Here is a 71,741-nt window from a genome sequence, read left to right on the forward strand (position 1 = left end):
GGGAGCGGGGGAGCAGTAAAGAGCGCCCTCCCCATCCTGAGCAGAGGGACAAACACCAGGGCCATGGGAGAGGCGTCAACATTACAGTAGGGCAGGGTGAGAGGTCACCCAGTGGAAGTGCCACTCTGCACGTCCTGGTGGGCACTCAAAGCAGTGGGGAGACCCCCGTCAGCTGATTTCTAAGGCTCTGCCACCCGGCCCATGTAGTGACAGACAGGTTAGGTCTCTGTGTGACTAGCTCTCACCAACACGCCCTCCTTCAGTCAGTCCCCGGGAAGTGTCACGCATATGCTGCTTCTCCGGCAGGTGCCGTCCCCTGGTGTAAGGGCTGGTAAGGGCCTGCCAGTGCTGCAAGGGTTGCGCAGAATCAAATAATTGATACATGTAGAATTTCCAGAAAATATTTATTCTTTCCCCAAAAAATATATCTTGTGATATAATGGGAACCTCCCTAACTAGAATGTCTGCCTCTGCTCACATGGTTGAACTGTTAGGTCCTAAAGAAACTGGTGTGGGGCCATCTTTTCTGTATAATAAAAAAGTAAGAAATTAGAAAATCTAGAAAATTACAAGTCAGTGCTGGAGAGAGTTTAACAGGTCAAGTGCAAGTTTAGAAGAGACCATGATCAGAAAATTGTGAAACACTGATTTTGACGACCTTGTTTTATGTCGGGGCCACACCTGGCGATGCTCAGTGGGTCCTGCTGGCTCTCAGAGGTCCTTCTGACGGTGCTGATTGAACCTGGCTTGGCTGCGGTCAAGGCAAGCGCCCTCCCTGCTGTACTACACTCCAGCCCTCGACTGCTTTTGATTATTATAAAAATTCATTAGTATTTGTGGTAGAAAAGCCAGTAAGTTCTATGTTTCTCCTTACAGATTTTTCTGAGCTAACATTCAATGCTAGACTGGAAGAAAAGACATGCTTCACCACCATGATCACCTGCAGCCAAGTGCATTTCAAGTGAAGTGTGTGGGCCGGGCTTGTTCAAGGTAGTGTGTTCATTCTCGGGATACTGTGAGCCGGAGTCACCATTCACGTTTGAGATCTTTCAGCAACAGTAAAGCTATAAATTAAATCCATAAAATTTCCTGGAGGTATTTCATTGAGAAAAGGAAACTAAATTTAGCATAAGCAGGTTGGCTTTGTTTTTTGTTCTTGTTTTGGTTGTTTTTGTCTTGTTCCAGATATTACAGGGGTTCAGGTGTTTGCCTTGATGTGGCTGACCCATGTCCCCTGAGCACCACCAGGAGTCAGCCCTGAGCACTGCTAGGTGTGATCCCCAAAACTGAAAATGAACAAAAGTTTGTCTTAAAGACAAATAATGAAGCTAAAGGTGTATTTTTTAAAATAAGAATTGGCGATTCCACCCCTCCCCATCTCAGAAAAGGATCTAAGTGGATGCTCATTTACTTGGTATCCACCTAATGTTTTACCCAGGTTGCCTGAATTTTAGCTATAGATAATTGATTGTCATGTATAGAACAGTACTGAGATGGAGATTTCAAACAAAAGTACACTTTCTGGGCAGATTTGGAGTGGAAAATAGTTCATTAGAATAGTTAGTGACTATCCTTTGTGATGATCCCTTTTTGCAAATGAAAAGAAATGCATAGTAGTAAAGTAGTAAAAGTAGTAAAGTACTAAGCAGTAGTAGAGTGGGTAGACTTTACTTGGCTCTACTTGCACAAAATCAACCCAGCTTCAATCTCGAGAATCCCATATGTTCCCCGATCTCTGATCACAGAACCAGGATTAAGCCATGAGAATCACCAGGTGTGGCCCAACAGCCCCAACAAAACCCCAGTAGAATATTAGCTTTGACTTTGGGGGGTAATATTAAAGATGGCTTTAATTTTTGGTTGCTTTTATTTTCTAATTCTTAATTCCTGGTATCTGATCCCTCTTCCTCCTCCCAGGAAAAAGCAGAAAGAAAAAAATCACAGCAACTGAAAACAAATGTACATAAACATTCAGAGCGGAGAAGGAAGGTGGTGATGATTGTCCTCTAACACTGCCTCGAAAGCTGCCAAATGACCGGCCTCAGCTGTGTCTCCGCAGGAGGAGCATCAGGAGAGCTGCAGCGAGCAGGACACAGAGGGCGCAGATGGTCGGGACCACGATCTCAGTCACCATCTGCATGGGGCCCCGCACAGCTTCTGAAAGGGAAGAAGGCCAGAGCGGAGCGTCACTGCATTGCTTCATCTGGCAAGCTCGACTGCCCGGGAAACTCAGAAGGCCACCCCTAAACTCTCCGCTTGGTCTTGTCTGCCATGAAAGAGAACCTGGTGGATTTAATCTTACAAAAAGTTGTGTGAGGACTTTGTAAAACATTTCTGGGAATAATAGGATAAAGGATGCCTGAACAGTTCTTCCTTTGATACTGTGGCATAAAGTCTAATGCGTGCAGATTAGCATTTGTGTTGACTGTACATTATCACTGTCACTGTATCACTGTCATCCCATTGCTCATCGATTTGTTCGAGCGGGCACCAGTAACATCTCCCTTATGAGACTTGTTACTGTTTTTGGCATATCAAATATGCCATGGGTAGCTTGCCAGGCTCTGCCTTGTGGGTGAGATACTCTCGATAGCTTGCCAGGCTCTCTGAGAGGGGCGGAGGAATCAAACCCAGATTGGCCGCATGCATTAAACCAAGAATATTTGCCTCCATGTTCCATTCTCTACAGTTTTGGTTTCCAAATTAAATTTTTCATGGTGGTGCTAGAGAGTTAGTACAGCAGATAGGACATTTGTCTTGCACACAGAGGACCTGAGTTCAGTCCCCAGCACCGTATATGGTCCTGTGAACTCCTGCTAGGAGTAAGCCCTAAGCACAGATAGGGATGGACCCACCTTTTTTTTTTTTTATGAAAAAAATTTTTTTTCATGGTAACTTAAGTAAGAAGAATCACATGTGAACCTATTTCGTGTGTGTTAAGAGAATGTGGGGGCTGGAGTAATAGCACAGTGGGTAGAGCATTTGCCTTGCACACAGCCAACCCGGATTTAATTCCCACATGATCCCCTGAGTACCGTCAGGAGTAATTCCTGAGTGCAGAGCCAGGAATAACCTCTGTGCATTGCTGGGTCACTGTCACTGTCACTGCCATCAATTTACTCACAGTAATGTCTCCAGTGTGAGACTTGTTTTTACTGTTTTGGGTATATTGAATACGCCACGGGTAGCTTGCCAGTCTCTGCCATGAGGGCAGGATACTTTTGGTAGCTTGCCAGGCTCTCCAATAGGGGTAGAGGAATCGAACCTGGGTTAGCCAGTGTGCAAGGCAAACACCCTACCACTGTGCTATCGTTCCGGACCATTGCTGAGTGTGATCCAAAAAGAAAAAGGAAAAAAAAGTGTGGACACTTAGGTGCCAGGCCTGCGTTTCCCCTCTGCCAGACACTGTGATCCCAGGATGAACAGCACTGACCTATCCTGAGGGTGCCTTGGCTGCACGGTCATTTCTGCATCGTGTCTGCACTAATTTCATCTTAGTTCGAGTGTAGTGGGGTGGTTGGGTTTTTTGGGTAGGGAAGAGGCGACAGTGGCCCACTATCCTGTGACAATAGCCAAGTTGGTTGGATTTGGTCTACTACTATGGCATATTTTTTTTTAAATTCTTTTATTGATTCACCATGTGGAAAGTTACAAAGCGTTCAGGTTAAAGTCTCAGTTATACAATGCTCAAACAACCATCCCTTCACCAGTGCACATATTCCACCACCAAGAATCACGATATACCTCCCCCCTTCCCCCCACCTACCCAGCCCCCCACCCCGCATGTGTAACTGGTAAATTTCACTTTACTTTCACTTTACTTTGATTACATTCAATATTTAAACAAAAAAAAATTCAGTATTATTGATTTGGAGTTTCTCCCCCCTAAAGTCGATCTGCTGAAAAGAAAGCATTTGGTAATTTGTTTTCCATTGCTGAGAATGAAGAGATATGAGGTCAGGAGGCCACACTAGCAGCAGCATAGTTTTGGATTTCTGTATTTTAGTATTTTAGTAACTAAGTCCAGAGAAATGTCTGCCAGGAATCTCAACATTGTAAGCTTGTACCTCTCAGCTACTTTATATTCCACATATGAGTGCGATCTTTCTATGCTACTATGACATATTGAGTTAGTTGGCTTTGGGTTTTTCTTTTAAAGAGAGGAAATATATTTCTGATTATCTTTCAAAGGAGGAAAAGAAAAAAATTTAGGGGCCAGGGGAGCGTAAGAGACAAGCCAGTGTCTGCACAGCGTGGCCTGATTCTGTCCTGGCACCACAGGAGCCCTCTAGGCATCACCCAGGGACAGCCTGGCAGCTCCGAGCACCACAGGCACCCGCACCCCGGCTCAGAGATGGGGCACGTGCGGGCACCCGGGCACAGCTGCACCTGCTGGGGGAGGAGATGAGGCGAGCTTGGGCCACACCTGACAGTGCGCAAGACTCCTCTGGACTCTGCTCAGGAACACTCGTGGCAGTGCTCACTAACTTCTCCATCTCGCCAGCCCACAGTGCGTGATCATGCAACATCTCTGATGCTCTGTTGCCTCATAAATGCTCTTGGTGGCTGAAGAGTGCTCAGCAGGCTGGAGTGTGTGTGTCAGCAGGAGGCTGGGTGGGTCCCCAGCACCCGGTTGACACAGTACCACACCAGGACAGCCCCTAAATACCACTGGGTGTGACCCAAGTGCTGTTGGCTAACCAGGGCCCTCCCCTACTCCCTCCTGTATCACTCTAGAGCTAACAGTACTTACTAGGTACTTGCTTAATGGGTGGCTGTCTGGAGGAGTCTCTGACTGGAATCCTTTCCATTAGGTTGCAATGGTTAAGTTTCCCTCCCTTTCACAAACCCCACTGTGACAGGTCAAGTCATAAATTCACAGAAGCCAGAAATCAAAGCGTTTCACTGGCAGTTACATATGCATTTGATGCTCCGTGTTTTTGAGGCCCAGGATTGATTCCTGGTACCCCAAAACAAAAAACCCACAAACAATGAAAGAATGTTTCCCCCCTGCCCTTTTCTTTTCACTCATGCTCTGCCACTGAATGGTAACTGGGGGAAATGGAAATCTTTTTTAATCTTGTCGTTTGGAAGATGACTTCAGGTCGGTGCATGTCTCAAGAGTCTGGCGATGCTGTTATTATCAAAGACCGCTGAATCCACTCACCCGCAGCAAGCATCTGGGTGCTGACAAAGCAAGTTTCCAAGGCTTTGGCGTGCCAACTTTCCACCTAATCCAAGTGAAGGAACAGTGTCCTGGTCAGTTTCCTCTTTTTCTTCTTCTTTTCTGTTTGAAATCACTTTTGAACCATGTAAGAAATTAGATCCTGAGGTTTTATTTATTTATTTTTGAGAGCCATAGTCTGCAGTGCTCAGGGCTTACTCCTGGCTCTGCACTCAGGGGTCACTCCTGGCAGAGGATCTGGGGATCAAATGGATGCCTGGGATTGAACCCGGTTTGAATGCGTGTGAGGCAAGCACTCTATCCAGCTCAATTTTTAATTATTTTAAAATCTCACTTGGAACCAGTGGCATTTGTTTAGTTGTGCCTATGGTAAGAAGAAGAAAAATATATAATCTGATTTGCTTACTGGTTTTCACATATGTTTAAAAAATAGTCTTTGTTTGCATTGATGCACATTTAGAATAGCATTTCATTCCAAGCATTTGTTGCCAGCATAACCAAAATTCCACATTCGGGCACGATGTGACCCAGTCATGCCTAACTGTGTTGGGACTCAATTTCAAGGCCTGCCGACCCCCTTCTGAACAGCAGAGAGAGGGGGGCTGTGAGTTAGGGCCCGAGACCTCCAGCCAGGCTATCCTGACCCCGCCTTTCTCAGGCAGGCAGAGAAGCTGGTTTCCAAATCTGCTCCCGGCCACCCTGCTCTCCAGCCCAGAGCCAGCACCAGGCACCGTCAGCCCGACCTCTCTGGGGCTGGGGAAGCCACTGGCTGCCATGATCCTCCTGTAGAATTCGACAGAAGCCCAGGGGTAGCGAGGCATATTTCTGTCGTTCGAGTCAACGTAGAAGAATCCGTATCTCTTGGAGCGTCCTTCCCCCCACTCCCAGGTGTCCAGCAGAGGCCACGCGGTGTACCCTCCCACAGAGACGCCGTCTTTCTTGGCTGCAGAGACATGGGATTTCAGTTTTATGTATTTCACTTCCAAAATATTGTGAAGCAAAAAGGACTTGGGATGTGGATGGTGACTCATGCTAGAACATTGTAGCTTCTTGATCTGCGTTCAGTCCCCAGAATTGGGGTGTGTGTGTGTGTGTGTGTGTGTGTGTGTGTGTGTGTGTACATTCACACACATATGTAGCCCACATTACTGCAGAGTTGGTCCAAATACAAAAAGATCACCTCACATGTTTTATATGAAGTTGAATGTTTTACTTTGTTTATTTTGGTGGGGGGCAGGTAAGCACATTCAACCATGCTCAGGGCTTACTTCCAGTAGCTCTCAAGGGCCCCTATGGGGTACCAGAGATCAAACCCGGACTGGCCACATGCAAGGCAAGCACCTACCCACAGCGATAGTGCTGTACTCTCTCCAAACCTTCATCTGAAGTTTGGAAACAAGTTTCAGCCCATGATGTGTTGCTAAGATTTGTCAAAAAAAACTTGGTCAATATGCGAATATCATACAGACAACATGTGAAGACTTGAATTGTATCTCACCTTTTAGCATTTCATTTATGTGGCCTTTGAGGTACTGAATCCTTCGCTCATCACATATTGACTCCCATGAAATTTCTGAGGCGCTCCATTCTCTGTTACATATATGGGAGGGTCTTGTACTGAGTCTGCTGGGGTCACACAGTGCATGCATTACTTTTTTTTCCTTACTAATTTTTGGGTCACATCTAGTAATGCTCAGGGATTACTCCTGGCTCTGCACTCAGGAATTACTCCTGGTGGTGCTCTGGGGACCCTATGGAATGCTGGGATCAAACTCAGGATCGTGCAAAGCAAGCGCCCTCCCTGCTGTAGTATCACTCTGACCCGACATGCATTACTTTCTCACCTGCAGTCAGGTTTCCGAGGAAGGCACCTATAAGAACTGTGTCCTAGTTTCACAGGTGACCCTTCACATTATTCAGAGATGAATATAGGCAATGGGTAAGTTCAAGCAAAAGATGGCAATAAATCAGCACCATTTCCATTTTCCTAGTCTTGGGACCACACCCAGAAATGCTCAGGGACCTACACTCAGAGTTCACTACTGGTGGTCCTTGGGGGACCACATGAAATGCCAGGCATAGAACCCAAGTCGACCACATGCAAGGCAAATGCCCTATCTGCTGTACTATCATTCCAAGTCCATAAATCAGCACCATTTTAGAGAAATACTTCAGGTTTGTTCCTTCCCACATTACATTTTGGATGAAAATGCAGCAGAGCAAATAGGAAATCATAATTTTTGCTAAGGAAAAATTGCATCTGTATTAGTCAAACTGGACTTTAGGTGAGGCCTGTGTCAGCCTCTGAGGTCTAAGTAACTGGAAATGTAGGCACCGAGCTGGAGTGACAGAACAGTGGGTAAGGTGCAGCCAGCCCAGGTTGGATTCCCAGCACCCCATGTCATTCCCCAAGCACTGCCAGGAGTGATCCCTGAGCACCACTGGGGGAGACCCCAAAAACCTAAATAAATACTAAATGCCAAGACACCTGTTTTCGGAAACTCTCAAGCTCATTTGCCAAATTGATTTGGCACAAGCCTCAAGCAATCACAAGCTAATGTCCGAGTTCACAAAGTTGAGCACAGAAGCGATAAAGGAAGACCTCAAACAGGGGAGAGCACCAGTGTTGGCCAATGCGGCAGAAGCCGGGAAAAGTATTTGCAACGCTCGCCCTTCCTTTGCCAACTAAAAGACCAAGATGACTGCCCTCCGATATCCTGATGGATCTATCACATCTTCCGGAAGGGCAATGGAGAGGTTTATTCATGACTTCTACTCAGATCTCTTCAACAGCCATATCCACCTGCCCACATACCAAATTCTGCAGGATGGATATGTCATTCCCAAGGTCCTCCACCCGGTCTGGACAAAGTCAGACCCGAACACCTGAAGAATCTGCCGCCAGTACTCATCAATATAATGGCTCGGCTCTTCACACACTACCTGTACGAATACAAGGTTCCATCCCAATGGAAAACCAGCAGGACTGTTCTGTTGTACAAGAAGGGAGACATCCACGACATCAGCAACTATAGCCCAATCTGCCTGTTGTCCATCGTCTACAAGTTGTTCACTCGAGTCATCCTGAATAGGCAGAAGACTAGACGAAGGACAACCATTCGAGCAGGTCGGGTTCTGAAAAGGATTCAGCACTATCGACGATATCCACACGATAATGAAGGTCATTGAAGTTTCACGAGAGTTCAAGATGCCACTCTGTCTAACGTTCATCAATTTAAAGAAGGCCTTTGATTTTTTTGAGAATGAAGCGGTCATTGAAGTCCCAGCAAAGCAGGGCATTCAAACTCAGTACATCAAGATCCTCCTCGAGCTGTATTACTAGGATCTCACCATTCTACAAGGAAGTAATCATTGACTTATAAAGAGAGGGGTTCAGCAGGGTGGTAACATTTCACCAAAACACTTCAGTGCCACCCTCAAGAACATTATGCGACAATTGTCATCATCATCATCATCATCATCATCATCATCATCATCACGTTGATCGTCGAATTTCTCGAGTGGTCTCAGTAACGTCTCCATTCGTCCTAGTCCTGAGATTTTAGAAGCCTCTTTTTACTCGTCCTTCCCAATGATGCTGCTTTGGGGGCTCTTTCAGGGTCAGGAGAATGAGACCCAGCATTGTTACTGGTTTTAGCATGTGAATACACCATGGGAAGTTTGCTAGGCTCTCCCATGTGAGCAGAAAACTATTGGTAGCTTGCCAGATTCTCTCAACAGAAGAAGTAGGCTATAAGATGTCACACAGCTGCAAAGCGACTGTGCTCTTCCTGGAGCTTTGTTTTAAGTCTCTGGGTGTTGGCCTTTGTGGGATTAACAGCTCCGGGGGGCAGTCCCTGGGTGTGACTGCCTAGCTACTGGTAAATGGGAAATCTGGGCAGAAGAGGCCCAGTCCCAAAATGAGCAGGCTTGGAGGTCTCAGCCCCGGATCCCACACAGCTGACAATTGTAATGGGAAGACATAGGAGTGAAGATAGATGGTTGGTAACTACACCACCTCTGCTTTGCTGATAACATCATTCTAATAACATCAAACATTAGCCAAGTGGCACAAATGCTGGCCAACTTCTACCGTGAGTGTGGAAAGGTCGGACTTCAGCTGAATCTCACCAAGACAATGTTCATGAGAAACAAACTAGTCCCTGACGTCCCATTTGCTCTCAATGAAACAAACATGTCTGAATGCAGCAGCTATGTGTACCTGGGTCGAGAACTCAACATGAGGAACAACTTGGTGCCAGAATACACAGGAGGAAGACATCAGTGTGGAACACCTTCAAGGGTGTCGAAGAAGTTAAGAGAATTAAGACCCTCCGGCTCCCGGCATATCTTTTTGACTTCACCATTCTCCCTGAACTAACAAATACCTCAGAGATCTGGGCCCTATGAAAACAGGACGAAAACGGTATTCGGGTATTCCAAAGAGGAATCGAAAGGGCTATGCTTGGAATATCACGTTTCACTCAAGTGAGAGAAAGAATCCGGAGTTCCAAACTCCGACGATCAAGAATCAGGGATGCTGTCTTGTTTGCCAAGGTGCACAGCGGGTAGGGCGTTTGCCTTGCACATGGCCGACCCGGATTCAATTCCTAGCATCCCATATGGTCCCCTGAGTACCGCCTGGGGTAATTCCTCAGTGTAGAACCAGAAGTGACCACTGTGCATTGCCGGGTGTGACCCAAAAAAGCAAAAAAAAAAAAAAAAAAGAAGAAGAAGAAGAAGAAAAGAAAACACCCTGAACTACCGTTTTGAGGTTCTTCATGTTCCTGGAGTAAGTAGATGCCATTGGGCTACACTAGCATGTAACAGGGAGGAATGGAGACATTACTGGTGCCTGCTCGAGCAAATCAAAGATCAATCGGATGATAAGTGATACAAATGATGGGGGCCAATGACAAAAAGGCTCATTAGAAACACGACAAACTATAAAACCAGAATAAGACACTCAGAAAACAGACACATAATGACCGTTTAAGATTGCCTAATGATGCGTGCTCCAGACTCTGTTTCTGACCTGCCCCAAATTTTTACTGTTCTTGGGGTGTCCCAGGTTTAGTGAGGATGTCTCCCACACTACCAACTGAGACCTAGGTCCTCTGCCGTCTTACAGATCGGGCCCTTTCACTAGTCCCCCTGACTAGAATCCTGCCAGGCTGCTTTTCTTTTCTTTTCTTTTCTTTTTTTTTTTTTTTTTTTGCTTTTTGGGTCACACCCGGCAATGCACAGGGATTATTCCTGGCTCATGCACTCAGGAATTACTCCTGGCGGTGCTCAGGGGACCATATGGGATGCTGGGATTCGAACCCGGGTCGGCCACGTGCAAGGCAAATGCCCTACCCGCTGTGCTATCACTCCAGCCCCCAGGCTGCTTTTCTGTGGAAGAAATAGCTGGTGCAGTCTGTTTTTTCTAAACCTGGCAAAACCTGGTCTGGTCCTTCTAAGGAAGAGAGATCCAGCTTGGTCCAATTTTTCCAAACCGAAAAAATCTGGATAAAGTTCCTACATGTTATGTGGAGGGATCTCAACCACTAGGGGTCCAGAATGTTGTATCAAAATTTCAGATCTGCAGTGCTGGAAAGACCAAGTTCCACACACAATAATGCAAAAGCAAATGAATTTTATTACTAGCCCGAGCCATCACTAGCTCAAGCTAGGGTCCAAGTCTCATCCAATGCAGTGGAGTCTTGACAAGGACCCCGACTCCGAATCACAAGCAGATCATTTGGGGTTCAGAATAAAAAAGCAATTTATATACTGGTCTATTTTTAGCCTCGGCCCTATTACAACAGTGGTCAGCAACTAGACAATGGCTAGTAAAAATTTATAGGGAGGGTACAGTGACCCCTCATGACCGGCCAGACCCCAATGCCCAATTTCTTATCTCGGCAAATTACTCAACTGGGAGTTTACCAGAAACTGCAGGCCCTGCTTTGGGGAAACAGAAACTGAGGCCTGGTTGGGACTTAATGTTGGCTAGAGGCTGTCCTGGCTGCTGAGGACCTGCTTTTGGGCTGCACAATGATTCTCCCTCAAGCAGGGATTCCATGTCCCTCCAAGTCACACAGCCCCATGGCCAAGATCTTCTTTATCTGGATCTGACAGTGTCACCAATAGGCAGATTTACTTGCTAGGAACTGGGCTGATGATCAAACTGGGTGTTGATGCATGCATGCAAGCACTACCTCTCCACACCCAAAGAGGTTTTTTTTAAATTTTTTTTAATTTTATAAGGTATTTCACAATATTTGAATACATTGAATATTCAAACATCAATCCCACCACCATTACACCTTCCCACAACCCTATTTCAGATGTTTCCATTCTGAATTCTAATTCCTGTACCAAAAAAGAACCGAAATAATGTATTTTGTATTGTTTGATATGAAAAACACTGAAGATGCTCCAAAAGAGTATCCTTAGAGGAAAGAGTGTGAAAGTTGTTCTATTTCGACAGGGGCGATTTAGACCTTCTATGAGATCACGATCATGTTGTTAAAGGTTGAGCCTTGTGTGCTTTTGTAAATATATCTGTGGATATATATAGCACTATAGCACTGTCATCCCATTGTTCATCAACTTGCTCGAGCAGGCACCAGTAACATCTCCATTGTGAGATTTGTTGTTACTGTCTTTGGCATATCAAATTATGCCACGGGGACCTTGCCAGGCTCTGCCATGTGGGTGGGATACTGTCAGCATCTTGCCAGGCTCCCCCAGAGTGATGGAGCAATGGAACCCAAGTTGGCCACATGCAAGGGAAATGCCCTACCTGCTGTGCTATCACAGTACATAGTCTGGCAATATCTGCAAAGTTGGTTTTTTAAATAAATATTTTTAATTGAGTCACAATGAGACACACAGTTACAAAGTTGTTCATGATTGGGCTTCAGGAGTGATATCACAGTGGGTAGGGCGTTCGCCTTGCACGTGGTCGACCCGGGTTCAATTCCTCTGCTCCTCTCAGAGAACCCGGAAAGCTACCGAAAGTATTTTGCCCACATGGCAGAGCCTGGCAAGCTACCTGTAGTGTATTCGATATGCCAAAGACAAGAAAAATAAATCTTACAATGGAGATGTTTCTGGTGCCCGCTTGAGCAACGGGATGACAGTGACAGTGACAATGTTCCAATACCCTTCCCTTCAACAATGTACATTCCCATCACCAATGCAAACAGTTCTCTTCTCCTCTTCTCTCTTCTTTCTCCCCCTCCCCACCTTCCCCCCACACCCGCCTCTCCTCCCCTCTCCCCAACCTCTTTTGGGCATGATGGTTTGCAATACAAGTACTGAAAGGTTATTAGTCATATCCCCTTTTACCAATTTTCAACACTCGGTTTCTGTCCAAAGTGATCATTTCAAGCTATTCATTCCGGTCTCTTTTATATTATATTTTATACTAATTGTTATTTGGTATCAAAATAACAGTTTGTTTGGGGGCCACACCCAACCGGGCTCAGGATTTACTCCTGGCTCTGTGCTCAGGGATTACTCCTGACAGAACCATGGGGCGATACCGGGTTCTGGAGATCAAATCTGGGTCAGCCACATGCAAAGCAAGCACCTTACCCACTGTTCTATCCCTCCTTAGTTTGGTATCTTACAACTACAGTCTTGAACATTTAGATACTCTCACTTGGCTTCTAAGTACTCCGGATAGGAAAGCCAGCTAGCATGCAAGACAAATAAGTTTATTATACGGAGTACAATTTTAAAGATTCTAGTGAACATAAAACAATAAAACAAACACAAATAAATTTTCTCATTTCCTGCATTACCTTAAGGGAGCATATTTTTCACATTATTAGGACCTAAAATTAGCACTCACAGAAACAATCTCTATGGAAGTCAAAAATAAATATTAAAAAAACACAAACTTTTCTCAGCCACTTTAATCTAAACATTCTCTTAGCTATTAAATTTCAAATGTAAGAGAAAAAGAGAGGTAAACATTAAGTCCTATTACTGGAACCCTGGCAAGCTAGAGAACTGGAATATGCTCCCATGACACAACTTCCTAAGGCCCAGCAGAAGATCCAAGGACCCCGAGTGCTGTGATCCTCAAAGAGCTGGAGTTTCTGGCTGAGTTGAAGGAAAAAAAAGATTGAATAGAACTCAGAAATGACTATCCACCAAGAATACAGCTAAACCCTAGCCAGACTCCCGGCACCTTGAAGAAGAAAATCTCCTGGGCAAAAGTGAAAACTCTCCCTAATATATATATATATATATATATATATATATATACACATATATACATATATATATTTCCCTCTAAGATTGTTAGATTGATTGCCTACTACTGTGAACATCAAATGTGGTGCGGTAATCTTGGAGTATGGCTAGGGTGTGTCCTATGAATTGTTGCGTGGCCGCTTTTGCAGCCGCAGGTCCAAGAATAGGTTCAGTCATGGGTGAGGCTTGGCCTGCACGTGTGGGAGAGCAGCCTTGAGCACAGCGGCGGTTGGGTTCTGGAGGTTTTTGGCTGCAGGGGCTGGGTCCTTCGGGTAGGGAGGGCTCTCACCCAGCCCCCCTTTGGGACACACTGAGTGAAACAGCCTGGCACAGGATCCAGTGTCATGGTTAAGATGGTGAGTGTCATGTTATGCTCCCCTCCAGGACAGGTTCATTTTTTTGCATTGATTTTAAGACATTCTACTGCACTCTCTTACTCTCTTCCCTACACAAACGAAATGTGGAAATACTGCCTCAATAAGAAAATTTTCGGTCACTGACAGAAATGTTTAGAGATCAATAGTCAAGTCTGTGCATTAGACTATTCATCTATGCTGGAATACTGTTATCTCTCTTTTTATGCAGTTACAGTGAAATTACAAAGTTACTTATGACTTGGTTTCAGACATAGAATGTTTAAACACTGACCCCTTCATCTCTCCCAACAGCCCCTGCCCTGCAGACAACTTGCCTCCCAAACACCAGTCGGAGCTAGGAGGGGAAGGTTTTGGTGAGATTTCTCAGGGGTTCTTGTTTTGTTTTGGTTTTTGGCCAGAGCTACTCCTGGCTTTGTGCTCTGGAATTGCTCATGGAAGTGCTCAGAGAATCATATGTGATATCTGGGATCAAACTCTTGTCAGATGCAAGCAAGGGAAATGTCCTACCTGCTGTACTAACACTCTGGCCCCAACATTTTTTAAAAATTTTGTACGGTTGTTTACAGTGCTGTTGTTGATAGGGTTTCATACACACACATTGCCACCTTTCATATGCTAGATTTTTAAAAATTCACCTCTCCAGCACAAGTTTCCTGGGAGAAATGCCATGGCCTGGGCTGGAGCAGTAGCACAGCAGGTAGGGCGTTTGCCTTGCAAACGGCCCGCCCAGAACCGATTCCCAGCATCCCATACGGTCCCCTGAGCACCACCAGGAGTGATTCCTGAATCCAAAGCCAGGAACAACCTCTTTGCATCGCTTGGTGTGACCCAAAAAGACAAAAATAAGAAAGAAATGCCACGGCCTAGAGCCGTTGGTCTCACATGCTGTGGAAACCTGGAAACCCAAGAACCAGAGCCCAGGGTTGAAGCCTCCAGGCTCCAAGGACTTACATCCCTTTTCTGGGTCTTTTCATTCTCCCTCAGTGTTAGGGGGCTTATTCTAGATGGAAAATATCTTTTCTCCAGGAGGGTATGATGCCGCCAACCTGTACCTGTGGGGCGAGTGCATCAGCAGCCTGATGGTGTCCTCAGGCTTCCTGACACCCTAAAATTGCCACTGTGCCTTTAGCAAAACCCCAACAACTTGGGACCAAGTTTACCAAGAAATTAAACAGCCAAAATTTAGGTATGTGGGAGCAATGCCCATAAACCCCTTCTCACTCAGATATATAAGCTCATTTATTGGCCTTATCTCAGAGACCCAGGAGAAATCTCAAAAGAGACCAAAATCCGCAATTAATCTCAGACCCATGCATCACTGAACCAACTGGTGGAAATCAGAGGGGACAGGTTGGTCTGTGCCTGCCCAAGCAGAACCCCCAGCAGACACTTGCTTCCACAACCCAAAATCGCTGCCATATCCCCAGGCTGACTCCACTGTCTCAGGACGGACCTCACCAAGATATAATCTGAAAATTCGGGTATGCGGTTTTTGTGACTAAAATCTCCAGGCTTTCACGGAGTTGGTTTGGGCTCCTCTCCCCACTTCCAAATACACGTGGAAGCACTGGCAGACACCCCCACAAACCAACTCCAGCCCACCCTGTAAACTCTATTACTGGCCTTGCTTCAGAGACCCAGGAATACATCTCCAAAGACTTTAAAAGCCAGAGATGCATTTGAATTGCTTAATGAGCAGAGGGGAGAAGGCAGAAGGAATAGAGAAGGGATCACTAAGACAATGATGGCTGAAGGAACCAGTTGGGATGGGAGATGCATGCCGAAAGTAGATAATGGACCAAACATGATGACCTCTCACTGTCTGTGTTGCAAGCCATAATGCCCAAAAGTTGAGAGAGGTTATGGAGAATATTGTCTGCCTTAGAGTCAGGGGGAGGGTGGGAAAGGGGGGGTATGCCTGGGATACTGGTTGTGGGGAATGTGCACTGGCGGAGGGATGGGTGTTTGATCATTGTGAGATTGTAACCCAAACATGGAAGCTTGTAACTATCTCACAGTGATTCAATAAAATTTAAAAAATTAAAATAAAAGTAATAAGCCTGCTATTGCCGATAAACCACACAGACACCAAAAATAAAAAAAGTAGAGAGAGAGTATGGGGACTATAGTCTGCAATAGAGGCAGGGGGGAGGGTAAGAAAGGGGGGGTATACCTGGGAAATTGGTGATGGGGAATGTGCACTGGCGGAGGGATGGGTGTTTGATCATTGTGAGATTGTAACCCAAACATGAAAGCTTGTAACTATCTCACAGTGATTTAATAAAAAAATAAAAAATAAAAAAAAGCCAGAGATGCAACAGCAAGTTCCATCAGACACCACAGGGCGCCCTCTAGTGTACACAGCTAGGAGCTCGTGGAGAGCTCCCTGCAAGGAAGCACAATTCAAACTGAGCTGTCTTTCTGCGCTATGGCCACACGGGGGAGCCGCTGCCCTGCTCGCTCCTACTTTGCAGGGGCGGGGCTGTGGTCTGACTCAGGATGAGATGCTGACCTGGAGGAGGACACCCATGGGATGAAGGTGCCTCCAGAGCAGTCCTGGGTCAGGATCTGGAGCCGGGCAGAGAGTTGCTGAAGGGAAACCGCTGGGGCCTTGTGCTGTGTCTGAGGGTCCAAAATGTCCCCAGAACCTCTATCTCCAGTCCGTGATGCCAAACCTAGAAACTACAAGGGAACTTTCCTTCCACTCCTGTTCCTTTTCTTAGGAAAATTGTTCATCTTTTATTGATACCACATTTCTACAGCTGATAAGTCCACGTCAGGACAGTATCAAGAATCTCTACACTATATTTCGATGTTACTGCTTTCTTTTATCTCCTAGGATCCCGTCCCAGGGTCATTTACCCTGAGTGAAATCCCAGTCATGTCTCCCAAAGTTTCCTCTGGCTGAGTCTTGGGTGACGTGGCATTGTTAGGAGGCTGCTCTGCTGTACACTGGAGAAAGCCCCTCAGTTTGGGTGTGGTGAACAAGGCTAGGGGTGTCAGAAGCCCACAGACACAGTGTCATTCTCAACAGCACCTCAGGGAGTGCAGGAGCCCTTTGGTCATCAGTGATGATGGTCACCCTCACCCCCTGATGACACATGTTCCTCAGTGTCTCTATTTCAAGACATGTGCTTTATTTTGTACAACAAATATATCTATTGTTGTAATTAAGGTGACATGTACAGTGTTCATGCAGTTTCTGCATCTGACCACCACCAAAGTGCCCAATACCACCCACCGTCTCCTTGTGCTGTCACTGTCACTGTCATCCCGTTGCTCATTGATTTGCTCAAGCGGGCACCAGTAACGTCTCTCATTGAGAGGCTTATTGTTAACTGTTTTTTGGCACATCTAATATGCACAGGTAGCTTGCCAGGCTCTGCCATTCGGGTTCCATACTCTCGGTAGCTTGCCGGGTTCTCTGAGAGGGCCGGAGGAATTGAACAAGGGTCGGCAGCATGAAAGGCGAACGCCCAACCGCTGTGCTATCGCTCCAGCCCTCCTTGTGCTACTTATGTTATTAACATTAATTCTCCTCGTTCACCTCACCCCTTCCCAAAGAGTACCAATGCTCTTGTCCTCTTTCCCACACTGTTTCTTTAGAATGAATCCCTCTGTAACTCTCACGCTAAGAACTGTTCTTCAGGTTGTATGAAACTTTCAATTTTGTTTGTTCTTTTTTTAGGTCTCACCGGCAGTGCTCAGGGGTTACTCCTAGGGGTACTCAGGGAACCATATGTGGTGCCAGGGATTGAACCCAAGTCAGCTGTATGTCAGGTAAACACCCTACCTGCTGCACTCTTGCCCTGGCCTTAAGAATATTTTTAATTCTTCCGGATATGACCAGTTTTTAAACATTACTTTAAATACTTAAAATTTTATGACACTTATAAAATATTTGTCACATCATACTCAAAGTATAAATTCCTTTCTAGTCCAGGGCCAATACTTTTTTTACTGAACAAAACTTTTATTTGTTCCTGCACAGCCAGGATGGACCCTGCCTCCATACGTGGAAGGCCTGTGCCCTACCGCTGAGCCTTATCCCCAATTCACAGAACTAGCTTAGCTTTCCTGACTGGGAGAGGAGGCTAGATTGAATGTCTGGAATATTGCTCAGTGTAGACATTCTAAGGCCTGGGAATGTTGTTCAGTGTAGACTGTCTTTCCTGCAGATATGAGAGCATGAGTTTGACCCCTGGCACCATCCCACATGCCTCGTCTGATCCTGGTGACAATGTCTTGTATGATCCCCGGCCCCAAAACAAAAAACAGTTCTGTCCTTGACACCACAACCAAGTGTTCAGGAGCGCCACAACTAAATGATGTTACCTAAGTGATGTTACAACTGAAAGGTGTGTGAGCACTGCGAGCAAGTGTGCGACCCTGGCAAGCACCACAACCAATTGTGTGAGCACCGGTGAAGGCACCTACAGGAGCGAAAACAAAGGGAAGGAAAGGGACAGAGATAAATCAGCAATAAAAGAATCTTTTAAACCGCCTTCTTACAAACATCAGACCTCACAACACAGTGAACCATGCCCAGGGGCCAGTGAGATACCTTAGCTCAAAGGGCCGGGGCGCAGGCTGTGTGTGCAGCAAGGCCAGCACAGGGCCCCAGGGGTTTCCCTTCGCAACTCTCCATCCGGCTCCAGATCCTGACCCTAGGACAGCTCTGAAGCACCTTCATCCCATGGCAATCTACTTTCGGCCAATCTTCTACCTGGGCCAAACTAATTTGGACAGATCTATATTGGACCTATCATCTATCTTGGGCCAAACTATCTTGGACCCATAACTCCTCCTCCTCCGGGTCAGCATCTCAGCCTGAGTCAGACCACTGCCAGACCCCTGCAAAGTAGGAGCGAGCAGAACAGCGGCGCCCCCGTGTGGCCATAGCGCAGAAAAACAACTCAGTCGGAATTGTGCTTCCTAGCAGGGAAGCATAAGCTCTTACCTGTGCACACTAGGGGGCGCCCTGTGGTATCTGCTGAAACTCACTGCAGAATCTCCCATTGAGAAAGCCCATTACAAAGATGTTTATCCCCATGAACTAAGGCCCTTGCATGTGTAAAAGTCTATCTTTATATTATATATAAATATTATATTATATATAATTCTTGGTATTTGCACAAAGAATGTTGTTCTGGTGATTATGGATCCTAAGTAATAAATTTGATTCACAGAGAAGAGTCAGGACTAGTCCACAGGCTGTGAGCCCCTCACTGCATGCTTTTTGCTCACATTTCTGTCTCTTTCTTAGTTCTCATGGCTCCATGGATCAGGCCTACTCAGCTTGTGCTGGCCCCTGACAAAAATCTAACATGGTTTTTCTTCAAAGGACTTTCTAGGGCTAGTGAGATAGTATAACAGGTAAGGAGCTTGCCTTGCACCTTGCCAGAAATAGGTTCTATTGTCTGCATCCCATATGTTCCCCTGAGCGCTGCCAGGAGTAAATCCTGAGTACAGAGACAGTGAGCATCACTGGGTGTGACCCCTTGACCTCCCCCAAAGGACTTCCTGTTAGCATTAATCTGTTGTTGATATTATCCCAGTTGAAGCCATTTTCAGGCTTTAGCTGCAGGAGAGATATGACAGAAGGTAAGGTGCTTGCCTTGCATGTGGCCAACAGGGCTTTGACCCAGGGCACCACATATGGTCCCATGACCCGGCCAAGAGTGATCCCTGAGCACAGAGCCAGGAGTTACTACTGAGCGCTGCCTGGTGTGGCCAAAAGCCAAAAAAACAAAAAATCGTCACCACCAACAATAAAGGGTCTCTAACTCAAATTCCTAGCAGGCAAACACTGACAGGCATAACCTGAACGCACAGACGCATCTCTGGGGTCCTCACGAACTTGTAAGATTGTAGCGAGATACTGAAATGAAAACCATGAAAAATCGATGAGTCAGTCTCAGCCCTGGACACGGGACACAGTGCGACAAATATCAGGTGAGGGAACAGGTGAGAGGGCAAAGTCCCAGGTCCCAGGTGTGGTCCAGTGTCCCCAGGGTGGTGTTGGGGGCGGGAGAGCAGACCTGGGGATTCCTGGTCTCCTGAGTTTCACTTCTCCCTCCGCAACCTGTGTCAGCGCCTTCTGCCCGGATACTCCTGACTCGTCCCCAGTCCTCACTCCCATTGGGCATCGCTGTCTATTTCAGCCAATCAGCGTCCGCGACGCTCCCGGTTATAAACTGAGGGAAATCACAAGTGAGTCAGGACCCGCCTGCTTCCTCCAGTATGTGGGGCCCGCGACCCTTCCTGCTGCTGCTCTTGGGGGTCCTGGCCCTGACCCAGACCCGGGCGGGTGAGGGCGGGGTCGGGAGGGGAGTTCGTTGCGGGGGGGAAGGGTGGGGACTGCCAGGCACTGACGTGCAGGACCCCGAGAAGGAGTTTCTCCGGTTCCCTGCCCGGACGCCCCCAAATGTTCCTCCTTGTCCCCCTAACCTCCAACTCCCCCCGCGCCCCTAAGTCTCGCCCTTCTCGGTCCCTCCCCCCTTCCCGTCTCCCGAGCCCCTCCCCTTCCCTCACCCTGGCCCCGGGGCGCGCGAGGCGGCGGGTCCGGCCGGGTCTCACCCCTTCCCTCCCCCAGGCCCCCACTCCCTGCGGTATTTCTACACCGCCGTGTCCCGGCCCGGCGGGGAGCCCCGCTACACCGAAGTCGGCTACGTGGACGACACGCAGTTCGTGCGCTTCGACAGCGACTCGGCGAGTCCGAGGATGGAGCCGCGGGCGCCGTGGGTGGAGCAGGAGGGACCCGAGTACTGGGAGCGGGAGACGCGGAGAGCCAAGGGCAACGCACAGAATTACCGAGTGAGCCTGAGCAACCTGCGCGGCTACTACAACCAGAGCGAGGCGGGTGAGCGCGGCCGGGCAGGGACGAGCCGACACGGGGACGGGCCGGGTCGCCCCGAGGCGGGTCCGAGCGTCCCCGAGGCTGAGGGACCCGCCCCGGACCCTTGACCGGGAGGCGCCGCGGGGACCGGGCCCCGGTTTCGATTTCGGTTCTGAGTTAATCTGTGTGGGCGGGTCAGACTCTCACACCTTCCAGAGCATGTACGGCTGCGACGTGGGGTCCGACGGGCGCCTCCTGCGCGGGTACAGTCAAGACGCCTACGACGGCGCCGACTACATCGCCCTGAACGAGGACCTGCGCTCCTGGACGGCGGCGGCGGGGACGCAGGCTTGGAGAACCCAGCGCAAGTGGGAGCAGAGGGGTGACGCTGAGTATTACAGGAACTACGTGGAGAACATCTGCGTGGAGTGGCTCCTCAGACACCTGGAACACGGGAAGGACACGCTGCTGCGCGCATGTACCGGTACCGGGTACTGATGACCCCTGACCACCCGAGAAGGGGCGACTCCCCACAGGGGGGACATAGTGGGGTTCAGTGTCAGAATGGCGCCCCTTCTTCAGTCAGGAAAGGGACAGACCCGCCTGGTTTCCAGGTTCTGTACCAGAGACCCGCCCTCCCCTAAGGCCACCCTGTGTCCTCAGGACCTTGAAGTTACTCCCTGTGGGAGGGTGGGGGAGGGGCGACCTTCTCTGAAATAACGAATATGGCTTCCCTGGGACCCTGCAGCCACCTGTGAACTCTCTCCGATCTCAGCTCTCAGTCCTGCTTCTCTCAGTCACTCACCCTCCACCCAGGGCAGGACAGAGTCACTGTCTCCTGAGAGACCCTCACCTCCTTCCCAAATCCTGTTCTAGAACTTTCCAAGAAATAGGATTTTATCCAGTTTCCCCAGCCAAGCTTGTGTCTGGATTTTTACCTCCTATTCCAAACCAATTATCCTCTTCAGCCTCATTATGAAAGTGACCCAAAGCATGAATTTTTTCATTTTTCCTCCTCAGAAGCCCCCAGAAGACACATCACCCACCACCCCTTCTCTGACCGGGAGGTCACCCTGAGGTGCTGGGCCCTGGACTTCTACCCTGCCGACATCACCCTGACCTGGCAGCGTGATGGGGAGGACCTGACCCAGGACACAGAGCTGGTGGAGACCAGGCCTTCAGGGGATGGAACCTTCCAGAAGTGGGCGGCTGTGGTGGTGCCTTCTGGAGAGGAGCAGAGATACACGTGCCGTGTGCAGCACCAGGGCCTGCCGGAGCCTGTCACCCTGAGATGGGGTAGGAGGGGGACGGGGCACAGAGCCTGTTCTCAGGGAATCAAGGTTGGCCCCTCTGGGGAACTGCTGATGGTCAGGATGGGGCTGGGGTCAGACCCTCTCCTTCCTCCCTTCCCAGAGCCCCCTTCTCAGCCCACCCTCCTCACTGTGGGCATCATTGTCGGACTGGCTGTCCTCGGGGCGGTGGTCACTGGAGCTGTGGTGGCAGCTGTGATCAGCAGGAGGAAGCGCTCAGGTAAGATGGGGGCGGGTTGGGGGGAATCTGTCCTACACGGCAGGTCTTGAATCTTGTCCCACTTTGGGGGTCTCCCCCATATTAGCTCTCCTGCCTCATTTGCAAGAGCACCACCCGCCCCTGTGCTGTCGCTCACACTCCCCTGTGTGTGCCGCTCTCAGGTTTGCTCAAGAAAGACACTTTCACCCCCATAAGCTGGGGATGAACCTGGTTCCCAGGGTCCCAGGTCACAGGGACTGTCCCTGTGAGCACAGACCGCCAGGAGAGGCTGCTCGTCCTGGAGCGTCTCCGTCCTGCTTGTTTCCTGGTCCTGCCCACAGTCTTCAGAGTTCTGAGGCTTCCCTGGGGTCCAGGCCTAGAGAACTGCTCTGTGGGCTCAGGACCCAGTGCTCTCCCCAACCTTCCTTGGGCTGTTTCCTTCCCGCAGGTGAGAAAGGAGGACAGTACACTCAGGCTGCAAGTAAGTGTGGGCAGGGCTGGGGCCCTGGAATTTTGGAGACAGAGACCGGAGCCCATGGGAGCTCCCGCACCCCTAGTTCCTCCTCTAGTCCCACCTGCTGGGGCTCTGACCTTGGCCTGTTTGTTCCTCCCCAGACAGCGACAGTTCCCAGGGCTCGGATGAGTCTCTCACAAAACCTAGAGGTGAGACTCGAGACTGGAGTGGGCGGGACTGGGCAGAGGGGACAGGACTGGGTTGGGGGGTTCTTTGAGTGGGATGCTGGGAGCTTGCTCAGGATGTCACCACTTCTGTCACTCCCCTGGGTCTCTTCATTCTTTTCTCTCACAGTGTGAGACAGCTGCCCTGCTGGGTTTCCTCTCAACCCAAAGTTGTGACTCAAGAACTGCTGATTCTCCTTCTGCCCTGGGACCTGAGTGTGTCTGTGTCCTGTCACACTCTGTGATGGGGGAGACTGACCAACCCCTGCCCACCGGGCCCTCCACACTGACCTGCGTTCTCTTCCCTGATGCTCTGGGCTGTGCCAGCAGAGACAGGACTCAGACGTCTCCATCTGTGTTAGCTTCTTGTTTCCCTGAATAATGTTTCTCCCTTACTGAAATCAGCATCTGATTTGCATTTTTCTAATTCCTGTTTTGTGGGGTTGAGGGTTAATAAAGGAAATCTCTGAAATTTGAGAAGAAAAAAATTAAAATCTTGAGACCTTCCATGTATTTTCTGTTTTGATTTGAGTCTGTCCCACCTGTGACCAGAGAGGCTGTGAGGGAAAGGGAGGGGACAGAGGTGTGCCCAGTCTGTCTCTGTCTCAGTTATTGTGGGCTTTGATGAACCTCTAACTCCTTTGTTGCTTTGGGGGAGGGGGGCCCAATCCTGGTTCTGCACTCACGGGTCACTCCTGGCAGGCCCAGGGAACCATATGGGGATCAGATCCAGGTTGGCCACATGCAAGGTAAGAGCCTCCCCCTGTACTGCTCAAGGTCCATCTAACCCCTGTGTTTTTTCCTGAAATCCCAGTGTGTTGCTCTATTTAAAATATTTCTACATTCTATATCCCAGAGATTGTGTGACCCACGACAAACCCTAACACATGAGAACAATATATCTTATCGTAAATTTTAACTTGAGTGTACACACTAGTGTCAATTGCCTCAAACTGCACGTGTTTCTCTTGGGCAGAGCCTCACCCATGAGTAAACTTTCTCCTGGACCTGGAGGCTGCATTTGTAGCCGCCCAACATGTGTTACCTCACACCACTAATATTCCAAGAGTAGCATATTAGTGGCGTGGCGTTTAAAGTAGAAGGCAACCAAACTTAGAGGGACATATATTTTTACAGATATATATATATATATATGCACATATATACACATATGGACTGGACTGGGCCTCTTCCGCCCAGATTTCCCATTTTCCAGTAGCTAGGTGGTCACACCCAGGAACTGCCCCCGGCGCAGTGTAATCCCACCAACGGTCAACATCCAGACAGTTAAACCAAACTCCCAGAAGAGAGCAATGCAGAGAGTCTCTTGTCCGAGTGCCTGGCTGTCTTCCCCGTGGCCCCTTGGACGGGATTGGCTTCAGCTTCCCTCCCCGCTCCGAGCAGAGCTTCTGTGGTCGAAGAACCCCGGAGCCTAGCCACAGCCATGCTCAAGGTTCCTCTCCACACGTTCAGACGAGCCTCACGCATGAAGGTACTGGCAGAGGAACCCAGGTGTGTGGAACCCGGGGCTGAGACCTCCAAGCCTGCTCGGATCAGGACTGGGCCTCTTCTGCCCAGATTTCCCATTTTCTAGTAGCTAGGTGGTCACACCCAGGTACTGCCTCCGGCTCCGTGTAACCCCACCATCGGCCAACATCCAGAGACTATAAAACCAAGCTCCTGCAAGCGCATGGCTGCAAAGCGGCCATGTGACATCTTATAGCCTACTTCTCCCTCTGGAAGAACCTGGCAAGCTACCGAGAGTTTCCTGCCCTCATGGGAGAGTCTCACAAACTCCCCATGGTGTATTCATATGCCCAAACCAATAACATGATGGGTCTCATTCACCTGACCCTGAAAGAGCCTCCAATGAGGTATAGTTGGGAAGGATGAGAGAGACTTCTAAAATCTCAGGGCTAGGACGAATAGAGACATTACTGAGACCACTTGAGAAATTTGATGATCTATGGGATGATGATGATGATATATACATATATATATATATCCATATATAAATATTAGAGAAGTGGTTACTTAATGGCCCCTCAGTGAAATACAATAATCTAAACACACGTTCCTCTAAGGAAAGTTTCTTGGATCATTTTCAACAGTTTATTCATAACAAATAATACAAAATGTATTATTTCGATTCTACTTTGAGGCAGGGGTTCGGGGCCGTATGGAAACATCTGAAATATGGTGGTAGGAAGGTGTTATGGTGGTAGGATTGGTGTTCCAATATTAAATGTAATAAATATTTTTATTTGTACTACTTTATAAAAATAAAATAAAATAAATTTTTTTAATTAAAATTAAATTTGGGGGCTGGAGTGATAGCACAGCAGGTAGGGCATTTGCCTTGCATGCGGCCAACCCAGGTTCGATTCCCAGCATCCCATATGATCCCCTGAGCACCGCCAGGGGTAATGCCTGAGTGCAGAGCCAGGAATAATCCCTGTACATCGCTGGGTGTGACCCAAAAAGCAAAAAAAGAACAAAGATAAATTAAACATAAATTTTTAAAGCTGTGTTTGATGGAGTCAAAATGCCCTTCACTGCTCATGCATGGCCTGTGTTTATGAACTGCATTGTTTAGTTATTTTTATCTTAGTAAGTTTATTTCCTCTCCTTCTCTTTATTGTTGTTCTTAGTGATGCTGTGATTACCGGAGGCTGGGCACATGCCTGACTGGTGTGTGCACGTGTCTAGCTGTGACGCTCAACACGAGGTTGGTGGGACTTTCCCACGTGCTTACTGGGGGTAAGGCGAAATCCCAGTTGAAGCATAAATTATACTTGTGGTGTCACTGGAATCACTGTGGTGCCCACCACATGCCCACCAGAGGCCACAGCTCCTGTTCCTGGTATCCTATTCAATATGCCTTAACCCTGACACCATTTGCTAGAGATAAAAGACTCCATCTATGAAACCCAATTTCAATTCCTAGCATCCCAATGGTTCCGGAGCACTGCCAGGAGTAATTCCTGTGAATGAGCCAGGAGTAACCCTTGTGCAACGCCAGATGTGACCCAAAAAGAAAATAAAAAAGGGAATACATGGTAATCTTTGCAAATTTTTCTCCTTTGATACTAAAATAACATAGGGCATATTTCACATTTTAAAAATATTTTCTCTTCAGGGGCTGGAGCAATAGCACAGCGGGTAGGGCGTTTGCCTTGCACGCGGCCGACCCGGATTCGATTCCCAGCAACCCATATGGTCCCCTGAGCACCGCCAGGGGTGGTTCCTGAGTGCAGAGCCAGGAATAACCCCTGTGCATCGCCAGGTGTGACCCAAAAAGCAAAAAAAAAAAATTTCTCTTCATTCAATAAAAATTTGTTCAATGTATTATAAAAAATTAATAATAGCATCTTTACTATCAAGAATGGCTAATAAAATAGTAAAGAATGATTTAATTGGGCTAAACATAAAAATTGTGTTCTAGTCAAGTCTTTTTTTTATTGAATCATCATGAGAAAAGTTACAAAGCTTTCAGGTTTAAGTCTCAGTCATACAATGATCAAGCACTCATCCCTTCACCAGTGCACATATTCCATCACCAAGAACACCAGTATACCTCCCATCACACCCCAACCCCCGCCTGTGTGGCTGATGATTTTCACTTTAATTCTCTTTACTTCTATTACATTCAATATTTCAACAGAAAACTCGCTATTAATATTTGGATTTTCCCCCAACAATCAGACCTGCTGAAAAGGTATCATTTCATAATGTGTTTTACATTGCTGAGAAGCAGAGCATATGAGGTTTTGGATTTCTGGTATTTTAGTAATTAAGTCCATCAAAAGAAGTTAAAGAAAGAACATTGAGGTAGCAAGGCATGTATTGTTTCCTTGTGTCTCCAAATCAGTGGATTTAGGGTTCTGGAAAGAGATACAGAACCAAAACTGTAACCAAAACCTTTCCTGGACTAAAAGCATCTGGGTTTGCATCCCAAAGACAAGCTGTGCAAGATTCTGGAATCTACATCCCAAAGACTAGGCTGGGCTAGCACCTGGAATATGCATGTCAAAGACCAGGCTGGGCTAGCACCTGAAATTTGGATGTCAAAGACAAGCCAGGTTTCTGTGAGAAAGGAAAACTAACTATTTCAATAAACAAAGTATTTACTGAAGGCAGCTTAAAGGAAAAGATGTTTTGCTTCATCCAAGCCAGTCAGGACACATGAGAAATCTCACCCATTTTCATGGGCCCTATGTTCCTTTGTGAGGTGCAGTCTAAATGGGCTCATGGTGATGGCTCAGTCCTGGCCCAACACTTATCACCTCTGGATAGATCAACAAGATTAAAACTCAGCAAGGAAACACTGGCTTTGAAGGAAAATATAGAAGAGAGAGGGTCAATAGATGTGTACAGGGCTTTACATTCCCCAAAAACAAATACACATTCTTTTCCAGTGCACACAGAACATTTTACAAAATAGATCACTTTCTGGGTCACAAAACATACCTTGAAAGAATCGGGAAGATAGAAATTGTATCAACTGTCTCCTCAGACCACAATGCACTGAAGATAGAAGTTAATCACACACAGACTGTGAGAACCAAATCACGCACCTGGAAATTAAACAACTCAATGTTGAACAATGAGTGGATCAGAGAGAAAATCAAGGAAGAAATCAAAAGATACCTGAAAACAAATGAAAATGAAGACACGAACTACCAGAACCTTGGGATGCAGCTAAAGCCATGTGCAGGGGAAAATTTATAGCTCTGCAAGCATTTCTTAGGAAGAAAGAAAGGGCCCTTATAGATAACTTCACAGCTAAAGATCTTAGAAAAGGACCAACAAAAGGAGCCCAAATCAGGCAGAAGGAAAGAAATAATGAAACTTAGAGCAGAAATGGAAATCCTAAAAACAATCCTAAGGATTAATGAAACCAAGGACTGGTTCTTTTTTTTTTTTTTTTTTTGCTTTTTGGATCACACCCCAGCGATGCTCAGGGGTTACTCCTGGCTTTGCATTCATGAATTATTCCTGGTTGTGCTTGGGGGACCATATGGGATGCCGGGGATCGAACCCGGGTCGGCCGCATGCAAGGCAAACGCCCCACCCGCTGTGCTATCGCTCCGGCCCCTAAGGACTGGTTCTTTGAGAAAATAAACAATATTGATAAACCACGAACAAGACTCACAAAGAAATAAAGAGAGAGAACCCTAATAAACATAATCAGAAATGAAAAGGGGGACATCACAACAGACACCAAAGAAATTCAAAGGATTATCAGAGACTACTTTGAAAGTCTGTATGCCATGAAACATCAGAACCTAGAAGAAATGGATAAATTCCTGGATTCCTATAATCTCCCAAGGCTGAACCAAGAAGATTTGGAACACTTGAAGAGACCTATTACTATCAAGGAAATTGAAACTTTAATCAAAAGTCTTCCCAAAAACTTATGCCCAGGTCCAGATGGATTCACTAGTGTATTCTTCCAAACATTTAAAGAGAACCAATTGCCAGTTTTTCTCAAGCTTAGCCAGGAAATTGAAGAAACAGAAGTTCTCCCAAACAGTTTCTATGAGGCACATATCTCCCTAATAACAATAGCAAAAAGAGAGACCACAAAAAAAGAAAAATACAGACTGATATCCCTGATGAACATGGATGGGAAGATCCTCAACAAAATATTAGCAAATAGGATCCAACAACTCATCAAAAAGATAATAAACCACGACCAAGTGGGATTCATCCGGGGGATGCAAGGATGGTTTAACATTCGGAAATCAATCAACATAATCCATCATATCAACAAAAGAAAAGGTAACAACCATATGATCATATCAAAAGCTGCAGAGAAAGCATTTGACAAGATCCAGCACCCATTTATGATGAAAATGCTCATTTAAATGGGGATTGAAGGAACTTTCCTCAAGGTACTCAAAACTATCTACCACTTCTATTCAGTCTAGTACTGGAAGAACTTGCAATAGCAGTTAGGCAAGAAAAAGATATTAAGGGCATACAGATAGGAAAAGAAGAAATCAAGCTCTTAGTATTTGCAGATGATATGATACTATATTTAGAGAACCCTAAAGCCTCTACCAAGAAGCTCCTAGAAACAATAGACTTGTAAAGTCACATGCTATAAAACCAATACCCAAAAGCCCATGGCTTTCCTACACACAATAATGAGAGACAAGAAAGTGACATGATAGAAGCAATCCCGTTCGTAAACATGCCTCTGGAAATCAAGTACCTCAGAATCAGCTTAACTAAGGAGGTAAAGGACCTGTACAAAGAAAACTACAAAATGCTACTTCACAAAATAATGAAAGAGGACATAAGTAAATGAAAACATATCCCCTGTTCATGGATTGGGAGAATTAACATTGTCAAAATGGCAATACTCCCCAAAGCATTGTACAGATTCAATGCGATTCCTATAAGGATACCCATGAAATTCTTCAAAGAAATGGATCAAACACTCCTGAAATTCATATGGAACAACAAGCCCCCACGAATAACTAAAGCAATTCTTGGAAAAATGAAGATGGGAGGCATCAACTTCCCAAACCTCAAGATCTATTACAGTGTGGTAATAATTAAAACACAGGGAATTGGAACAAAGGCAGAGCAGCAGACCTATGGAACAGGGTTCAATATCCTTATACACACCCTCAACATATGATCATCTAATCTTTGATAAGGGAGCAAGTAATGTGAAGTGGAGTAAGGAAAGCCTCTTTAACAAATGGTGCTGGCAAAACTGGACAGCTACATGCCAGAAAATGGGCTCAGGCTTCACCTAACATCATGTACAAAGTCAGATAAAAATGGATTAAAACCCTCAATATCAGACCAGAATCCATTAGGAACATTGAAGAAAACCCTCTACGACATTGAAGTTAAAGGTATCTTCAAAGATGACACGCCACTGACCTAGCATCTGGAAACAGAGATAAACAAATGGGACTATCTTAAACTCTAAACCACCTTCTTAAAAGCATCATCCCGAGACTAAACCACCTTCTTAAGAGCATCAGCCCTTACAAGACGCCCAGCGGCCAGTGAGGTGCCTTAGCTCAAGGGGCTGGGGCGCAGGCTCTGTGTGCTGCCAGCCCTGGCTCACCCAGACTGGAAGGTCCCTCGAGCACCTCTGGGAACAGGCCCCAGACACAGAGCCTGGAGTGACCCCGAACACAGCAGGGTGTAGTGCCCCCAGCACCAAATGACCACAGAGAAAGGGAGAGAGATCCCACACAGGCTCCACAGGAACCAGTGACCTGAGACATGGAGGAAAGGTCTGTGTCCTAGTGACAGTAACTGTAGCCTCATGTCTATGGCTACTTTGTTGCGCTTTCCCCTGGTCTCTTCCATGTCCTCTCCTGCTGCCCCATGTGGGTCTCTGAGCCCAGCAGAGTCCAGCCCTGCCCTCCCACAGGCCACTTCCCAGTCAGTCACTCTCCACTTCCTGAGAACTGAGTCTCACTTCCTCCTCCCCGTGCCAAGCAGTAAGCTCCTTCCCTATCCCCATACTCAGGGGGTGGGTTCATTTCACTTTGTATTTACTTCTTTGGTTTTGGGGCTCACCTGGCTGTGCTCAAGGATGAGTCCAGTCAGTGCTCAGGTGACCATACAGAGTGTCAGGGATAAAGCCCTGGTGAGTAGTATGCGAGGTAAGTGCCTTACCCACTAGCCCTATAGCGCTTGTTCTGTCTGGTCCCTATAGTGCTCTCCCCAGAATAAGCAGGGTTTCAGGAGAGAACAGCCCCATCGTCTCCCCACTCCCCACACCAGGCCCTGGATGCTCTTTCCTCCAGTGAGGGGCAGGACAGCGATGGTCCCGCCCTGTCTAAAGGCCCCTCTGCTTGTACAGGATTGGGGCCTGGAAAAGCTGCTAAATAAGTCTAAATAAAAGCTTCCAAGATACCCCAATGTCAGTCCCATGTCTTCCACCTGCTGTCACAAGTCTCTCACACTGGGTGCCTAGATGAGGCCCAGGGTTCACCCAAGGGAGCCTGGATCTCTGCTGACCATGTCCACCCTTTAATTCTCTCCAACACCAGCAGTTTTGTTTTCATATCTATTTTCCAAACTAATGTTTTATTTTTACCAAATGGAAAAAAATGTAGATTCAAAAGTCTAATACAAGGTTTAAGGTCATAAATATTCTTGTACCCCATTTCCTGAGGCAACCAGTGTTTTCCTTTCAAGTGACTCTCTCATTGTTATCATAGCTGACTGTTCACAATTCTCTGTCACAATTGTTAAAAAATCATTCCTTTGTATTTGTATAAAGTTTAATATTTTTCCATATACATCAAACCAAACAACAGATTAAAAGCAGGAGAAAAAAACCCCAGCTATCTTCTGGCGAGACATAGAAGATAAACACTTGAAAAATGTAAAGGTAAAGGATCTACTCTTTCACAGCACCATTTATTGTTGGAATCATTTTTTCCCCTTTCCCTTCTAATTTTGGGGTGGAGACTCTGAGCAGTGCTCAGGAGGCCTCTGAGAGAGCTCCGGGGTCTCCTGTGCCACACCTGGAGGTGCTCTGAGGACCATGTGGTGTCAGATTGAATCTGGTTCCATGTACCAATTAATCCCTGGAATAATTTTTATTTTTTTAAACTTTACACATCTTATTTTTTTGTAAAACATGATTTCCAAAGTTGTTCATCATACAGTTGTTTAAATAGTTGTTTCAATACAACGTTCCACACCAATTCTACTAGCAGTAGAACCTTCCCTCCACCAAAGTCCCCAGTTTCCCACCCATCCCTTAAGCATGCCTACTAAGCAACACAAAGTAGTTTATTTCATATTTCTTCTTACAACACATGCTAATACGTAAAATTTTTCCTGCATTAAGAACTCCCTTTGTGGGGCTGGAGTGATAGCACAGCAGGTAGGGCGTATGCCTTGCATGCGGCCAACCTGGGTTCAATTCCCAGCATCCCATATGGTCCTCTGAGCACCGCCAGGGGTGATTCCTGGGTGCAGAGCCAGGAATAACCCCTGTGCATTGCCGGGTGTGACCCAGAAAGAAAAAAAAATTCCCTTTGTAAGGCAATCTACAGAATGGGGCAGGATATTCACCCAATACCCGTCTGATAAGGGGTTATATCAAGGTGGGGAGATGGGGTGGGGGGGTGGGAGGGATGATGATGTCATCAGTGGAGAACGGGCACTGGTGGAGGGATGGGTACTCAAGCTGTGTATGACTGAAACACAAGCACAAGAATATGTAAATCTGTATCTGTACCCCCACGGTGATTCTTTAATAAAAAAAAAAGATTAAACTAAAAAAATAAAATAAAGTTAATCCCATCAAGAATGAAAAAAAATTCCCTCTGTAGAGACAGTTTTTACTGAGGTGAATGGTGTGGCACAGACGTGCTAGGTCTCGGCAGTTGCACAGGCATGCTGGCTCTCTGAGGTTGCACAGGCATGCTGCTCTCTGAGGTTGCACAGGCATGCTGGCTCTCCGCGGTTGCACAGGCATGCTGGCTCTCGGCAGTTGCACAGGCATGCTGGCTCTCGGCGGTTGCACAGGCATGCTGGCTCTCTGAGGTTGCACAGGCATGCTGGCTCTCTGAGGTTGCACACATGCTCTGGCACTCTCAGGTTGCACATATGCTCCGCACACAGGGTGTCATGCAGCATCGGAAGGTGGCAGGGCTCAGAGGGACCAGGGCTTGTTTGGGTCTCGCAGCAATAAATGGCAGGGCGTGCAGGTACCCCAGGTTCTGACCCACAGTCTCCCCCTCACCTGCTGTCCAGCATTTGGTTCAGGGCGAGCCACTGTCTCCCTCAGTCCGGCCGGTGCACTTCAAGGAAAGCTGCCTAGACTCCTCCTGCCTTTACTGACCTGACCCCCAGGACACCCCCAGGACCCCAGAGACCAGAAGCTGGCGCCATGGCTGGCGGGAGGCTGGCCACACAGCCCAGCCGTGCCTCTCTCCGCCCCCCCCTTTGGTCATCAGCCCCTGTGTCCACCCCCTTGTCACTGTGGCCAAGAAAACAGGAAGTGTCTGACTCAGTCGCTGTCCCCTGGGTGAGTTCTGGAGTTGGGGAAGGACACGGAGGAGAGGGTGTTGGCTGGGGGGGACCCCAAAGAGCCGGTGGGCCAGGAAATGCCCCTCCCCCACATACTTGAGATTACAGGAGTTCCGGGAAGAGCCACAGGCCCAGATTTGGAGCCCTGGAGGCGGCCCAATCCCTGCTGGCTGCCGGGTTGGGCTTGTCCAGCAGCTCTGGGGCCCGTTTCCGTCTTAGAGTCTCCTGGAGGGGGCCAAGAGCTGATGCCAAGGGCTGGAGCACAGGCCCCTCCTGTGGGAGATTCGGGTTTGATCCCTGGCCTGCTGTGGTCTCAGCATGGCTGGATGTGGCCCCCAAACCACAGCAGGAGTGACTAGTAGCATCCCCTGGAGAAGTTTTTTGTGGGAGGGGGGCACACCTGGCTCTGCCCTCAGGGATCACTCCTGGCAGAGTGCTCCCCGAGGTCCGTGCTCCCTTAGTGGTGGTGCTCACACTTGCACTTGTCAGGGGTTGCGCTCCTAGTTGAGGTGGCCTGTGTCATGCTCCCACATCTTTTTTTTTCCTTTTAGAGTCACACCCAGCAATGCTCAGGGGTTACTCCTGCCTCTGCACTCAGTAATTACTTCTGGCAGTGCTCAGGGGACCATACAAGATGCTGGTAATCAAACCCGGGCCAGCCGCGTGCAAGGCAAATGCCCTACCCTCTGTGCTATCGCTCCAGCCCCTCCCACATCTTCTTTCGCCCGTTCTCACTGGGGTCAGGTCTCTCTTGTGGCCCTCGGTGCCCCTGGCAGTGTGGGATCTGACCCCAGCCCCTCGAGCGCTGTGTTCTCTGTGTGTGTGGGGCCCTCTGGGCTCGTGGCGCATGCTCACAGGCTGGCCTCTGCGTCCAGCTCAGGCTGGGCCTCCCCAGCCTTGAGGATTTGCTGTCTGACACTGCGGCTCCTGTTTGGGGGACCCTGCCAGTCCCCGGGAGGTGGAGGAGCGCCGAGTCTTTTTTCAGTCGCATCTCTGTGGTCCTCAACAGCTAGGAGGGGAGGGACACACAGGCAGGGAAGCTGCCCATTCCCCAGTGCTCGGCCCCTGCTGGCCACCTGCAGAGAAGCGGGGTGGGAGCGCACTGGCAGCCTGGTTGTGGGGAGGCCAGCCCAGAGGCCAGGGCAGTGCTCAGCATCCCCCACCCCGCCAGGGGCGCCTTTGAGCACCACCCCTCCAGTGGAGATGGTGCAGGTGGTTCACGGTGGTGGCCTGGGGAGACCTGTCTGTAGAGGGACAGCTGGACAGGACGGGCAGAGGGAGTCAAGAAGCGGGAGGAGGGGCTGGAGCCATAATACAGCGGGTAGGGTGTTTGCCTTGCACGCGGCCGCCCGGGTTCGGTTCCCAGCATCCCATACGGTCCCCTGAGCACCGCCAGGAGTAATTCCTGAGTGCAGAGCGTGCGGGAATGCCCAGAGCACCTGCCGTGGAAACATAAGTCCAGAATTGCAGAGAACCCTTAAGGTTCCCTGTCCGCACCGTCCCGCAGCCCCCCGCCACCCCCGCTGCCCGCTGCCGGCCCTCCTGCCACCCCCGCAGCGCCCCTCTCCCCCAGGTCCTGCCCTGCCTCGCCTCAGCCAGGAGTGTGTGAGCTGCATGGCGGGAGTGCGCCCCCTAGTGAGCATGCGGAGGCACCGCAGCGACCCTCGCGAGGTGCACAGGCGAGCTGGGCCAGGGCGCAGGACACTGGGGCAGGGACTGGACGATGCAGGATTCGATGGTCGCAGCTCCCAGCGGCAGCCCACATCACAGCAGCAGTGCAGGAAGGCGATCGGGGAGGGAATCTTAAACACAGTGTATAGGGGCTGGCCTTGTCCGCAGCCGACATCCCCTAGGGTCCCCTAGGGTCCCCTGAGCCCCATCAGGAGTTACCCCGGAGCACAGAGTCTGGAGTAAGCCTGAGGAGCGCCAAGTGTGGCCCCCAAACGGAAACCAAGAAAACAAAATATCTCAGTTTGATTCCCAGTGACCGAAACCAAAGCGACCCTCCCCCACCACACACACAATACTGCAACACACTTTGCCCATCAATTCTACTTCTAGGAATCTAGTCTACTGGGTGTGTGTCTGTGTCTGTGTGTGTGTCTGTGTGTGAGCACGCGCAAGGGCAGCATTGTTCTGTAATAGCAGAAATTTGAAAACTGCCAAGTGCCCATCAGCAAGGTTCCACCTCTATCTAAAAGTAGGTCTTTGCAATTTGACATGATTTGACAAATAACATAGCTGATTTGCGGTTCTAGAAATGCTAAAAAAAATCTAACAAATGATGACAGCAAAAGATTTTTTAAATATTTTGTTGGTGATTCCCCCATGGCAGAGCGTGGCAAGCTACCCATGGTGTACTTGATATGCCAAAAACAGTAACAATAAGTCTCAAAATGGAGATGTTACTGGTGCCCGCTCGAGCAAATCGATGAGCAACGGGATGACAGTGACAGTGACAGTTGGTGATTCAAGCAGGTCACAGTGCTGTAGCCTGTCGGCATTTGAGTAGAGAGTGGGAGGGCAGGGTACCCCCGGGAGGGGGGATCTGTGCAGAGTTCCCCTTTGCCTTGCAGATTGGGGAGGAGGCCCATGTGCCTCTTAGAAGGACCCCAAGCCAGTTGCTCCCAGGGTGAGGAGCCTGGTAGGGAGGGGGTTCACTGTGCTCTCTGCTGCGCTGTAACTTCAGAGCCTGCAGACTTTCCCGTCCTGCCGTGCTGGGGCTGTGCAGCATTCGGCTGGGCCCTTAACTGCTCTTGTCTCTTCTGGAAAGAAGGGTGATGCCCCCCACTCTCTGTCACCCAGCTGAGCCTCCCTGGCTCACCCCTCACAGACGTGAGCTACCATCCAGACCTGCTGGAGTTTGGGGGTCACTAGTGAGCTGTAGCCTGATGCCCTGACTCCCTGGGTGAGACGGGCATGAGAGAGGAGAACGGGACGGTGCTTGCATCTGAGTGAGGCCATAGAGAGAGCTCTGCCTCGCATGCAGTGGCTGGTGGTCAGGGGGTGCTGGTTGCATCCCAGGACCACCAGGAATGACCCCTGAGCACTGTCGGGTGCAGTCTCACACCAGTAAGTGCAGAGCGTGTGGAGGGTGCAGATGTGCTGCAGTTGCAGTTGGAGCCTCACTGGAGCCCCCTGGCCTCGAAGACCCCACTGGGAGCTCTAGGTAGGATCTTGTGGGGGGGGCCAGTGGTGCCCAGGGCTTACTCCTGGTTCTTTGCTCAGGGGTCACTCCGGGCGGGTTTGGGGGACCATATAGGGAGCCGGAGATCAAATCTGGGTCAGCCGCGTCTAGGGCAATGCAGTGGCCCCTCAGGCTGCAGCTAACCCAGTTCTGCCTGACCAGGACTGAGCACCCAGATTTAAGGCAGATCCGCAAATTCAGTAACTGTGGGGCCGCCTGCTGTTTCCTCCCGTCCCTCCTACCCTCCCTTCATTTTTGGGCCACACCCAGCAGTGCTCAGGGATGTTTCCTGGCTCTGTGCTCAGGAGTGACCGCTAGTGGTCCTGTTTGCGTTGCTGGGGGCTCGAACCAGGGTGGTGGCCACTGTCCCTGTGAGCAAGGCCAGCGCCTTAACCCCTGTCCCATCTATCTGCCCAGCTGCTGATTTCAGTCTTGGCCTGTGCCCTGACCACCACCTGCTGCCCAGGAGCAGTGACAGCTGCTGAGATGACCCCCAGAACACTGGACTTGGAACTGCACAGGATTCTCATGTGTTGCAAACTTCTGATTTTTTCAGTTTTGTCCCTGACTTCTCTGGTTTGAAGATCACACTCTGCTGGGGTGGGGGTTTACTGCCGCAAGTGCTAGGGGGCCCTACAGTGTGAGGTTGAACCTGGACCCAGCACACAGCCTGGCGGAGTCAGGCGACCCTGTGTGGTGTGGGTTCTGAATCCAGTGTGACCAACCTACAAGGCAAGTGCCCTCTACACTGTCCCATCCTCCCGGCAACGTGGCGGTGAGACACGCTGTCCATCAGGAAGGAGAGTCCGCCCCCCAGCAGGGCCCGGCCTGGGCCCCTCCAGCAGAGCCCTTTCCTCACGGATTTCCAGGCAGGAGTGGGTGGAAACAGGTTTCCTGAGCAGGGGCCCGGGCACGTGCGGGGCTGCAGAGGAGGAGTCTCGGGGGCTCTCAGGGTTGGGCCCCTCTCGGTGTGAGGCTGAAGTGGAGCCATGACAGGCTCCTCCTTAAGACCAAACTCAGCAGGCCTGAGTCTCGGTTTCCCCCATCAGAAAGTCCCGACTTCTCAGGACACAGTATCACCCTGGGCAGGTAAACTGTGCCATGGCAATAACCTATCAGAGTAGGGGGCACGGGCAGTGGCGCCCAGCCCATCAGAGAGGGCCGAGGGAGTGGAGTTTCAGAACAGGACAGGGACCAGAATTGGAAACATATTGCCAGTTCCTGGAGGAATGCTGTTATGTAACCAAACCCTATAGAAACTGCTCAGAATTCAGAGGTGGGATCCTTGTCAAGACTCCACTGCGTTGGATGGGACTCGGACCCTACCTCAAGCTAGCAATAAAGGGTCACTGGCAATTTGCATTTGCATCCTGCGTCTGGTCTGGTTAATGTGCAAGTGAAACTCCCTTCCCAGGACAGAACACCAGAATCCTTTCTGAACACAGAACACCAGATTTGGTAGCTTCCAGGTTGTCAGGTGTCTCGGCCTGGCTGGGGAGATCTGTCTGATGTGACTGCACCTTTTGGTGGCCTGTATCTGTGACTCACTGTGTTGGCAGGAACATAGTCTGTGCTCTGTGTCAGGGGTTACAAGGAAAAACCTCATCAAAGACAGCAACTGATGGAACACGGGAAGGGAGTCTTAGGACAGAGGACAGCCATCCCGCCCCTGCTCTAAGACAGAGATTTGCAGGGGACTGGAGAGAGAGCACAGTGGGCAGGGCACTTGCTTCACAAGTGGCTAACCCAGGTATGATCCCCAGCACCCCACGGGGTCCCCCGAGCACTGCCAGAAGTGAATCTGAGTGGCCGGAGAGCCAGGAGTCGGCCCTGAGCACCGCCAGGTGTGGCCCCAAAATACAAAAAAGTCAGCAGAGAAGAGTGTCCGTGTCTGCGCGGGGTCTTCTCCCCTGAGGGACAGTCTTCCACTCGCCACAGTCACACAGCGACTGACCGTCTCCTGCCGGGCACCCAGGCCGACTCATGGCCAAGCCTGGACTCTGGTTGAAAGTGATTTTAGGGTTTATAGATTGGTCAGTAGGGCACGGCTTGGAACTCCAGGGGTCCATCCTCAGATGTGAAATGAAGAATTTGACGCAGAGGGTCTTTGAATCCCCTCAGCTCTTAAAATTAACTGTTTAAGTCCACAGACGAGACCCTGGTTCTCCTTTCGGCCCCTGGAAGCCTAGTGGAGACTCAAGGTTGGAGCAGTTTCGGGAAGAGCCAGCGGGGGGCGCTGCACCACCTGACTGGGCACAGGAAGCATCACGCCTCAAAGATGCCAGCCCTTCCTTCTCTAGAAGCAAACAGGCTCAGGGAGGGGAAGTGAAGGTCGCACAGCTACTGGGTATGGGCTCCAGACGTGGCTCTTGTGGCCCTGCATTTGGCGCCCTCTGGGGGTCACTGACATGCCCTCTGCCCAGCCTTCCTGACACACTGCACTGACCTCCACCCTCAGACTGGCAGGACCTCACAGTGTTCAGGGGAGGGGCGTGACTCAAGATCCTTTTGGTTATCAAGAGCCATGATCCAGGTGGTGGACATTGGTATGGGTGGTGGACAGTGGTCTGGGTAGTGGACGGTGTTTTGATTGGTGAACGGTGCTGTGGATGGTGGTCTAGGTGGTGGACAGTGGTCTGGGCATTGGACAGTGGTCTGGACAATGGACGGTGGCAGGGATGGTGGACGGTGATCTGGATGGTGGACGGTGGTCTGAGCGTAGGGCAGTGGTCTGGGCAGTGGACAGTGGTCTGGGCAGTGAACGGTGGTCTGTGTGTGGTCTGGTGACAATAGAAGCAGAAGAATCCACTGGCTGGGGTCTCCTCTGCTTCTCACTCTCCCCCATAAAAGAACCGTGCAGGACTGTGCAGGGCTGGAACCACAGGGAAGACCTGGCTTTGACCGCCACCAACCCGTGTTTGATCCCCGGCACCCCCCCAGGGTCCCTAGAACACCACCAGGAGTGACCCCTGAGTGCAGAGCCAAGAGTAACACCTGAGCACAGTGGTTGTGGCCCCCAAACAAGCAAAAATGCAGGGGGGGTTTACTCAGACCACTGTGCCGCTGAGTGTGGGCCAGCATCAAACACGTCCCCTGGGTGGCTGAAAAGAGAGCTTGGGCATCCGGGATGCGAGCGTTAGGTGTGGCCGGGAAGCAGCCCCCAGCCCCACTGAGTCTGGATGTCGTCTCGAGGGGGGAGGGGGTCACTCTCATGGAGGGAGACTCGGCGAATATGAGAAGGGCACAGAACTAGTGTCCTGGCTGAGCCTGGAGCCAGGAAACATTCTGGGGTGAGGAAACGCACATCAGGAGATGCGGTGGGAAGGACCCTGGCCCTGCCTGCCAGGTGAGGGTCCACTGCTCAGACTTGTCGCTTGCACGGTCTCCCCACTAAGGGCGAGACTGCGGTCAGAGTCCTCACTGTAACACCCACCTGTGGCCATTTGAATCCTAATTCTCTGAATCTCGCCCTTTCTTGCAACCCCTTCAGTTGGGTATTTCCCAAGGCATGTGACAGAGCAACCCCTAGAGGGCGCTCGTGTGCCATGGGGCGTCCTAGTGGCCAGACGCTTCCCAGGAGGTCTGCAGGGCCCCAGTGCCCAGGCTGGAGAGAACTTGCAACCCCTCCCCATCATTCACCCCCACTTTCAGAGTGGTACCCCACCGTCCCCCGGTCCCTGAAGCCAGGGCATGCCCAAACCAGGGCATGATGTGGATTCTGAGAGGCCTCTCAGCTTCCCCTTAGTATCAGGGGCAGGAAAGACAGTACAATCCCAGTCACTCTGTGGTGGGCGCCAGAGTCTCAGCTCAGGGGCGCTACCCAGGAATCACGACGCCCCCAAACAGGGCTGGCACCTGGAAGAAAGGTTGAGGGGTGGGCTGGAGAGATGACACAGTGGGGAGGGCGTTTGCCTAACATGCGACCAACCGGGTTTGGATCCCAGCACCCCACATGGCCCCCGGGCACTGCCAGGAGTCATCCAGGAGAACTGCTGGGTGTGGCCCCAAAGACAACAGAGCCCCCTGCCCTCTCCCCAAAGTGGGTGTCCACAGGACGAGCAGGGTTGGGCCCCTGGGGAAGCTGGTCTCATTTCCTGCTCCCAGCAAAGTGCTCCAAGTGCTGTGAGGGACAGAGGGCAACATTTGGTCCATGGCAGACACGCCTGGCCCAGGCTCTGCTCTGCAGGAGAGGGTCTGCATACGCTCCCCAAGGGGTCCCCTGCCCTGTGTGGCCGTGGTCCCAGCTACTGCTAACCGTTTACTGTCACATTGTACCCATTCCTGTAATCCCATGGATGGACAAACCACACAGGCATTCGTGTCATGTTCATGCCCATGGTATCACCACCCCAGTGTCCTGTGCAGCATGCAGACCCCCGGGGAGCACTGAGGAGCCCCCTCTTCGTTTGAACCTGAGCTGACGAGCGTTGGGTCATGCCCAGCTTTCCAAACACTGGCTCTCAGTCTGAATGTGTTTCCAGGGCAACAGACATGACAGATGTAAAGGATGCCCGGCTCTGAAGGGTACAGCCGGAGTACCGCTGTACAACAGACAAACGACAAAGCTTACACCGTCACATGTGCCCACCTTGATGCTTCCGTAACCTGGACCTGCTCCCCTACACCATGGGCAGGCCCAGTGGTGCTCAGGCCTGACTCCTGGCTCAGTGTCAGAGGATCCCTCCTGGTAGGGCTCTGGGGACACCTGGGGTGCTGGGGGTTGCACCTGGGTCTGCCGTGTGTAGGCCAGCGCCCTCCCCGCCGCACTATTTCTCAGACTCCTTTTCTACTCGTCTTTTTGGCCCAAGATAGGGAAGCAGGAGCCTCTGGCAGCTCTCAGCGTGAGATCTCTGCAGTGCAGGGAACTGGCCCATCCTGGGGGCACATGCCCTTCTTGGCAGGGCTGGGGGTCTCCCGGCCTGCTTTCCTGAGGCGGCTCCAGCGGGTGGGGTGCCAGGCCACTCCGAACTAACGTGGAGAGGCTGTACTACAGGGGGCCCAGGACTTTCTGGGGGCGGCGGGGCCTTGGCAAGGACAGAGGTGTCCCCCCTCATTCTGAAGTGGACAGGAGGTTCCTGTGCCCTGGACAAGCGAGGACCCCAGTGGCCCCCTGGCATTCTGACACTGGGGTGTGGCCCAAGGCACAGAGGGGAAGGGGAGAGGCAGCGAGAGATGCCAGGCCGGAAATGTGCGTGGCCGCCAGTGGGCACTGCCGAGCTGGCGGGCGAGTTTCCTGTGGCCCTGCACGGCCTGGTGACCTCACCCCTTAGGCATCCTGGGACAGTCCCCCAGCCACGAGGCCATCCCATTGTCCCGGGAATGGCACCCAGGTGGCAGTGCCAGCCTGTCGGCGTCCAACAGTACCCGCCCTCTACCACTGTCCACCAAGCACCCACACTCTGTGGGCTCCGTGCCAGGCCCCAGCTTCCTGAGAGACTCATGAGCAGTGCTCAGCGCTGGGACAGGTCCCTATGCACATTCTCCTGGGGTGCTGAGCCCATAAAACAGGAAGAACCCCAGGGGCACATCACCCCCAGACCCCCAGTTCTGCCCCTGTGATCACCCAGTCCCCATGGAACCCCACCTCGCTCCCGTGATGCCGGCGTGTCACGATTCAGACCCAGGACATGGCCGCTCAGGGCTGGGGAGAGGGCGGTCCAGCCAGGTCCGGGTCCCACACCCCACCAGGAGGGACCCCTGAGCAAGGCCGGGTATCCCCCCAACAGAGCAAAAGAAAAGAATCGATTTTAACTCTGCGCATCAGAAGTGTGCCGAGGCGTGAGGACGGGAAGGAAGTCTGAGTCAGGGGTCTCTGTGCCCCCGCGCAGCCGGGTCCCCTCTCCTCCCTGTCCCCCTGCTGTCCCCCAGCCTCGTGTGAACCCCGGAGTCCCGGATGCGAGGGAAGCGGCCGGGCGGAAGGCAGGCGCGCTTCCAGCGTGGGCGGCATGTTTACTCAGCGAGGCTGACAGACAGACAGACAGACAGACCGGCCCGCAGGCTTGGCAGCAAACACGCTTCGGCCCCTGAGGACAGAAGGGGCTGGCCGAGGCTGGCCGAGGCGGGCCAGGGGAGAGTCGAATGTAAAGTGTTTCCTCCCACCGGGAGGCCCAGACTTTTGTCTCCAGCCCGTGGGCAGTTCCTCCAGTGATTCATAATCAGCGGGAACTTATAAATAAACCCACCTTGGCCTCGCGCCGCAGCCGGGCGGGGGGAGGGGGGCTGCTCGGGCACTCCGGGAGGCTCTGCGCAGGCTCGGGGTGCCTGGGGCGTGGGCGCCCCTGGGGAGGGGAGGGCGGCTCCTCCAGGAGCATCTGGGACCAGAAGGCAGAGCGCCTGGTCTTCCATCTGCTACTCTGAATGCACAGGCCACAAAGTGGTGGCGGGTGGTGAGGGGGTGCTCCTGGCTCTGTGCTCAGGAAGCACTCCTGGGGGGCTCAGGGACCACGTGGGTGCTGGGGATGGAACCTGGGTTGGCTGCTGCAAGGATCACGCCCTCCCTGCCACGCCAGCCCCCAAAACTCTCTCTCTCTCTCTCTCTCTCTCTCTCTCTCTCTCTCTCTCTCTCTCTCTCTTTCTGTGACTATATAAAATTTCAAGTCTATGACCAAGTTGCAGAGCAGAGCAGAGAACACCTGGCAACCCACCACTCACGGCCCCTCCCCTTGCCGCGCCCCCCCCCATGCTCTCACTCATGCTTTTGGGGTATCCAGCGTCACACCCCGCACTTCCTATGCCTAGGAGGCCTCCCGAGTGCATTTCCCGGAAGAGCCTTCCGTGCTCATGCGCCACTTAGCCACATGTCTCTCGGGCTGCCCAGACCCTCCTCTTCTTCAGTGCAAGGTGCCCGGAGGCCCCCTCGCCACAGTGGACACCCCTGCCCGACATGGAATGGGGCACAGCCCCCTCCTCCCGCAAGGCTACACACACCAGCCATGTGTGCGCTCCCCATATTGCTCCGTGCGGGCACCTGGGGAGGGGCCTTCAAGGCAGCTCCTACTGGGCGCCCCTCCAGACAGGCTGGTTCCCTGCCTGGACGCTTCCCGCCACCTCCTGCTCCGGGAGCCGCCAGGTCCCTGGGGCGCTGCAATGCCGGGACTGACCACCAGGTGGCGCCACTCAGACCGCACCCTGAGAATCCTTTCCAGCACCAGCCCCCTGAGGTGACCAGTGGAATTTCTGGCCCAAATGTGAGGGTTGAGGGGAATCACCCTCTCTGAGACGTCACCCGCTGTTTGTGGCTGCGGAAACTGAGTCCAGCCGGCCCATGTGCTCGGCGAGGAGGCCTCAACATTTTGAGGTCTCAGCCTCTTCATTTGGGTCCTCGGACACCTGGGGCATGGGCTGGACTTGGGGCGGTGGCCATTGTGTGTTGTGTGTGTCCTGCGCCCAGATCTGTCCCTTCTGGCACTCTGCCTCGGGCCGGGCACACGCATCCACGGCCAGTCACAGGGGCCTGGGCACGTGGGCCTGGTTCCCATAGCAATTTAACAGTGAGCACCAACAGCAAACCCCCCTTGAAGGCTCTGCAGGGAGAGCGAATGCTTCCCACGGGAGACGGGCACCTCTCGGGTCTTCTGCAGTGACTGCCCTGGCCCAGTGGCAAGGTACCTGTGGTCCTTGGCCTCTGGCCTGTGGCAGGTGCTGCCCACCAGGCTGGACAGGGCAGGGCCTTGAATGCCAGAGGGAGGACGTCAGGACCTCTCCTGGCGCTGGAGCTGAGTAGTGGGGGGCAGGCAGTGTGCAGGGAGAATTTTCCCAGGGGTCCCCAGGAGAGCCCAGCCAGTGGGGGGCTCAGCGACTGGCCGGGCCCCCCAGCCCTCCTTCTGCCTCTGCTGCCCGCCCTCAGGTTTATGCACGGCAATTGGAGGATTTGGAGAGGCAGCAGTGAGCGAGACCAGGAGGACCCTGCTGGTCCTGGGTGGGGGCAGCCCCGTGTGACGGGCAGTGAAGGGCAGTGGGGAAGGCACTGATGCTTCAGGACAAACGGTCCCCCGGCTCCTTCCCCTCGCAGGCAGCGCTGTCCCCACCTGCCTCGTGTCTGTTCTTCGGGGAGAGGGCCCTGCCCACGGCAGGAGGGGCCACCCGAGAGCTCTGATAGGGCAGACCCACGGTTGGCCAGGCCGGGCATGGAGCAGCAGCAGCGTCAGCTGAAGGTGTTTCTGGGTTTGGGGACTGTCAGCCCACAGGCCCTCTCTGCCCCCACCAGCCCCGGGCTGCTCCCGTCTAACTGCCAGTCTGCTAGGGCCCCCTGTCCTGCTGTCCAAGGCTGGCACCTACCCAACTGCACACGGGGGTCCCTGCCCTTCGGTCCAACACTGGCACCCACCTGCCTGCATACGGGGGGGGCTGCCCTGCCCTCCAGCGCTGACACCCACCTGCTCTGTACATGGGGGTCCTGCCCATGTCCCCCAGAGCTGGCACAGCCCCTGCTCCTGTGGGCTTAAGTGTGGCACCTCCTGGATTCTTTACTTGACCATCAACCACGAGCTGGGGCAGAGCCCGGGGTGAAGCCTTCGTCCTGGTGGTCTGGCAGGGTGGATGGGAAGCTGGAAGGCCTCGTGCCCTCCCGTCAGTCACCGCACACTGGGAATGTGTCCCGAGGAAAGGGTTTAGCAGCAGCAAATAAAAAAGGGGGGGGGGTGAGGAGATAAGGAAGGAAAAAAGAAAGGGCCAACTATGTATTCATCAATAGTATTTTTGGCATTTGGGGGGCGTGTGCACCTGGCTGTGCTCAGGGCTCACTCCTGCCTCTGTGCTCAGGGCTCACTCCCGGCTCTGTGCTCAGGGTTCACTCCCGGCTCTGTGTTCAGCGATCACTCCCGGCTCTGTGCTCAAGGATCACTCCTGCGGATGGGACTCTGTGTGGTGAAGGGGACTGAACCCAGCTCAGCCGCTGCAAGGCAGACACCTTGTCTCTGTACTCTGCCTCTGGCCCCTCCAGCAGAGCCTTTTGTGAAATTGATGAGCATACCTTTCTGTTTTGGTTCTGTGATTCCTGGAACCAAGCCCAGGCCCTCTCAGGTGAAAGGCCAGAGCTCTACCTCTGAACCACAATGAGCACATCTAGGTGGAAAACCCACTAGACACGTGAAACTGTGGAAACTGGAAACACACATACTTGAAATGTGGTTTTAACCCCTCAGATTTTTGCTTTTGTATCTGGGTAATAGTCTGATGGATTTTACTTGGAGTCTAGGAAATAAATGGTGGAAGTTTCTAGTTCAGGGTTTGGGGTAGGGACAAAGAGTTAAGAAATAGAACATAGAATGTCCAGACCCCGCGTCAGGCTGTCTTCACTGAGGCAACTCGGAGGGGGCAGGTTGAGTTTCCTTCCCCGCCCCAACAGGGCCTCGGCAGCTGAAAACCTCCAGAAGCCAACCACCACCATACTCACAGCTGCTCTCCACAGCTTAAGGAGTCCACAGAAAAACCCAGGTATGCGGGACCCATGACTGAAATCTCCAAGCATGCTCAGAACAGGAATGAGCCTCCTCCCCCCAGCTCCCCAGTTTTCCGGTAGCTTGGCAGTCACACCCACAAACTGCCCCCGGAACCATAGAATCTCATCAATGGCCAAGACCCAGCGACTCAGAAATAAAGCTCCTGGGAGAGAGCAACATAGGCCTCACCCATGAGTCAATCTGCTCTATAATTGCATTCTAAATTTTAGAATTCCTGGAACTCTCATACTCTACCCCACTGATGTACCAAGCTTTGGGGCTCACAATTTGTAATTTGGGGTGGAAACATTTGAAATATAGCAGTGGGAAGGGGCAACGGTGGTGGGATTGGTGTTTGAATATTAAATGTAATGAATTATTGTGAACAACTTTATAAAAATAGAATAAAATTTGGGGGGAAAAAGCTAATAAATATTTGTTTCACCCTCTTTTTTCTTCTGGAAATGAAAATCTGAGCATTTCAGAGTATTTGTAAATGCTAGAGCAAGTGCATTTGGTGGGGGGGAACTTGATTCCTTTCACCTGTACCAACTCAGAAGCCTGGACTGCCCACTTAGCCCTAACTGTGGGGTATTTAGAGAAGAACATGGGGTCTGCCCTGTGGGCTGTCCTGAGTGTGGGTGGGTCACGATGGGCCTGGCATGAGTGAGCACCTGGGGGCAGCTTTCCTTATTAAGATTGGAAACAGTGTGGGTTGAGGGGGGTGGAGAAGGCTGGAATAGAGAAGAGATCAATAAGAAAATAAGGGTTGGAGGAATCAGTCAGGACGGGAGATGTGTGCTGAAAGTAGATAAAGGAGAAGCATAATAACGTCTCAGTGTCTGCATTGCAAACCATAATGCCCCAAAGTAGAGAGAGAGTATGGGGTAAATTGTCTGCCATGGAGGCAGGGGGAGGGTGGGAAAGGGGGCTATACTGGGGAGATTGGTGGTGGGGAACGTGCACTGGTGGAGGGATGGGTGTTTGATCATTGTGTGATTGTAACCCAAACATGAAAGCTTGTAACTGTATCTCACAGTGATTCAATTAAGAAAAAAAAAAAAGATTGGAAAGTGTTACACAAGAGGACTAAGCTGATCTTTCTCCCTCCCCTCCCTTGTCCCTCCTCTCTCCTCTCCTCCCCAGATGGGAAAAATCAATATTGTCAAAATGGCCATCCTACCTAAATTATTATGAAGTCTAATGTAGTATCCATTCAGATTCCAATATTCTTCAAAGACTAAGTTTGTGTGGGATCATAAGGCAGCCCGAATAGCTAAAGACATACTGAGAAATAAGAAATCGGGAGGTGTCTCATTACCTAACTTGAAACCATACTATAAGGCGTCGAAACAGCATGGCATTGGAGTAATGGGTTAATTTTTTTTAACCATTATTGGGTTAAAATCAAGTCCGCAGAGACCAGTGCCCAGATTCTCAGCAGAGGACCTGGGTGTGAGGCGGAGTGATGACAGAGGGAGTTGGGAAACTGGACAGCTGCAGGTGAGGAGAAGGAGCTGGATCTGCATCTCGATCCTTACACAAAAGCCAACTCAAAGTAGACCAAAGACTTTGAGATCAGGCCAGAATTCATTAAATGCACCGAGGAAAATAAAGAAAGAATGCTGCAAGGCCTGGACCTCAAAGGTGTCTTCAATGACAGGACTCTTTCAGCAAAGGCAAGAGAAACAAAAATAAGCAAATGGGACTATGTCAAATCAAAAGTTTCTGCATGGCTAAAGTAACATGGGCTAAAACTAAGTTGACACCCAGCTGGGGGTCGGAGCAATAGTACAGCAGGTAGAGCGTATGCGTTGCACGTGGCGTACCTGGGTTTGATTGCCAGCATCCCATATGGTCCCCCGAGCACCTCCAGGAGTAATTCCTGAGTGGAGAGCCAGGAGTAACCCCTGAGCATCACTGGGTGTAACCCATAAAGCCAAAATTTTTTTAATTAAAATAGATAAAAGACATCCAGCCGAATGGGAGAAAGCATTTACGTTCAGCACACCAAGTAAAGGTCTAATATGTATCCAAGGTATATAAAGAACTCATAAACATGAACAAAAATAATTCCAAAACCCTATCAATAAATGGGGAGAGGAACCAAACAGCCATTTCTCTGAAGAAGGCAGAGGGCCAGTAAGGCACATGAAACAATTCTCATCATCACTCATTATCAAGGACTACAAACGAATGAGATGTCATCTCATGCCAGTGAGCATGGCAGGGCGAAAAACCTGGAAACTATCAGTGTTGGTGGGGATGTCGTGGGAAAGGAACGCTCGTGCCCTCTGGTGGGAATGTGTGGCTCAGCCCTGTGGAGGACAGGACGGGGATTTCTCAGGAAGAGAACAGAGCTGCCGCAACACAGCGATTCCTCTTCTTGGTGTCTACCCCCAGGACACAGAATCATTCATTCAGGAGGACGTGTGCACCGCTCCTCACTGCGGCACTCGGCACCATCGCTAGGTGTCCAGCGTCCACCACATGAAGGATGTTTGCACTGCCAGCCCCGACGCAGTTAGCTGTAGCCTGGATGCAAAGGAGCATCTCGTGAAGTGTCAGGAGAAGGACAAACACCAGATGATCTCACTTATCTGTGGGTGTAGAATTAACAGGTCCAGGGAATGCGAGGAATCAGAGGGGCACTAAGATGACCCTGATCCCTGGATTATAGAACTGAGAACAGGGAAGGAAGGAAACTGAGGGGAAGAGGCATCGGGAGGTAACGGGCGGGGCGGGCCCGTGCATGTGTTGGCGGGCTAGAGCTGTGATACCTCTCACCCACAGGACCAATGCACTAGGAGCACAAGGCCCAAACTACGAGAACTCACCTTTTAAGTGTGCCTGTCAGGGAGGCAGGCTGTGGGGTGGGCAGGAACCCGGGACTCAGGTGGAGGGAAGGGACACTGGGATGGTGTTGGAGCCTTGTGTGCCCAGAACTCTCTTATGAACAACTCTGTACATCACAGTGACTTAATCAAACCCCATAAAGGGGGGCAGGAAGGATAGGAAAGCGGGGAAGGTGTCTGGCTTGCACATGGCCGACCTGGGTTCGATCCCCAGCACCCCAAGGGTCCTCTGAGCACCACCAAGAGTGATTCCTGAGCACAGAGCCAGGAGTGAGCCCTGAGCACAGAGCCAGGAGTGAGTCCAGAGAACAGAGCTGGGAGTGAGGCCTGACTCAGCTGGGTCTAGCCCCAAAGCCAGAGATAAATAATAAACAACAGCAACAGGAAAACTGGAAGCCTGCACTTTGGACACTGTGCCCCCATTTTTGTCTGCCTCTATGTCCAATTCAGCAATTGCGAGCTGCCATTTTTCTAGACTGGGACCTTGGAATCCTTCCTCGGAGGGCTGCGAGCACTTCCTTCCCAGCCCAGGAGACATGGCAGCTTCCTGCCTCTTCTTGGGTCAGTCCTGGGCACTTGCTGGGAGAGCAGAGTGGGGCGGCATCTTTTAGCTGCCCCGGGACCTGGGACCTGTCGCAGCATCATTTCATATCACTGTAGTCTTGGAAAAGAGATGATTCGATACATCTGATGCCAAAGCAGAAGAGCAGGGCAAGCGTAGGACTCAAAGACTGAGGCTGCACATGTGTGTGTGTGTGTGTGTGCGTGCATATGCCTATATGCCTGTGTGTGCTTGTGTGTATGCATGGGTATGTGTGGGTATGCTATGTATTTGTATGTGTGCGTGTGTGTGTTCGTGTACCTGTGTGCATATGTCTGTGTGCCTGTGTGTGCATGTGCCTGTATGTGGACTTGTGTGTGCATGCCTATGCATGCACCTGTGTGTACATGTTTATGTGTATGTGCATGTGTGTGTGTCTGTGCCTGTGTTTCCATATACACGCATATTGTGCACATATGAATGTATGTATCTGTATCTGTGCATGCATACTTGTGCATGTGTATGTATACATGTGTGCCTATGTGAGTGTGTACATGCATGCACATGTGTCTGTGTGAGTGTGTACATGCATGTGTGTGCATGCACGTGTGTGTGTATGTGTATGAATAGTAGCCAGGAGAGGATGTGGCCTCTTTTGAGGTCACTTCTGAGCAGTGGGAGCACAGAAGGCAGCTTTAATTCCGTGTCTCAATTGTTTGCAGTTTTGACAATGGGCTCTTTAACCTTCAAGGGACAAACAATAGGACCCGCCCCGCCCCCCACCTCCCAAGGATATGGAGATATTTGTGAACTGGGCTTGCAAGGACGAAGTGTGGACCCGAGCCAGAACTTGGCTTAGAACAGTGGAATCCACTCCTTATTATTATTGTTTTTAAATTGGGGGCATTGTTGTTGCTTTCTTGAGTTTGGAGGCCTCACCTGGCTGTGCTCACGGCCGCCACCAAGCCCTCATGCGCCCACTTTCACTCCCCTCCCTCCATTGTGGCAGCGATGCCAGGTCCCACCCCCTCGGTGCAGCACATCCCTGGGCCCAAACTGGACACACTAGTCTTGGCCATGCCACCGTCCATCTTAACTGCACTTGCCTGTTGATCCACCGCCCACAGCTGGACTTTCTGCCCTTCCTGGCAGGGCTGGCCACTGTCCCAGCTGTAGCTTCTGACCTTCTCCCAGCCCTTGCACATCTGTTCAGTTGCGGTGCTGGAACTTTCTGGAGTGCCGGGTGGGGGGGAAGGAGGGCAGCCATGCGGGGCAGAGCCGTCCTGTGCTGGCGGCAGCTGTGAGGTGCTCGGGTCACAGTGCATGGGCTCTGGGCACCGAACTTGTGACCTCATGCTCTCAGGATGGGCACTCGACCCACTGTGCTGTTTCCATGAGCTCCGATTTTCTGTTTTTTTTTTCCCTCTTGGATGGGGGGGAACATCTGGCAGTGCTCAGGGGCCGTATGGTACTGGAGACCGAACCTGGGGCTCCCATGTACAAGACGTTTGGCCGGTGGGCTCCGGCCTGAGCCCTTCCCCCCTTTCCCTCTGTTGTCTCTTCTGCTGCAGGGGGCTTGTAAATCTGTGGTCGCCCATTGGCTTCTTTCTGCCTTTGCTGCCCACACTGTTGTGCCGTGGCCAAGAAATCATCTCCCAATATGCCATGAGGAAATTCTTTTTTTTGGGTATTTGGGTTTGTTTTAAATTTCAAATTTAATTTTATTTTTATAAGGTAGTTTACAATATGTGATTGCATTTAATATTCAAATACCAATCCCACCACCATTACACCTTCCCACCACCATATTTTGGATGTTTCCATCCTGAACCCCAGCCCCTGCCCCAAAGCAGAACCGAAATAATTTATTTTGTATTTTTTGTTATGGATAAACTGCTGAAAATGATCCAAAAAAGTTACCTTAGAGGAAAGTGTGTGAAGATTGTTATATTTCACCAAGGGGCTACTAAGCTCTTCTATAAGAGATTACACTCATATTGTTAAAGGTTGAGTCTTGTGTGATTATACACATATATACGTACAAATATATTTTCCCCTAAGGTTGGTTGCCTTCAACTTTAAACCCCATCAAATGTGGCGCGCTACTCTTGGAGTACGAATGGTGTGAGGCATGAGATGTTTCGTGGCCACAAATGCAGCCATGCAGTCCAGGGATAGGTCAATCATGGGTGAGGCTCGGCCCCAGTGTGTGGAGAGCGGACATGAGCATGGCAGTGGTTGAGTTCTGGAGGTTTTTGGCTGCTGGGGCTGGATCCCCTGGGACTCAGAGGAGCCTCACCCGTGCCCCTTCTGGGTTGTCCCGAATGAAGCAGCCTGGTGCGGGGTTCAGTGCAATGGCTACAGCGTGTCGTTTTATGCTCTCTTGCTAGAGATTTATCATGAGTCTCTGGATCACGGCTGTTGATGAGATTACTTGGTGCCAGCCAACAGTGGCTTGTGGGTGTGACTGCCAAGTTGCCAGAGCAGGGGCAGATGGGGGAAGGTCACCCATTCCTGGTTCCATTGAACCTGGAGTTTTCAGTCACAAGCCCCGCATGTCTGGCTTTGCTGTGCATTCCCACCATGAGGAAGTTCTTGCCCTCTGTTTCCTAAGAGAAGCCTGTAGAGTCAGGGCTTCCGCCCTGGGCTAGCTGATTTCTGTCTGTGCTGTAAGAGATCTCATTCCATTCCTCACCTTCCCCTTATTATGATTGTTGGGGTGCTAGGGGTCACCCACCTGGTCGTCGTGCTTGGAAGTACACCTGGCAGTGCCCCGGACTCACACCAGCTGCTGTGGGCTGGGTCTGGGAGCCAACTCTGGGCCACACTCCGGGCCCCTCCCTTCATTCCTGGGCATGTGTTCCCAGCACTATCTTTCTTTCTTTTTTTATTTTTTTGCCAAACGATATTTTTTTAAGGTATTAAAAAAAAACAAATTTCCTTGAATGTATGGAATTGAATATTTTCCCAGAGCTATATCCAATATAGCTCTGGTTTGTGGTTTGGGGGCTAAACCCAGCATGCTCAGAGCCTACTCTGGGTCTGTGTTTATGGATTCCTGGCAATGAAGTTGTCTATTTTGTTGTTGTTTTGGGGTCACGCCTGGCCATGCTCAGGTCACACCTGGCAGGACTTGGGGACCATATGAAACGCCAGGGGTTGAACCTGGGTTGGCCATGTGCAAGACAAGCACCCTGCCTGCTGTACTATCTCTCCAGACCCTAGCTTATATATAAAGGTTTAGTTCTGATCACTCATTTCTTTTCCATTAGCTTGATGCCTGGGATTTATGCCAGTGCCATATTATTTTAATTAGCGTGGCCTTGTAATATAGCTTGAAATCAGTAAGTATGAGGCTCCCAGTTTTGTTCTTCTTACTCAGGTTCTAGTTCAATGTGGCAAGTTTCTGCCAGGTAAAACTTTATCTGATGACCCTAGGTAACCTAGAGTGACTGGCTGGGACAGTCCATTCCCTTGGTAGGTGTCAATTGGATGGGTGACGTTTTGCCTACATGACTGTCACTGCAACCTCACCTAGTCTACATCCTGCTCTGGCCCTAGGTTGCAGAAGTCATCCTCCCCCTCCTCCCTCCCTCCACCTCCCTCCTCCCTCGATCCCTCACTCCCTACCCCCTCCCTTCCTTCCTTCCTCACACCCATAATTCAGGAGCTGGGGACCCTGTGGCTGTCACAGCCCCTGAGTGTGCATCCCGCCCTGCCCCAAGTTGTTCTGGCAGTCCTGCCATGCAGTCGGATTGGTGAGTCTCCCGTCAGTTCTTGCTGAGTTACAGCACCAACTCCATTGGCATGCAGTGACAGATGACACTGCAGCTCGAGTGGGTGTGGCTGATACCAGACACAGGGAGGTGTTACAGCCTGGCCCATCCAGAGGAGTCCCACGCCTCATGCTGTGAGGAAGGACAAAGTAGCTGGAACATGCCTGCCTGCAGTGCCTGCGCTTCTAGCCCGTCGAGCCCATAAGCAGTGAACCCCGAGACGCGGGAACTGTGACTCTCTGAGTTGGCAGATGAGAAGGGAAGATGGGACAGTCTCTGAAGGCTATGCAATTTTCTTATCAAAATTTCTGTGTTTCTACTGGGTTGTCAGGACTATGAGATTTGAAGGTGTCGCTCTAGGAACTGGAACAATTTGGTGGCTTGGCAACTCTATGAGGTTTAGCTTTGGAGTTGGACCATTTCTATGCAGGCAGATGTTGGATCTGGGGCAATGGCTTATGAAACTTTCAGCGAGGGTGGGCAGCTGGGGGTAGGAGGAATCTGCCCACCCCCATCTGAGAAGGCCCCAGAGTTGTGAGCCCTGACTGGTCTGCCTGGGAGATTCAGCAACTTGGCATTCTCTCAAGATCAGTTATGGAGCAGAGCCATTTCTATGCTGGAAAAATAAACTAAAATAAGTTTTCTTTTCTTTTTAAAAGTACTTAGTTTTTGCGCTCCACTGAGATTAGACCCTGGTGGCCATGCTTTTGCACGGCCACTTTGCTGCTGAACTACCAAGATCCAGAGGCCAGCTACACTACTTCTGGTTCCAGCAAGTGCTTGCAGCCATGTCTCTAGACTGTGAACTAAGCCTTTGCCCCATGCTGGCCGAGGAGGGGGAAATATCCTTCTTCCTCAGTTTCTCTTCCCTTTGTGGGAAGAAGTGGCATGGCGTCTGCCATATTATGGGACTTTTAAGCAGGTATGAACTTGGTGGAGTGGGAAGGAGGAAAAAAAATGTGTTTTGAACTTGAAACAGTGGGACACTTGGGCAGTCTCGGGCAGGGACCGATAACGTCTCGTGCTCTGCCGAGATTCGACCCAGGTGGCCATGCTTTTGCATGGCCGCTTTGCTGCTGAACGACCAAGATCCAGAGCCAGCTACACTACTTCTGGTCCCAGCAAGTGCTTGCAGCCATGTCTCCAGACTGTGAACTAAGCTTCAGCCCCATGCTGCCCCTGGAAGGGAAATGATGCGATTTCCAACATAAATCTCCCTGGACTTAATTACTAAAATACAGAAATCCTAAACTGGGCGGCCTCGACTTCATATCTCTTCATTCTCATCAATGGAAAACTAATTATTAAATGCTTCCTTGTCAGTAGGGCCGTATTTTTGGGGGGACAAACTCCAACAACAATAGTGAGTTTTGTGTTGAAACTCCAACATTAGTGAGTTTTGTGTTGAAATATGGAATGTAATCAAGGTAAAGAGAAAATGAAGTGAAATTTATCAGTTTTGCAGGCGGTGTGTGGGGGTGTGGGGGGTGGGAGGTATACTGGGGTTTTTGGTGGTGGAATATGGGCACTGGTGAAAGGACGGGTGTTTGAGCATTGTATAACTGAGACATAAGCCTGAGAACTTTGTAGCTTTCCACATGGTGATTCAATAAAATAAATATTTTTAAAAAGTACTTAGTTTTATTCACTAACATATTTCCAGCTCACAGGGTATTTTTAAAATTTCAAAGCACCATGACTTCCATTGTTATTTATAGTTGAGTTTTAGTCATACAATATTTCAGCACCAATCCCAGGACCAGTGTCAACCATTCCCTCCACCATTGCCTCCCATTCCCCTCCGGCTCTCTCTCTTAACAACCACTTTCAAGTTAGGTTGTTAAAGTTTGGATCATTTGATTTTAGTATTGTTGGCTCTGGTTTTGATATTTAGCTCTATAATTCCTTAATACCATCAATGTACCTGAATCCCCTTGACATGGCCCCATTTCTTCTCATCTGTCTCTTTTCCCCCTCCCCTCACCCTGTTTCTTTCCTTCACCCCGTACACCGAGGTCAAAGGTGATCTGGGTTTCCTCCCTTTAATACACTGCATTCCCTCTTCCAGATATTCTAAATACCACATATAAGTGATACCATCCTGTGTTTATTCTTCTTCTATCTTACTTCACTTAACATGATATCTTCCAGTCCCATCTATGTTGCTGTGAATTGCATGATTTCATCATTCATTCCCGGCAGCTGTGTAGTGCTCTATCTTAGCTATTGTACTGAGTCCTTTAATGAATGATGGTGTGCATACATTCTTTTGAGTGAATCTTTCTCTGTCCCGTGATAGAAACTAAAAAATGGAACTGCTGAGTCACAGGGGAGCTCAGTTGTGAGTTTACTGAGAGCCCTGCATACGGTTTCCACAGGAGTTGGACCAGGGACGTCTCCAGCAGCAGTGGGTGGGCCTTTCCCACCGCAGCCCACCAACAGGGACTGTTCACAGTATTTTTGACAGGGGCCGTTCTCACTGGTGTAAAATGGTATCTCATTGTTGTTTTGATTTTTATTTCCCTAATGCCAAATGATGTTGAGCCTTTTTCTTGTGCCACTTTTCATTTCCTCTTTTAGAATTTTTGTTGCTTTTTTCTTTTCAAACCCTGGAGAACATATGAGGACATTCCAACCCTGATGACTGAAGAAAAATAACCACACCCTGAATCTCCAGAGCTGGGCAATCTGATCAGACCTCACAGAGGTGACTCTCTGTGGGTGGCAAGGAGAAAGGGAGCCCCAAATGCCAGTGAGCTGAGGAGTCACCTGGATGGTTCCTTCAATCCCAGAGGGTCCGGCTGGAGGAGAGTCTGTGTTTATAACATGGTTGGAGGTGAGGTTGCTGGTTTCAGACCCACGTTAGCAGGAAGAACAGAGACCAGAACACCAGTGACATTATTGACTGCCCCTGTCTCCAGGTGGGCCCTGGTAAATAAGTGACACCTGCGCTCCAGGCCCCACATGCTGACAGAGACTTGGGAGAGGCCCGAGTATGCAACAAGCCCAAAGCAGCCCCGGGGTTCAGCTAGATGGGAAATCACTGAGTCACTCACCAGAGAGTACCCCAGGTGGTGTGGTGCTTAAAATACATGCTTAATTATGTTCAATTTCCATATCTTCTGGGAAGAAAAATGCAAGAGATCCCTGTGACTGGAGATCCTGTGTGTTTCTCTGTGTGGGGTGTGGGGTCTGGCCATCGGAATGAGGAGGTTGGTGTGAGCCCAGCAGCAGGAAAACATCTGAGTCTATTTCCTAGGTGGATTTCCTATCAGTGCAAACAGTGGATGACAAAGTTTCTTTTTTAAAATTTTTTTATTTTATAAAGTAGTTCACAATATTTGATTGCACTTGATATTCAAACACCAACCCCAAACCATTACACCTTCCCACCACCATATTTCAGATGAGATAATATATTTTGTATTATTTGTTATGAAAAACCACTGATAATGCTACAAAAAATATCCTAAGAAGAAAGGGTATGAAGATTGTTGTATTTCACCCAGGGACCATTAAGACCTTTTATAAAACTGTAAAAAAAAATTCCCTCTAAGAGGCGACTGCCTCCTACTATGAACCCCGTAAAGTGTGTGCGGTCCCCTTGGAGTGCACGTAGGGTGTGTCTTATGGAGTGTCGCTCGGTCCAGGAATAGGTTCACTCTTGGGTGAGACTCGGCCCGAGCGTGTGGAGAGCTGCTGTGCACAAGGCGCTGTTGAGTGCTGGAGGTTTTTCGGCTCCTGGTGCTCGGTGCCTTGGGGAGGGGAGGGGTCTCACCCACCCCCCTCGGGGTGCCCCAGATGAAACAGCATGGCGCGGGGTCCAGCGGCATGGTTATGGTGAGCGTCTGACAAGTTTTCTTAATATCAAATTTAGTAAAGGGCTAGAGAGACTTGAAATGTATCTGTGCATCAGGCAACACATGGTACTTACACATGTAACATGCAAAACAGACACACTCAGAGCAGACATGGAATACATAATGATATCAGTATAATTATGTGGACATGGTCATCACAGTGACACTAGCAGGCTGGAGGCCACACAGGAGCAGAACCCACCATCCTCTCTCGTCCCCTCTCACAGGACACACAGTTCCTGCTGCAGGTCACAGAGTCACTGCCCACGCCCCTGACTCCCTGACGCTGTTCACTGGGCTCTACATGAGGTCACAGCTGCTTCTGGACAGTGAGGACACTGCTGCCACTCACCTCCATGACAACTGCACCTGCACTGGCCCAGCTTCTGAGCCACCATGTCCCGAGTCAGAGTCCATCATGTGGTCTCCTGTCACGAACTCATGTCGTGTCCGCGTAAGACCGTGCGGTGGAGATTCCTCTCTCAGGAGGGAGGGGCTCTGCCTCCCGCCCATGTAGACTCCCCTCATGGGGGAGGGTGCAGGGTCTGAGGATGGGGGTGGAGGGTGAGGAATTGGGAGTAAAGACAAGTTTCCGTTTTCTGAGCTTTATTGGAGCATTTCCCCTCATCAACTGTGTGTAGAGGCTCCCCCGTGCCGGTCCCACACCAGAGACTAGGGCTGTGGGGAGGTGACTTTCTCTCTTCACAGCCCGGTCAGGCGGCTCAGGACCGTGGAGGCGTCACTCACACACATGCTCTCAGCAGCCTCCTATGCGCCCGCCTGAGATGGTGACACTCGGGCCTCTGCGCCAAGTCTGGAGGGCCTCGCCTGAGGGAGTTTATTTTGCGTGTAGAAAAATACAAATGATTTGTGCTCATGGTGGAGTGTGGTGGCTTTCAATACTCCCCACACTCTTTGCCCCTGAGAGTGGAGACAATCCCCTCTCCCGAGGTGGCCGGACTTGCGGGCTCACTCCTCATGGACAGAACAAAGCCAGGGGATGTGCAGCTCCCAGAAGGCTGACGAGCCCTGTGGGCCCTGCCTGGTCTACACTCCTGGGCACTCATGGAGATCAGTCACCGCGTAGTGTGGACACAGCTGAGGACACACACACGGCAGGGAACTGAGGCTTGTCTCCAGAGGCACAGGGATGAGCTGTGACACTCTGAAGCAGCCCTTCCTGCCAGAGACCCAGAGTCGGGGCCACAAGCCCGACACACAGGGGCCTCCCACACAGTGACAGTGAGTCCTTGTTAGTCCATCTCCCAGGGCGGGAAGCTTGGGAATCATTTGTCTCAGAGGGTAAATAGAGGATCAGTCTGCTGGGTTCCTCCTTTAAAACAACAGGGACAGAGAAATTGATCTGATATGTTTAAATTGTGATATAAAAGGTCTTCCCATAATATGCCAGAATGACCAGCCAGATGCCCAGAGCTGTGATCTGGGATGAACCTAGACCCCCTTGTAAAGTCCTACTGTGCGCCCCAGAATCAGGAACCTGGACTGGCCCCCAGGGCACACAGGCCTTGCCCTCCCTCCCCTGGGTGTTCTGGGTCTGGAAGGAGCGAGATACCTTAACCACCTGCCCCTGTTCATCCCCTGTTTCCTTCTCTCATTGTGGGCTGGTTCCCAGGAGAAGGCGCCTTCCTGCCTAGAAGCAGAAGTAGAAGAAAGTATGGGGACCCTCGGACCTATATTTCATCTGTGAGCACCAGACATTCAGGGGAGTCAATCTGGAACGTGGGAACCAGCTATTATGACCTGCTCTTCCCTGAGACATGAGTGTGGGCTCCCCAGATTGGGACAAAACACCATCAGACCCTTCAGCTGACAGGGAACACCCGCTTAGTGCACCAAACCCTGTCCTTCCTAGAGACCCAGGGAAGGCCTGGCTGAGCAGGAGAAAGGGGCGCTCTCGTCTCTACCACACGAGGGCGCTGTTGGGCTGCTCTCCTGCTCCAAGCAGCCCTGGAGCACTGAGGGGTCTGGGTCAGGAGAGTTGGTTGACCTGGAGACCAGGTGTCAATGAGTGAAGATTCTCTGTGAGGAGCCCTAGAAGCAGGACTCAGGAGCGAAAGCTCAGGAGTCCGTCCTGTTCCTGACATTTACATCTTTTATTCCCAGAACACGGCTCTCCATCCCCTTGATGGCAAGCCCTGAAAAAACTTAAAATTAAATCCATTCCCTTCATGACGGTTATTTTTATTAATATTTAATAAAATTACGTAATAATTTTGATTTGCAAAATTATTCAAAATACAGCGGTTTCAAGCATTCAATTTTCCAACATCAATCCCACCTCCAGTGTGACCTTCCTTCACCAATGCCCCAGTTTCCCTCCCACCACACAACCCTCCTCCTTATTAGGCACATGACAAATTCATTCCATATTGCTTGCCCCAAGAAAACTTAAAGGAATGGTACATGGAATGATATGAAAATAAAGCAATACAATTCCATTTGTGAGGATTGATTTTGATAGGATTTTAACCCATGTAAATAAATAAAAATAATTTCATAGAGTAGAATGCTTACTCTCCACTGTATAAATAAGTTTTCAACTCTGGTGTCTAATATATATAGCATTAACTTGTATTTTGTAGGTAGCTCTCTCGTTATGGCAAGAATCATGCCTTCCCTGTTGTTTTTTTGCTAATCTACTTTGGAATTTACGCTAACTGTGTAACTCCTGCAACTGTAAAATTTAGTAAGAGAGATGAGAATAAAATTTTAAGGAGAAAGTATGAATATGCCGATAAAGTATAATGTGTTTTATCCAAAGAAGGGAATATTGGTTTTATATTAGAAGAAATTACATTATAGAAACTGTTTAAGTGCCTACTAAAGCAGATGAGAGATTGCTATAAAATCTCTATTGATGATAAAAAGACTGATAAGACATAAAGACATAGAACTTTCAATATTAATGCTATGTTAATTCATTGTTGAAAATATATAAAATCCATTGGCAACCTAAGAGTAAACATAATCTTCATCTAGTAGAGGGCAACCATACACACCACGAGTGAGTGCCACACTCGGTGGCACGTGCTGAGAAATGTGTCCTTTGGAGAAGCTCCTTTTTTTTTTAATTGAATCATGGTGAGAAGATTTACAAAGCTTTCCAGTCCAATTCTCGGTCATACAATGATCAGACACCCATATCCTCACCAGAGCACACTCTCCACCACCAAGAACCCCAGTCTACTCCATCCCACCCCTCCCCCACCTATGTGGCAGATGATTTCCACCTTACTCTCTCTCCATAGAGAAGCTCCTTCTAAGCTTCCTTTACAACTGCTTTCAGGGCTGTGCATTCCCTAAGCCTGTCCCTGAAGCTTTATATCATTCCTTCAAATGTAAATGATAATTAGCTGACTGGAGTATGGTTGGTGAGATGTGCATTTTATTGAGGTTTTCTACGATATCCCTCTCTTCTGGCTCATTTGATAGATCTAATGGGAATTATATGGGCGTTCCTTAGCATGTATGTTGCTTTATTGCACTTGCTATTCTCAATATCATGTCTTTATTTTTGGAATTTGTTATTTTGAAAATGATGCATCTTGGAGTTTTTCTAGTTGAGCCTATTTTTCGGGGACCCTTCCAGTCTCCTGGAGCTCTATGACTATAATCTTCAAATCTAGGACATTTCTACTTATGATTTTTCCAAATGTTGTTTCTTCATCAAATTTTTGTCCTTTGTCTCATTTCAAAGACTTGAGCGATTCTTCTATTTTTCCTCTTGAACTCATCACATAATTCTCTGGTAGGCTGTTTATTACTTTTGACTATTTTCCACCCTCTGTTATTTTCTAGTGATTTACTCTTGAGATCTTTGAGATCCTTGATATTCAATTAAGCTGCTATTAATCTTTTGTTCATAGCTTCTATTGAGCTTTCTGTATCACGTACCATAATCTGCATTTCTGCTGGTAGGATTTTCATTCTGGTACTCATTCTTCTGCACTGCTGACCATGCTTAATACCTGTACTATTGTTTCTTTCACCTCATCCAATATGACCACCATCCTCACTATGGTGTTACTAAAATTATTGTCTGAGACTTTGCTAAGTTGGTTGGTGCTTGTGGTGCCCTCTGTTTTCTTGTTTTCACACATTGAGCTTGGGGGCTTCTAGGTGTCTTCCCCATTGGGCTTGCTGTGCTCCTACTATGATGTGAGTAGAGTAAATTTGGAAGAGCTGTTACTTTAGGAGTTGTGCAACTAGCCTGTTGATATGATGGAGTAAAGGTTTGTGTGTGGGGGGCTGGAGTGATAGTATAGCAGGTAGGGCATTTGCCTTGCACACAGACAATCTGGGTTCGGTTCCCAGCATCCCATATGGTCCCCCAAGCACTGCCAGGAGTAACTCCTGAGTGTAGAACCAGAAGAAACTCCTGAGCATCTCCGGGTGTGACCCAAAAAGAAAAAAAAGTTTGTGTGTGCTTATGGGAATATACCCTGGGTGCCCAAAATCACAGCAGAAATGTCATCTGCACTTCGATGTTCATTGCAGCACTGTCCACAATATCCAGAATCTGGAAACAACCTGAGTGCCCAAGAACAGATCACTGGGTAAAGAAACCATAGTACATCTACGCAGAAGAATACTATGCAGCTGTTAGAAAGAATCACTGTATCACTGTCATCCTGTTGTTCATTGATTTGCTTGAGCAGGTACCAGTAATGTCTCCATTTATCCCAGCCCTGAGATTTTAGCAGCCTCTCCTTACTCATCTTTCCCAACGATTGGAAGCTCTTTCAGGGTCAGGGGAATGAGACTTATTATTGTTATTGTCTTTGGCATATCAAATATGCCACAGGTAGCTTGCCAGGCCCTTCCGTGCAGGCGGGATACTCTCGGTAGCTTGCTGGGCTTTCTGAGAGGGACGGAGAATATATATCAGAGAATACAAGCAAGTATGTTCTAGTCTAGCCCACTGATGTGCCTAAAGCAGCACACATGTGTTTGGTTTTAATATACTTGCTTGGTATATCAAAAATAAATGAGGACTGAGCTGGAGAGATCATACAGCAACTAAGGCACTTGCCTTGCACACACCCAATGAGGTTCGATCCCCAGCATTCCTAAGGGTCCCAAGCACTGCCAGGAGTGATTCCTGAGAGCAGATCCTGGAGTCACCCCTGAGCATTGCTGGGTATGACCCCAAAACAAAACAAAGAAAGAATAAACGAGAGAGAGCCAGAGACATAATACATAGGTTGAAGAATTTGTCTTACTTGTAGCTGACCCTAGTTTGATCCCTGCATCACATAGGTCCCCATATATATATTCGGGTATAAAACCTAAGCACAGAAGGTGTAGCCCCAGAATAAATAATTAAAAATAAGTTAGAGACTAGGTATGGTTCAGTAGCAAAGCACATGCTTTGCAAGTGGAAGGCCCTGAGTTTGATTCCTGGAGCTGAAAAAAAATTGTAGTCATATTTCTCCCAAACAGAAATCCCAGGCAATGTAGAAAAATCAAGCACTGATACTAATGTTGTTCCCAAACACTATCACAGAGAAGGAAAAAAAATTGTTGTTGGGCAAGGAAGTTTCTAGTGAGCATTAAGATAGCAAACGTAAAAGATCTAGATGCTCACTTAGGTGACTTATGAGATCCATGGGGGCTGACAGATAATACAGCAGGTAGGGGGCTAGTCTAGCAGCCCATATAGTCCCCAGCACCCCACCTGGAGTGATCCCTGAGAACAGAGCCAGGAGTAAGCTTTGAGCCACCAGGAATGATCCTGTGAATAGAGCCAGGAGTAAGCTCTGAGCAAAGCCAGGAGTGGCCTGAAAAAGAAAGACAAAAAGAAAAAGTAAAAGAAAGAAAAAACCCAGAAAGCCACAGATCACTCATCCATAGCTATTCATTCTCTCCCCTCTTTTTTTGCCTTTGGACAGTTGCTAAATAAACTTTTCAAGATAGTATGTTTGATCAAATAAATTAGTAATAGTCCTGCAGGGACTTTTTTCTTTAAAAAAAAAGTTTCGGTGTCACATCTGGCCATGCTTAGAGCTTACTCCTGACTCTGCACTCAGGGATCACTCCTGGCAGTGCTGGGATCACATGGGATGCCAGGGACCCATGTACTACTGCTCTGGCCCTTCTTATTGATTTATGTATTTTTCTTGCCTAGAACTCCAGTTCTGTTCTAGACTCACAATACTTCTAGTTCTGGTTTCCTCCTATAATAGTCAAAATCCCAATATTTGGGTTCATATGTGGTGGTACCAGGCATTGAGTTGACTGTCCAATGTTTGCCCTGGACACTGAGCCCTCAAATTTTTTCTAATGGAAATCAAGAGTTTTATTTAGGAAATATGAGTGAGAAGAGTGAACCCCATAAAGTAAAGGAATGATGTATCCAGAGCTGGGGTGTACAGACAACACTGAATGAGGCATCTCGTAAGGTAAAGGGAAGAGCCACACACAGCGTGAGTAGCTTTGGGCACCCCAAAGTGGGTTGCTGACATTTTCATGCAATTATACTTTACTACAGCATCTAAGAATGCAATGGTTTTTCTAGAAATTTATTATGATACTGTATATTATTATTATCATCATCACCAGTTAATGATCAGTTGGGAAAAAATATAAGCTATCCTTTTGCCACAAATGTTTTTGTTTTGCTTCTGCAGCAGTGATGCCCCTGGCTTTGCACTCCAGGGTCATTCCAGGTGGGGTCAAACCCAGGCTGGCTGCAGTTATTGGCTGTACTAGCTCTGGTCTCTACTTTGGCCACAGGTAATTTGAGAAGTACTCAAAATAATCAAGAAGCCATAGGTAGTTCAGAGTCTTGAAGTGAACCTATGGTTTTGCTTCGGTCAGATAGGATCAATAGATCATTAGAAAGGGTCATTAGAAAGAAAGAGAGGAGAGAGAGAGAGAGAGAGAGAGAGAGAGAGAGAGAGAGAGAGAGAGAGAGAGAGAGAGAAGAAAAGTGCCTACCGTTGTACCTGGGGATGGGATTGGGTGGGAGGTCAGGAGGTAACTGGAACCATTGGTGTTGGGAAAAGTACACTGGTGAAGGGATGGTTGTTGGAATATTATATGACTGAAATCCAACCATAAACAACTTTGAAAACGTGTATATCACTGTAAATCAATTTAAAAAATAAATAAATGGGGAAAAAAGAGTTTGTGTGTGGAGACTGTAAGGGACAAGCTGTAAGGGAGGGGAATTCAACTGCCCCCATTCCAAAAAGACCTTGGGGTTGTCTTTTGTGCAATGGAAAGCTGTGTGGCAGTGTGTACAGTTCCAGGAGCCACTGAGATGATGCAGTTCTCTGGTAGAATCGCTGAGAGGTGTGTTTTTATTTATTAAAATGTCAATTATATCTCATCCTATTCCAAAGCACTTACTAAATTATACTTCTTTTAAATCCATCATCTCCTTAGCCTGACAAACTATAGGTAACAGGTCTTGTTTCACACACAAACACCTGAGTCCTTTTTTCAAATGTTGTTTGCTTTGGTTTTTTATTAATTTGGTTAGTTGTAGTTTTAAATTTTTGTTTGTACTTTTTTTTTGCTTTTTGGGTTACACCCAGAGATGCTCAGGAGTTACTCCTGGCTCTGCACTCAGGAATTATTCCTGCGGTGCTCAGGGGACCATATGGGATGCTGGGAATCGAACCTGGGTCAGCTACATGCAAGGCAAATGCCCTACCCACTGTGCTATACTCCAGTCCCTGTTTTTAATATTTTTAATTAAAAATTATTTTTAATTTTCTGGCTGTCTTTACCAGGGCCCCTTGGAGGGGGGTGGGTTGAGTTTCCCTTCCCTCCTCGAGCAGAGCCCCGGCAGCCGAAGACCTCCAGAACCCAGCCACAGTCATGCTCAAAGTCACTCTCCACATGCTCAGACGAGCCTCACGCATGAAAGAACTGGCAGAGGGAACCAGGTGTGCAAGACCTGGGACTAAGATCTCCAACCCTTCTCGGATCGGGACTGGGCCTCCTCCACCCAGATCCCCCATTTTCCAGTAGCTAGGCAATCACACCCACAAACTGCCCCCAGTGCCGTATAATCCCATCAACAGCTGTAAAAAACTAAAGAACGCCAAGGGGCGAGTGTACTCTCGGGCTCTCCGGGCGGCTCTGTCTCACCACCCGCGTTCAGTGTTCTGGAACCGCAGTGTGTGGACTGGATCGGGACGGCCGGTGGACAAGGACAGGCGAAGGAAGAACGAGGACCAAGCTGGTTGCTGATTAGTTACCGTTTATTCAATCTTCAATCTTTCTCATCTCCTGCACTCCCAGCTCCGGCCTCTCTCTGGATCTATGGCTTCTTTCTGCCTCTCTCTGGCTTCTCTGTCTCCTCCTACTTGTCTCCCCCACCTTGCCCTCTAGGCTACAACCAGCCAGGTAGCCAAATTAACATAAGAAAGCCCTTCCTGAGGGCAGGGCACTCCAAAGCCCTTCCTCACTCTTAAGGTTTTTTTCTTTTCCTTAGACCAGGAACTTATTAACATCTTAATACTAGTTATTTTTGTATGCACATAGCAAGGGATACATTGAGGCTTGCAAAGCAGCTCTCCTGGCAACATCTTGCCACAGGCTCAGACCACAGCACTCAGGCCAGATTAATCATTCCTCACCCTAGCAGGGTCCAAATCTAGTATCACTGTTTGGATCATGACAGCATTTGTCCATGATTAAGCTCTTAACTTATAGTTAAGCATTAGGCACTTTGGCCAGGCCCATCTCAATGCCAGGGTAGCACACAACTCACCGCTTGCCCTGGGTCCTTCTTGTCCCACGTCGGGACCGTGCTTTGGGGGTGCTAGGAAGTAAGGGCAGCTGAGGCTTAGGTCAAGAGAACAGATGCCCTGGAGGAAAATATCATGTAGAGTCAAATGACTCCCAGGTTATAAAAGCATAACATTTGTTAAGTCTTCCTGTGTCCATACAAAAAGGACTTGCTCTGAATAAACTATGCAAAGGACTCAAGGAGAAGAGAAAAACATTATTTACAAGTCAACAGAACACTAAGAAAGAAGGTACAAATAAACAAAGAGGAATAGGAGCACTGTAACAGGAGTAACCCAAAAAACCTAAACTACTGAGGCTATGTTATCCTACAAACAGCCATGATCCAGAGACTATAAAGCAAAGCTCCTGGAGCTCGTGGCTGTATTCGTGGCTGTGCAACCTCTTATTGTCTAGTTCTCCCTCTCAGAGAACCCAGAAAGCTATTGAGAGTATCCTGTCTACACGGGAGAGCCTGGCAAGCTCCCCGTGGCATATTCGATATGCCAAATACAGTAACAATGATGGGTCTCATTCCCCTGACCCTGAAAGAGCCTCCAATATGGTACTGTTGGAAAGATGAGTAAATAGAGGCTGCTAAAATCTCAGGGCTATGACGAATGGAGACATTACTGGTGACCGTTTGAACAAATCAATGAACAACGGGATGACAGTGATACAATGACAGAATAATTTTAATTTTTTAAATTTTTAATTCTTTGCAATTCCAAGAACAGAATCCAGGACCTTCTCACATATAATCAGTGCTTCTTGCTCCTCTTCTCCTTTTCCTTCTACTTTTCTTCCTTCTCCTCTTCCTGCTCCTTCTCCTCTTTCTCTTCTTCCTCGTCCTCTTCTTCCTTTCCTTTCATCCTCTTCCTCCTTCTTTTCCTCTTCCTTCTCTTCCTCCTCCTCCTCTTCTTCCTCTTCTCCTTCTCCTTCTTCTTCTCCTCCTCCTCCTCCTCCTCTTCCTCCTCCTCTTCCTCCTCCTCCTCCTCCTCCTCCTCCTCCTCCTCCTCCTCCTCCTCCTCCTCCTCCTCCTTCTTCTTCTTCTTCTTCTTCTTCTTCTTCTTCTTCTTCTTCTTCTTCTTCTTCTTCTTCTTCTTCTTCTTCTTCTTTCTTTCCATATTTTTCATCACCAATGTCTCCAATTACTCGTGACCCATAAACAGACTGCCTCTGTGGCACACACCCAGTCACCAACCACCCCCACTTTTTAGGCAGTATACTACCCTGAACTCGCCCAATCTCATTTGGGTCAAACACATGCAAGGCAAATGCCCTGTGGGACTATGACCTCTCCAGTCCCAAAACACTGTGGTTTGCAATGCACAATCGCTTTGCCTCTTTTTCACCTCTCAGTCTTGTCCACAGTGAGTATTTGCCACTATCATTGACCTAGTGACCTCTTCTCTGTCATAACCACTCTTCCACCCCAGTACCCAACTGTAACAAGCTTCCTAACATGGAGCACAGAAACTTCAGTAACCTGCTAGTTGACTTTAGAGCTCTACTTCTCATCCACATTCCCTTCCAAACTCATGATTTGGGGAGTGGGGAGAGCGACACCTAGTGGTACTTGGAACAACTTGCAGTTCTGGGAATTGGACACCTGGGACTGGACATGCAAAACTGGTGCTCCAGCACTCTGAGCATCTCCCTGGAAGCTATCTTTTTTTTTTTTTCTCGAGTTTGAAAGGGGAGGATGGCAATCTGAAAGATAAAACTGTGGCTTTGTCTCTCACTGGCAAGGGAAAAAGAAGTTTCCTCTTTCACTACAAAGGTCACACACAGCACAGAGATTAAAGGATAGTAAATGCAGCAGGGGACCGGTTCAATTCCCTGAATCAAATATGGCTCCACGAGAGATTCCTGAGCACAGAGCTAAGAGTAAACTCTGAACATCTCTGGGTGTGGCCCCAGAAAAGAAAGAAAAAGAGACTAAAACTATAAAGCAAAGGTGGCTATTACATAACCCCAGGGACTTTCCAGGCAGAAGGGCGCTTTCGACTCTGGGGTTGGGGGAGGGGGAGCGGTCACCAGGGCTGGAAAAACACTGATTTAAAAGCAATCAAAGCCGTCATTGATAGACAAGCAGAGCTGCCTGCAGCGCGGGAAGCGGGCGGCTGCGTTTGGGTTTCTGGCCGCCAGCCCTGGGCAGGTCAGGTCGTGATCACGCCCCTGGGCAGGTCCCTGGGAAACCTGGCATCTGCTTCTCCACAGCCTCTGGGGATCCCGGGCTGTGGTGGGGAGAAGCTCCCTCCAGCTCCTCCCGAGGCGCCCGGGATTCTCAGACCCGAGAACGCGTCCTGCTGCCCCAGCCTGGGGAACCGGGAACTGCCGGGCTGGAGAGAACCGGCTTCCAGCCCGAGGAAAACAGCGGCCACAGAGTCGGGAACCGCCGGTCCTGCCCGCGTCACTGAGGCACATAGTGCAGATCTGGGCGACTCCCACAGAACAGAGTGACTTTCCCTGAAACAGAAACGCGAGATGGGGACGCTTTACTGCTCGCAAACGCCTGGGGCGCATGCCAGGGACTCTATACCCGCCTGTCCTAAGAGGACAAGTCAGCGGGTTTGAACCGCGCGAAATAAGAGCTGGTTTCCAGATTTACCAGGAGCAGCTCCTCCCAGCAGGGACAGTTGTGTCCCCTGTTCTTTCCAAAAATATCTGAGAAAAGGACAGAAATCTCCGGCTCGCCTCAGCCGGAAACCCCTGGCTTGGCTTTGCACATACAAGGGGAGCGAGCTTCAGGGGGCAGTCAGGGGGGATTTATTGATGGTCCTGGTGCCCACAGTCTGCAAATTCCTGTCCTGAAAATGTGCTTCCCTGGTTCCTTTCTCTAAAAACCCACTCCAAATTTGGACCTTGTAGACAAGGCAGTTACTTTGCTGTAGGTTCCTAAACCCGCTCCCTGGGGGGAGATGGGGGGACGGGACTCCCACATGCAAAGAAGAAAAGAATGTGCTCCAGCCCTTTGACCCTTCTCCCAAACCCCCCTTTATTTGCTTTATATCCCTTGGGGAGGGGCAGGAGTGGGGTCTCGAGGAGAAGACAACTCTAGACCCACCACCACCTCTTTCTTGATTGGCCCTTGGGTGAATCTGATGTGAAAGAGAAAGTGGGGAAAGAGGAAAGAGAGAGAATGAAGAAAAAATATATGGAAGAAAAAAGTATAAGGAGGAAATACTTTTTGTTTGTTTTTGATACCTAGGGCTTTCTTTTGACCTTATTCTCAGGGATCATTCCTGGCAGACTTGGAACCATATTTGGATGCCAAGGATCAAATCGAGGCAGGATAGATAGCTTGTTTAATGCAAGGCCCTTGGCTCCACCCCTGATGCTATACATTTTCACTTTGACAATGATGCAAAGGACCAGACTGTAAGTTCAGCTCCTTGTACTGCATAGTTCTTAAGCCCTGTGGAGAATATCACACACACACACACACACATGCGCGCGCACGCACACACACGGTAGTAAGAGAGATGGTTCAGAGGGCTGGAGTGCATGTTTTGCATGCCTGAGTCCTGGATTGGATCCAGCAGTGCGAGTGGGACCGTGCAGGGCTCCACACCCTCAGCACCAAGGCCCCCTCCCCTTGCAGGGCAGACACTGTGAGTCACGGAACCAACTCCATGACTTCATCTTTTGGGTTGGTTTGTTTTGGCTTTGGGCCACATCTGGTGATTCTCAGGGCTTACTCAGGTCAAACTTTACCCTTTTAAATATGTTTCTCTTCTGTTGTTATATATATATATATATATATATATATATATATATATATATATATACTTTATATATATATATACTTTAAACACTCATATTTGGGGCCATAGTGACAGTACAGTAGAAAAGGTTCTTGCCTTGCAAATGACTGATCTGGGTTTGATCCCCCACATCACATATGATTAGAGATACACCAGGAGTGATCCCTGAGTGCAGAGCTAAGTGTAATTCCTGAGCACTGCCTAGACTGTCCTCAAAAGAAAATAAACACATCATTTTTGAAATGTATACAATGTTAGAAGGGAAGAATTCTCCCCAATTTAATATCTAATATTTAAGTATGTCTAAAAGTCTACTAGTCTGTTATTCTGACATGTTATTGCAATCAGTATGTGAACTCTTTCATTTATTTGTTTGGTTTTTTGTTTGGTGGCCATATTCAGCTGTGCTCAGGGCTTATTCCTGGCTCTTTGCTCAGGGTTCAGTATGGGTATTACTTGAGGGATCATAATAAGTTTGGGGATTGAACCCAGGTTGTGTTTGGAAGACAAGTGTCCTACCTGCTATATTATTTCTCCAGACCCCCAGTGAAATGTTTTATTTGCTGTTTGTTTGTTTCAGACCAACCCAGTGATGCTTAAGATTTACTGGTGACTGTGATCAGGGATCACTCCTGGTGATGTTCAGGTGAACATATGTGGTGCTGAGTATTAAACTGTGGTTGGTTGCACACAACATAAGCACTTTAATGCCTAAAATAGGTCTCCAGCCCCTGACTTTTTTCTTTGTAAGCCTCATGACTCTCTTTGGATGTATCTCACTTCCTTTCATGCTATCAAATCCCCTTTGTGTGGGACTAGAGGCCGTGGAGAGAGTGGAGAGGCTGCACAAACAGCTTCTGTAGGACGAATTCATAATTGAGGACATGAAACACTCGTGGGTACCCTAGCAAGGACAGAGGGAAGAAGCAAAAAAGTACAGAGTGCTCAATATCTGGCACTTGCAAATTTTAAGAATAAAGAGTGAAGGACCAAGGGGAGAACCACAGTAGATCAGGTAGGGCACTTGCCCTTGCCTTGTACACAGCCAGCCTTGGTTCAATCCCTGGAACCCCATATGGTTCCCTAAGCCCCGTCAGGAATTATTTCTGAGCACAGAATCAGGAGTCATCCCTAGGCACTGCTGGGCATAGCCCAAAACCCAAACTAACAAACAAAAGCGAGTGAGGCACCAGAGAGATAGTACAGATGGTAGGTCTCTTTAACCAACCTGCATTAAAGTCCTGGTACTCTATATGGTCCCCCGAGCCTGCCAGGAGGGATCCCTCAGTACAGAGCTGGAAATAAATCCTGAGCACCATTGGGTGTGACTCCAAAGCATACATACATACAAACAAACATACATACATACATACAAATATACACACACACACATACATATATACATAGTGAGTCAGAGAGATTGTAACAAGGTTCAGGCACTTGCCAGCTGACAATGCTTCCATGGCCAGCTCCACACGCAGTCCTCCTAACACCACCAGGGGCCATTCCTGAGTACCAGAAGTAGCCTCATAACTTCCTCAATTCCAGCCCCACCCCCTAATAAGTCCTAACACAGTCCAGGGATAGGTCAGTAATAGAGCGCAACCTTACAGGCATAAACCTAAGAGCTGGCACTGAACCACATACGCCTAATGTGATGCTAGTGACACTGCCCTTTGGAATCCCAGGAACAAGAGCAAAATGTGTGATCTTAGTGGCTCCTGCCAAAATAGAACAATCTTCACACTGTTTCCTACATAAACATTTTTTGTAAGCATGTTCAGCAGTTCTTCATAACAGACAGTACGAAATATATTATTTCTGTTGTGTTTTGGGACAGAGATTGGGCCTTGGGATGGAAACATCCTGAATTTGGTGGTGGGAAGGTATGGTGGTGGTGGGACTGGTGCTTGAATATTGAATGTAATCAAACATTGTGAACTAACTTATAAAATAAAAAATAAACTGCAAACGTCTGTGCATTTTCACAGATCTTAGCTCTGAGTAAAGATGCTTTAATCAGTCATCCATCTCCCAGGCCAGTTTATATGATGCCAGTGGCAATTCATGGGTGGACTGCCAGGCTTTCAGAAGAACAGGGGGATGGGGGAAGGTTGCTCCATCTGGGCCTCAATTCCCAAAAATTTCATAAGCACTGTGATTACAAAAAGGATCAAAGGACAGTCCTGGCCAGAGACAGAAATCCTCCCAAAATAGAGATCTGAGATGCCAGGCCCCGCATGCCAAACAAGGCTGTACTTTGTTTTCCCTCAGGGTCTGACCTTCCCCTTTCACACTGCCTGAGCCTCTGAGTCAGGAGAGAAGTCACAGCTCTGTTCCACACTTGGGCAAGGATACCACAAAGCTGCAACAGTATTTTTTATTTTATTTTTTTAATAAAGCAAAAATAGTTTTTATTGAAAGAAATTTAGCGAGAAGAGATGTGAGGGGTGAGGAAGAGAGGAATATGTGTTCAAGAACAATGCTTCTCCAGAGTGGAAAAAGCAGAGAAGAGAGAAATTCATGTTCAAGAGAGAACAGTGACTTGGAATAAAAGAAAGCAGGCCTCATTTTATTAAATGTGTGATTTGTTTTCATTTTACCCACAGCACCAAAATTCTGGTTCACAACTAAACTTAAAGTCACATTAGTTTTTCTGTGCCAAAAAATCTTTTCAATGAGG

The 71,741-nt window shown here is 49.3% G+C and overlaps 1 protein-coding gene across 1 annotated transcript; it reads left to right on the forward strand.

Moving 5' to 3' along the window:
• The first annotated feature begins 20,057 nt into the window (after positions 1–20,057).
• LOC129401651 (patr class I histocompatibility antigen, A-108 alpha chain-like) lies at positions 20,058–22,388 on the forward strand. The gene is made up of 6 exons (XM_055124384.1): positions 20,058–20,125; positions 20,411–20,677; positions 20,853–21,137; positions 21,674–21,949; positions 22,067–22,198; positions 22,345–22,388. The coding sequence occupies exons 1-6, from the start codon at positions 20,059–20,061 to the stop codon at positions 22,386–22,388; spliced, it is 1,071 nt and encodes a 356-aa protein (XP_054980359.1). The 5' UTR covers position 20,058.
• The last annotated feature ends 49,353 nt before the right edge of the window (positions 22,389–71,741 follow it).

The sequence above is a fragment of the Sorex araneus genome, chromosome 2, assembly GCF_027595985.1.
Source record: "Sorex araneus isolate mSorAra2 chromosome 2, mSorAra2.pri, whole genome shotgun sequence".
In the NCBI taxonomy this organism is placed as follows: Eukaryota; Metazoa; Chordata; class Mammalia; order Eulipotyphla; family Soricidae; genus Sorex; species Sorex araneus.

What these genes read in the sequence shown, in the direction of transcription:
- LOC129401651 (XM_055124384.1), top strand. Translation starts at nt 20,059, where the DNA reads ATGTGGGGCCCGCGACCCTTCCTGCTGCTGCTCTTGGGGGTCCTGGCC. An exon ending in CCTGACCCAGACCCGGGCGG is followed by an intron (nt 20,126 to 20,410) that starts GTGAGGGCGGGG and finishes TCCCTCCCCCAG; the next exon opens with GCCCCCACTCCCTGCGGTAT. An exon ending in CTACAACCAGAGCGAGGCGG is followed by an intron (nt 20,678 to 20,852) that starts GTGAGCGCGGCC and finishes TGGGCGGGTCAG; the next exon opens with ACTCTCACACCTTCCAGAGC.